Source organism: Mytilus edulis, chromosome 11, assembly GCF_963676685.1.
Source record: "Mytilus edulis chromosome 11, xbMytEdul2.2, whole genome shotgun sequence".
NCBI lineage: Eukaryota > Metazoa > Mollusca > Bivalvia > Mytilida > Mytilidae > Mytilus > Mytilus edulis.
The window spans coordinates 75,835,924-75,908,012 of NC_092354.1; the positions used below are offsets into that span (position 1 = coordinate 75,835,924).

Consider the following 72,089-nt stretch of genomic DNA (forward strand, 5'->3'; position numbering starts at 1 on the left):
CCAGTAACTTTGGCTTCCGTACTGGACTGTTACAGTTTTAAGGAATATTTGAATTATACTTGTTTAAATTACAGGATTCTATTCATTTTGAATTGCTTGATAAACGAGTTAGGTATAGACAATTCACTTGGAAACTCAACATATACCCTCACGACACTTACCAAAGAGGAAATCCTGGATAATCATAGGTCTGTTCTTTGTTCCTTTGGTATTTCAACCAAAAAAGAAGAACTGGATCTTCCATCACTGTATTGGATACCTAAACTACATAAGTGTCCTTACAAATAACGGTATATTGCTGGGTCGTCCAAGTGCTCCACGAAACCTCTTCCTAAATTATTAACATCTATTTTATCAGCAATCAAAGACGGGCTTCAAAGTTGTTGTGAAACTGCCTATTCTAGAGGTGGCGTGACTCAGATGTGGATACTTAAAAATTCCAAAGATCTTTTAGAGTACATACAATCTAACTCTCTTTAATTTTGTAACAGTATTAAAACATTTGACTTTTCTACTCTTTATACAAGTATTCCACATTCCAAACTAAAAGACGAATTGAAAGAGTTGGTATTACTTTGCTTCATAAAAAAGAATGACCAACGTAGATACATGTATCTTGTCTTAGGGAGGGACAAATCATACTTTGTAAAGAATCACTCTGATTCAAACAAAAAATTCTCCGAAACCGATTTTATCAAGATGCTTGATTTTTTGATTGACAACATATTTGTAATGTTCGGAGGACGTGTTTTTCAACAGACTGTCGACATCCCAATGAGAACAAAATGTGCCCCTCTACTTGCTGACTTGTTTCTTTATTATTATGAGGCTGACTTCATGCAGGAACTTCTTAGGAAGAAAGATAAGAAGTTAGCAATATCCTTTAACTCTACTTTCTGCTATATAGATGACGTTCTTTCACTAAACAATTCAAAATTTGGTGACTATGTGGAACGCATCTATCCCATCGAATTGAAGACAAAGGATACTACTGATACAGTTAAGTCGACTTCATATCTTGACTTACATCTAGAAATTGACAATGAGGGTCGGTTGAAAACAAAACTTTACGACAAAAGAGATGATTTCAGCTTTCCAATTGTGAACTTTCCATTTCTAAGTAGCAACATTCCAGCAGCACCTGCATACGGGGTATATATCTCCCAATTGATACGATATTCCCGTGCTTGCATTTCCTATCATGATTTTCTTGATAGAGGGTTACTGCTCACAAGGAAGCTATTAAACCAAGAGTTCCAAATGGTGAAGTTGAAATCATCCCTTCGTAAATTTTACGGACGCCATCACGAGTTGGTTGACCGTTATGGAATAACCGTTTCACAAATGGTATCGGATATGTTCCTTACGTCGTAACTACAATCCCCTTCCCTTTCATGAATTTGACCTACCGAATTAGACTATTTACCGGATTTGTAATCACATAAGCAACACGACGGGTGCCGCATGTGGAGCAGGATCTGCTTACCCTTCCGGAGCACCTGAGATCACCCCTAGTTTTTGGTGGGGTTCGTGTTGTTTATTCTTTAGTTTTCTATGTTGTGTCATGTGTACTATTGTTTTTCTGTTTGTCTTTTTCATTTTTAGCCATGGCGTTGTCAGTTTGTTTTAGATTTACGAGTTTGACTGTCCCTTTGGTGTCTTTCGTCCCTCTTTTATGTTTCCGATTTGGCGTCGGTAGACGAAATAATTACGATTGACATACTTGGGTATGATTGCTACAGATGATTCCGACAACAAAAGTAGGCGTGTTATGCACCATTGTGTATAAATCATATTTTATTTACGAAATTACAAGTTTAAGTGGGGTTCAAAACCGACAAATCGGTATATAACGGAATTTCGCGAAATTTTCAAAAATGCAAGTTTAGTACCTTGTCTTATCTTAATGTATATAGTGGGGAAAAATTCTGATACAAGTGCCTGTGATTTAGGAATTATTGGACTTTGATTGATTTTTTTGCATTTAACTTGAAAAGTCTAATTGCTAGAGAGGCTCTTTGAATAAGAATATAATACTTCTGATATGATATATATTATGTAAAAAATTTGTGACGATCAAATAATCCATGTCGGAGTTATTGCCCTTAAGAATCAATAATTTTTCGTCATAGATCAAATAGGGTAAAAGATAGAAGTACCAAAAGGTCAAAGGTCACCAACGACATTGGTCCTTAGCAACTGGTTTAAACTGGCACGAAATTCCTTAGCAATCGTAGTTATTTCCTCTAAGGAGCATCATAGGTTCGGTTTGGTACTAAGATTGAAGGTCGAGCTCAATGTCATGCCAATTTACCATAGCTACTGACATTATGTCAGGAGATGTAAAGTCATCAGTAACCGTGGGTATTTCGATAATGGTTATAGCATCATTATGTTACAAACATCATAGGTGACTGGTCAGTGCAAAAGGTCACAGCAGTTTACTAAAGCAACCATTACAAAAGATCTATATTGGATCTGGAGAGGCTAGAATATTGCAGAAGTCAAAGGTCATAGCAATTTACTATATAGCAACCCTTACAAAAGAATTTAAGATCAGTAATGGTTGGATCTGAAAATGCTATAATACTGCAAAAGACAATTGTTCAGGCCAACGTTTTCCAGATGAGCGATTCAGGCTCATGGGGGCCTTTAGTAATTGTGTCCTAAGTTGCATCATCCAAAATTGTAGCCAAACTGGGGGATGTACTTTTTGGGGTGGTATGTTTAACTGCAAAATGCACAAAATTGATGATCAGTTTAAGACACCCAATGAACTTTTGGGCTACTTGGAGTTTCTTGTTACTAAAACATGTCTTTCTTACAGGGATCTGCCTTACACCAGAGCAACAAATACCAGATACGTTGAGGGTCAGCCCTGGATGGAGACATTTCAGTTATTCAAAAAAACCAATACAAACAGGTTCGGAGTAGGAAAGGGATGACTTTGCCAATAGGAGATATGATACTGCAAACAATGAAACCCGCTTACAGACATTGGAAAACCCTTTTTGTCCTAATGGAAAAGTGTGAAAGGCCGTATATCAACAATGGAAACAAAGTTGGGTACAATGGAGAGGTTCTCTCCGAAATAAATTTCCTACATCAGGCAGCCGCACGTAGTGGGTCATCACAAAAGTCAAAGCTTTGTTTGCTCTCCAAAAAAAGTTAAGTATACATTTTCGGACAGCAAGAATATTTCTAATACAAATTTTGTTTGGAAAACGGATTGTTCAAAAAAATGTCTTCTGTTACTAGAAGAATTCTACACATAGCAAATGTCCTACTGCAGAACCATTATGAGGAAACTGACAAAGTCCAAAAACTCCTCCAAAATTTGTCTGATGAAAATGACAGTAGAGTATTAGTATGCTCATTTATACTTCACAACAATACATCCTATCAAACATGAAAGGCATCCACCAACCGGTTTCTGAGGAGTTGGGTCCACAATATCTCAATGTTTGGAAAAGAGTCTAAATCCCGTAACTCCTACAAAATTTGTCAAATCAAAAACACATTCAAAGATCTACCCATCCTCAAATGTTACAAAAACAGACCAGTACTAATATTTATTTATTGTAAGAATGTTTACCACTTTATTAGTTCACCTGACCCAATGGGTCATGAATGAAAGGAATGAATGAATCTTTATTTCCTCCATGTATATGAAGATTTTGCATACAAAACGAAATTAATAATTATTTAAACAACAAACAAAAAATCATACATTTTGAGATAAATACCCAAAGAATAATAATTAAAAAAAAATATTTAGATAAACACACAATCTAGTATACACAACAAAAACACAATGTTTTTCAATCAAAGTCTATCCAAAATTCAAAATTAAACCTGTTTTCAAATAATACATGTCTGAAATTTTTAAATATGGGGTTAACATGGGGTTAACATGTTTTGCTATGTAATACATCATTCTAGACCAATCTATAAAATCGAGATCGTATACGATATCATTAAAAAGTAAAATCACAAAAATACTGCACTGAGTTTGTTCGCCCTGGTAATCCGTTCTCCCTAGTCTCACTAATGCCGATATGTATATGTTACATTAATGAAAGAAATGAATATTTATCATGTTTATATATATTAAAATTTATGTTCATCTATTAAAAGCTGAAAACAGAATATTAATTAAATAAAATTCGTGGCTGCATTGTTACACTTTATTTTATAATTACTTTTTTTTTACTACATCGACCGCCAGTGGTTTAACAACGCAGTCATCCATGTAGCAGACTGGTGCATCTTCATGAGGACAGTATGCACCAATAATGACGTTGAGGGTATGAATATTTATAGTCACTTTTCATATTTAAACAATGTCATGTACAAATGTACTAAAAACAACTGATATTTTATAAGTATTGGTTACTAATAACATGTATGCTCTACCGGACGGTTTTAATGCATTGAAAAGAAATTAGTACTGTATATAATGGTATCATTGTCAATGAGATAGATATCAAATTACCTTACAAGATATGCATTTGTTTTAATATAATTGTATATCTTTGCTTTTGTGCAATTATACATTTAATTTCATATTTATTAATTTTTCTTTAATTTTTCAGGTTGGCACAACAAGATCAACACTGCAGCCAAGCACGCAGGTGTTCCCTTCTACGTCCTTATTCCAGACCTTATGACAGAAGCTGAAGTCGTCGACTACAGTGTCCGTGCCGACGACATAGAGCATGACATTCACAGGGAGTATACCATCCTGGAAGAGAAGATCCAGACGGCATGGGACCAATACATGGGCAATGTGATCACAACAACACACTGTTTAAAAGTCATTGCCACACTCTGCAAGCCGTTTGACAACCCACTAGACAACGTTCAGCCGCTTTGATTGATTGATTGATTGTTGGTTGCTTTACGCCGCATTAGCACAAAAAGGCTATATCGCGGCGAGAGCTAATTCGAATATTTTTACAATTTAAAGCATATTTTTAAAATAAGACAAAAAGTCCGTCAATATACTAAAATTCTTGACTAAAGCAAATTGAGCATATACAAATAAAAATCAACAGTAAAATAACGTGATAAAAATTTAAATCGATTTAAATATAATAACATTTTTATATTTTATAATAAATTCCAATTTCTTTTAAAAAAGCAACAATATTTGTAAATGGAACATTATTAAATAAATCATACATATTATTGACATTGAAATGCTTTTTACGAATATCAGCAAAGTCAATACAATTAATTAAAACATGTTTAATAGTATACTTGCAGTTGCAAGGAACACATTGTGGTTCATCTTCATTTTTTAAAAGATACTCGTGTGTTATTCTAGTATGACCAATACGACATCTAGTAATAACACACTGATCTTTTCTGCACATAATATTATCAAAAGGTTTGCCTAAATTAGGTTTAATTTCATGCAATTTATTATCATCTTTTTTACTCCATTTGTTTTTCAATATATTAAAAACATATTCTCTAATATTAGATTTAAAATCAGTATATCGTATATCACAGTTAGATAGAGAGTCACCCAGGGCATTCTTTGCCTCAAGGTCTACAGCTGTGTTTCTAAGGATTCCAACATGACTCGGAACCCATAGAAATATTATTTCTTTCAGAAGAATTTTTAAATTCCTCATTACATATAAAATTTTCAGGATTGTTGGGTTTTTAATTTTAGTATTTCGTATAGCTTGTAAGCATGAAAGTGAATCCGAACATATAATAAGTTTGGATTTATCTGAAGAAGCAATAAATCCAAATTTATTATGTTCGGAATAAATTTCAAAGCCAAAATTATTGCTTCTGCTTCAGCAGTAAAGATGGATGCATCAGATGGCAAACGGAGGGTTGCAGCTCTGTCCCTGAAGACAGCAGCAGATGCAACTCTATCACCATCTTGTGATCCATCAGTATAGACAGTTGAAAAATCTAGATAATCGGCTTTAATTTCAGCATAGTGTTGCTGAATTAAAAGAGGATTTGTTTTATTTTTATTGTGTTCACGGAGATCAAATATCATTTTTGGTTTGGGAAGTTCCCATGGAGGACATTTGCAAGTTTTAACTTGAGCAACAGATTTTAAATCAAAAGAAGCTAAATGTGGTTTTAAACGTATACCTAACGGAGGAATTTTATTTTCATGTTTTGCAAAAATATCTTCATAAATCGGATTAAAAACACAGCTGTAGGCAGGATTATCTGAATGGGCTTTTAGTTTGACAGCATATTGAAGTCCAAGCTTCAAACGTCTGTCAGAGAGTGAATGCTCATCAGCCTCTACATACAGACTCTCAACTGGTGAGTTTTTAAATGCGCCAAGACAGAGACGCAAACCTTGGTGATGCACAGCATCGAGAATCTGTATGTAGGACTTCCTTGCAGAGCCATACACTATAGAGCCATAATCTAGTTTAGATCTAACTAGAGATCTATATAAATTGAGTAAAATGTTGCGATCAGCACCCCAGTCAGTGCTGCCGACAACTTTTAAAATATCTAAAGCTTTTAAACATCTCGCTTTTAACATTTTGATATGGGGTAGAAAGGTTAACTTTTTATCGAAAAGTAAACCAAGAAATTTGGTTTCATCAACCATTTTAATTGGGTTGCCGTACAAAGTTAGTTCTACAATAAAGAATTTTAGAACACTTTGAACTTTGAACACTTTCATATATAACTTTAGTGCTCCTTATGTATAATTAAGTAAAAGGATGTGTACTAGTGGCTTTGTATGTTTTAGTGCTCTTTAATATACCGTAAGGTTACAACTTAGTTTTATATATTTGGTATATAGGATTATGATAGTGATCAATTTGCAGCAGTCTTACTTTTTTGGTATTTGTTTTACTAATAGTAATTTAATTAAGTGCTTTCAAATATTCGTTTAGGCCTGAAATATATGTGTGCGAAGTGCAGTTCGGAATTGATCTTGTTAAATAACTGTTACTGAATATTTTTATATTGTTTAAATGTATCAATAAAGTTAAATATACAAATAACTTAGTCTTTAGTTTATTTTCATGTCAAATACTTTGTAGTCTTCACAGAAACTTATCCTCGTAGCAGCAAGACAACATAATAACTTAGTATTCAGTTGTTATACATAAAAATACAAAGTAGTGCTGAAATTCCGAGACACTTATTTCCCAGAAGCAGCAACACGTAATACATCATGAATAAATATGCCATGACATACAAATAGTTTAGTCTTCAGTTGTTTTACATTTAAAAATACAATGAAGTGCTGAAATTCACCAAAATAATTTCCTAGTAACGTAATTACATACAGATACTAACTTAGTTCTCAATACATTAAGTCACAATATATTGTAGCCCTTAAATTTACAGGAACTTATAGCCTAGTAGCAGCTAGCTGTAGATAACATAGTAAATATTCGGCGAAATTGTAGACTGACTGATAAAAATCAGGACGAACATACCCGAGGCGAACAGGTATCAGGGCGAACGGTCTCAGGGCGAAACGGAACTAGGGCGAACAGTAACTAGGGCGAACCGAAATCAGGGCGGACGGACCCGGATTCAAAAGCTACTAATAGTACTTCAAGAAGGTCATCGTCGTCTAAATTGAAAATGTCAACGGACTTTTAAATGGGAAGTTCATCTTCAATTTTATAAAACATAACATTTCTCTCTGTTAATAGAACATGACACTCCATTATTAGATGTTTAACGATATCAAAAGATTGTTTGTTACAGAGTACTAGATAGTAGTGGGTTAAACCCCTGAACAGATTGGAACCAAACTTTGTGTGGATGCATGCATGATCATCCTTAATGTGTCGAAATTAAAGTTTAATTTCCCTTATCAAACATTATCCAACATGGCAGCTGTGGCTAACAATAGAACATAGGTGGTCAGACAACAGTTTCTTGCAAATTATTCAAAAAAAGAAAGGTTATTTCAAAATTCTTTCTCATCTTGGAGGTAAAGTCCTTCAGGATCAACATTTTTCGCATTTTGAAAGCACAAACACATCATTGATCACTAGTAAAAAAGTTGTCTGTCATCATTTAAACAAAATATATCGATCTTTTTATAAAATTGAGAATGAAAATTGGGAATATGTCAAATTGACAACAACCCGACAATGGAAAAGACAACAGCAGAAGGTCACCAACAGGTCTTCAATGTAGCGAGATATTCCCGCACCCAGAGGTGTCCTTCAGCTGGCCCCTAAACAAATACATACTAGTTCAGTGATAATGAACGCCTTACTAAACTCCAAATTGTACACAAGAGACTAAAATTAAAAATGATACAAGACTAACAAAGGCCAGAGGATCCTGACTTGGGATATTTTGTTTCAGGTTCAGATGTTGCTGCCCAATGCTTTGAAAAGATTTGTGATGTGTGCTGACAGAGAGGTTGACACCATTCTAAGACTCTGCATTCACACACTATGTGTGGTGTGTGCTGACAGAGAAGTTGACACCATTCTTACACCCTGCATCAACTGCCAGAGAAGTTGACACCATTCTAACACCCTGCATCCACACACTATGTGTGGTGTGTGCTGACAGAGAAGTTGACACCATTCTTACACCCTGCATCAACTGCCAGAGAAGTTGACACCATTCTAACACCCTGCATCCACACACTATGTGTGGTGTGTGCTGACAGTGAAGTTGACACCATTCTTACACCCTGCATCCACACACTATTATGGTGTGTGCTGACAGAGACGTTGACACTATACTAACACCTTGCATCCACACACTATGTGTGTTGAGTGCTGACAGAAGTTGGCATCATTCTAACACCCTGCATCCACACACTATGTGTGGTGTGTGCTGACAGAGAAATTGACACTATTATAACACCCTGTATCCACACACTATGTTTGCTGACAGAAAAGTTGACACCATTCTATCACTGCATCCACACACTATTTGTGGTGTGTGCTGACAGAGAAGTTGACACCATTTTAACACCCTGCATACACACCACGTGATACACACACTATGTTTTGTTTGTGAATAATGAAAGGTGCCCCATGTACAGGGGACCTTTCACTGATGTGAAAGAAATTCTTGTATAATTTTAGTTTTTTTTTGTTATTTAGGCATATTGTCTTGCTATAAAATAGATATAGGAAGAAGAGTGAGTGCCAATGAGACAACTCAACATCCAAATAACAATTTAAAAAAAGGTCATAAGTCAATGTACGGCCTTCAAAGGCATGAATATTTGTTCTTTTGACTTTGTTGTGGAAAACACTATCTTAGAAATGTTTAATTTCCCGTCATATATGAATGGTGCAATGAAAGCATGTTATTTAAATTTCATTTTTTTATGTTAGCTTTCAGAAAAGAAGGAAACGAGCGTGTGGCACAGAGCGAAGACATATAAGTTATACACTATTATCTTCAGTCTATCTGTCTTCACTCTTCCACTCTTTTCACAACTCAAAATTTCCCTTTAGTAATAGTTCATATGTATTGGTTGAAGTTCATTCCTCTTGATTGATTTTGAAAAAGAAAATAAATTTCTGTTTCATAGATATGAGACATCCTCTAACTGGATTATTAAGCTTGTAGCAAATTTTATGAAACTTACTCAAAATGTTTTGTCAATTGCTTTAGGTTCCTTTACGTTTTTTTTGAAATATTTTATAACATTCTGAATTGTTTTGAAATTTTTTAAAACTTTTAATTTTGAACTTTTTAGGCATATTATTTAGTGTATGGCTTTTTAATCAGATACAACCTTCTAACATCTCTTTCCTCTTTTACAGAAAAAAAAGAAAAGCCGTAGATATCTTTGAGGTTTACAGAGCCCACACAGGAGAAAAGCTGCTTAAAGAAACTACACAATTCCCTTGTTTGTGCCTGCAGCCTCTACTGACAAACTACAGCCATTAGACTTATCTGTTATATACAGAACAATTAAAATCTTATTGCCATGGATGGTACTCAGCATAAGTAGTGCAACAGCTAAACGATAAAGAAGACATCACCGGTGCACATACAGCAAAGGTCATCGTAGATTTTAAGCTAAAATACATCCGCCATGAAACCTAGTTGATAGTTTCAACACACCAGATCATGGCTACTTGATAGTTTCAACACACCAGATCATGCCTAGTTAAAGTTTCAACACACCAGATCATGCCTTGTTACAGGTTCAACACACCAGAGCATGCCTAGTCAATAGTTTCAACACACCAGACCATGCCTAGTTGATAGTTTCAACACAGCAGATCATGCCAAGTTGATAATTTCAACACACCAGATAATGCCTAGTTAAAGTTTCAACACACCAGATCATGCCTAGTTATAGTATTATTAGTATAGTATAATTGATGCTGCTAATCTTCCTCACACACATGGCATCATTATCCATGGTTTGAATAACTTTTCTACATACGTGGATATAATTGAATACAAGTATTGGTCCCACATGGTCATAAATGCTTTGCAAAAGGAAATTTACTTCACAAGTGTTCATATGGTAAGTTAAATTGTAACCATTACTTTATGAAAAATACTCTTTGTGTAAATATAAAAATAAGGAAATGTGGTTTGAAAACAAATGCATCGATGACATTTTATATCCTTCAGATTTCAAATGATGTAGGTGTAAGTTCATTTTGATCCTGGGTTATCATATCAGTTTCAAATTTGGACAAAACACATCGTGAATGAAATTAAAATTATGTACCTTGCATGGCTGACTAAGGTTTAGTTGTATACATGATAGATCTGGACAAAATATTCACTTACAATGTTTTGGTCACACTCATGGTCTTATTGGGAAGCACATTTTTTTATGTTAAGCAAGTCATTTATAATTTCAAAATATTTTTTTTTCTCCTTTTACATAAGTCATTTCTACCAGATATATTATACATCTAAGCTGATAACTGTTTTCGTGAAAATAATATATGCTTGCATTTTGTGAGCTGCTGGTCAGAACCATATGTCTTTAATGCGGTGAGATATAAGTTCAATCTTTCATGTCCCTCATAATTAAGTGAAACTGGAAGGGATGAATTAAAAATCTGCTAGATGAATTGATTAAAAAATAGTGTAAGGTATATGACTTGTTCCTTGGATTCATTTAAAAAAAAATATAATCTGCAGAGCTTTCAAATTTAACAGTCGTCTTATATAAGGTATGCAATTACAAGAAATGGTCACAAGGTTGGCATTCCCATCATTATGTTCCATTCATAATATCATTTTTTCTGTACATATAATATTGCCATGTTTTGTTATTTTATTTAAAACAAAGTGTAAATGAATTTATTTATATTTGACAGTCTCAGGTCCATCCTAGATATTTGAATGTGGGTCATACCCATGAAGAAATTGATGCAGCATTTAGTCGCATTTCAGAAAAAAAAACAGAAGCGGAAACTGTTGTAGGATTAATTGATTTGCTTCCTTATTCAAAGCACACAGGTGGATTGTTTGACATTAAAGGATGATTGGAGAAGCACATCAACACATTCTAGAGAACTCAGTTCTATTACATATTTTTTTTGGGATGCAGCTGGACAAATATGTGTACAATATAAAGGAAATAATCGTCGTCCATGGAAACAATTGAAAATAAAAACAATTTAAGAAATGTTTACCTGTTATTCCTTCGATATCAGTATCTGATAACTTTAATAAAAAAATATTGCATTGAAGACAAACATGGAAATGAGGTAATATCTATTTTCAGACATATTTCAAAATACTCAATATAGATGATGGAAAAGAAACATCAGAGCAATTACTATATGAAAAGAAAGATGCCAGGTGGTTATTTCCTCTCCAACCAAAGAACACTCTCCAAGATGAATACCTACTGCCGCAAGAGATACAAGAAATGGTATATCAGGAAATATATGATCCAGAGGCAAGTCTCATTCTAAATTCTATGCAATTATTTGTTTAACTTTACCAGCAAGTTTTTTAAAGATGGTACTCAGAATAGAATCTTGTTCTGATTTAACGATACAGGATTTAACGCTGGGCTCATTCCTAGAGTTTCTCTGTTCAAGATAGATAAGTAAGCATGCAAATATTATGGCTCTAGACATATTTTTAATAAACCAAAATGTTAAAGAATGCAGCTATCAAAACAAAAACTCACTCACTTAATTGAATTTATAATGAATCCATTATATTCAAGTGTTGTTGGATTTGGAAAAACCGTTCTTAAGTTGTCATCAAATCTATCCCGACAGTTAGCAGGAACTTTATACATGCAAAATTCATCTCAATATATCAAAGTCTTCTCAAATTCAATATATTTAATATAAAGAAAATATTGCAAGAACATTTTTTATTATTTATTCAAACATTTTTTACCTAATTAACATCCTACTATAGAGGTTGCACTTTGTAAATACAGCTGTTTCCGAAAACACGCTCCTTTTTTGGGGAGTAATTGAATATTCATAGAAAATTAATTTTGTTTACATACTGGTTCCCAGTTATGCTCTCGCAGAGCCAGAACTTGGGAATGTTACCAGTAAATAAACACGTGCATAATGTTTACATTGAAATCTGTGGTAACATTTCATTCGAGGTAGGGGTAGTTAAGAAAATAAGTGTAAGTTTAAGCTCTGTGAAGTTCAGGGCATATCAACGTTGAAAATATGCCGCACAGCCCTATATTTTGACCTTTGAAAAAAATTGTGGTGAAAATAACTTTCAATTCTAGGATACGATTTTTTTTCAAAACTTCATAGTAAAAGTGGTACATTTTAGCCGTAAAAGTAGTTCCTATGGGAAATTGCATTGTCAATATTTACAGAAATGCAACCTATAGATAGGATTTTGAAGTGAAAGGACGGCTTACTTAAATAGTTTTACTGTTGTTTAATTCTCTTTATGCAACTGTACTTTTCAATTTTATATTTTAAGGCTCTTAGCAAGAATAAAAAGTGAAGTACTATTACCAAAACCAGTAGGTGCTGGGGCTGATCTCGTTAACTTCCTGAGGCCAGAAAATTTAATACCTCCAATACAGTCATTTTACGACAACTGTATTCTTGCAAATATCGCTGCAGTTTGTTAAGTATTAGTAAAATTGGCTTTCTAACTAATATTTTAATTTCTTTTTATTAAAAAGATGTGACAATTACCATCTTAAATTATAATTTGAGAAATATTGGTCATTGGTTTGCTATCCTTTATCATCGGTATCTAATTGCAACCATTTACAGTATACTGTTTATCATATCTTCCTCCTTTGAGGCGAACCTTCATTAAGTTTTGTTTACTGAATTTATAGATTCTTTCCAAGTTATTCATTCTTTGTTACATTATGTCAATTGTTCCTTTTTAGAGGAGGCAATTTGAATTAGAAGATTTCCAAGAGAAATGATGTGCAAAGACATGGAACTTTCTAAAGTTTTGGTTAACTTATTCTGAAATGTGTCAGTGTTTTTGTCAGTTTGTGTTTCTGTCTTTTGGGGGGGGGGGAGGGGTGTTATTTTTCTATGTATTCATGTGTTAATAAAATTTTATCATTTATTTCATTGGTCTATTTGTTTCATTTAACCTTGAAATCATTATGGTATTTTTGTAAAACCCGTTTCATTGTCATGCGTACTTGATATTCTCTCCTTTTAGGTGTCGTTTTTCTCTTTGTTTTTAGTGAACTGTGGGACTTTGACGAACTTTTTTATTGGTCTTTTTGATTGACGTTGTCTTTTTTATTTTTTTTAACGAAATATGAATATTCATTTACAGTCCCCCTCTAAGTTTACGTGTCTTTTGAGTTTCCCCACTTTGATTTTATGATTGATTGATTTTTGTTTGCTTAACGTCCAGTGGCAAATATTTCATGCATATTCAGGATGAGAACAAGTTAACAATAAATACAATAGGTAGGTTGTTATAATAGAGGACGTTGGTCTGAGAAATTTGGACTGCCACTGGAAAATGAGGGTATATTGGATAGAGACCGAAATTTTGCCTTGCAACAGGCCACCTACGGACCCCTAAAACAGTTGTTGCAAGGGTTCTTAACTTTCATTAGTCGATCAAAATGGAAACTTCATCTACCTAAAACCAACTTGTTGTCGTGAAAAGTATGATTGATTGATTGTTGGTTGCTTAACGTCCAGTGGCAAATATTTCATGCATATTCAGGACGAGAGCAAGTTCGCAATAAATACAATATGTAGGTTGTACAATAGAGGCCATCTGGGATGATGGTCGGGGAAATATGGACTGCCACCGGAAAAGGAGGGTAAATTGGATAGGGAAAGAAATTTTGCCTTGCAACAGGACACCTACGGACCCCTCAAAGAGTTGTTGCAAGGGTTCTTAACGTGCAAAGAGCGTGGCACTCTCCTAACACGAGACAACAATTGATTAATTTTGTATTTTATAGAGGGGATATTTTACTTTGGTTGTATGACCTGATAGAGGCGATGAGGGAAAAGAAGGATGGGAATGGTAGAAAAGTATTGGAGATGGTGGCACTTGAGTATAAGAAAGGTAACATTAACATTTTATTTAAATTTTGGACAACTTCTACAATGACAACCTTTGAACTGGTCGTTTTAATACGCTTAGATCTTCTTGACCTCGGGGGTGGGATAAGATAAACATTTTATTCACATTCTGATTTACATTTTGTTGATTACTTTGTCCGTCTTGCTGAGTTTCAGGTTGATTATTTTGTCTGTTCCCGTTAATGCCACGAGCTATAGCTGGTATACGCCTTACAAGTGGGTTTAATTGAACTACAAATTCATTTTCCGGAAACAATTGGCGTAATATAAGCAGAGTCAGCAAAATCATAAACTGAGAGTAATCTGTAAGAATCAATATATGTGATCAGGATATAGCTAAAATTTATCACACTTTAGTGCATGCAACCCCTAAACAGGGGTTGATGATTTTGTATCTTGATCGAGGGGATATTTTACTGATGACCTGATAGAGGCGATGAGGGGAAAGAAGGACGTGATTGATAGAAAAGTATGGAGATGGTGGCACTCGTGATACAAGAAAGGTAACATTAACATTTTATTTAAATGTTTTAAACAACTTCTTCAAAGACAACCTTTGAACTGGTCGTTTTAATACGATCAGATCTTCTTAACCTCTGAGGTGGGATAGGATAAACATTCTTATTAACATTTTGTTGATTATTTTGTCCGTCTTGCTGAGGTTCAGGTCGATTATTTTGTCTGTTCCCGTTAAAGCTACGAGCTATAGCTGGTATACGCCTTACAAGTTGGTTTAATTGAACGACAAATTCATTTTTAGGAAACAATTGGCGTAATATTCCTGATTTGGTACAGGCATTTTCTAATGTAGAAAATGGTGGATTGAACCTGGTTTTATAGCTAGCTAAACCTCTCACTTGTATGATAATAGATCTTATTAATACATGAAAGCCGGTTCATAAATTAAATCATTGATAAGCTCAGTAAAAGAGTTTTTATCAGACCCTGACAATGGCGGAGAAATGCTCTGTATTGTCCTCTTTTTTTTTTTTTTTTGCTTCCCTGCTCCCCACCACTTGCTTCCGTAGTAGTATTTTAAGTGTTACATAGTTACCAAAGGTGCTAGGATTATAATATAGTTCAACTCTCTATCCAAGTGTACTTCCATCAGAAGACCTACAACCTGAAAACTCTGATCTCGATAGATAAAGTTCCTAATCATTAGTGTTGAGTTTGGGTTGATGGTGTTCAACTTGGCCATATCAAAACACTGGCATTTGATAGCTCCAGTCTGGTCAGCAAAGCCTATTGTTGTGTTTGATTTAGTCTGGTCATCTCTTATGTAAGTGTTGGTGGCTCCTACATGTACAGTCTGGACTTTTAGAGGAACTCTATATGGGGAATTTGATTGTTCCTTTAGTTTGGCAATTGTGAACCTTTTCTGGAAAAGACAAATTGATTTGTTAGCAAAAACAATGAACTATTACCCGGTATATGCAATAAGATAATTATCAAGTAACATGACAGTAGAACATAAGAAGATAAGTCAATTTTGAATATAGCAATAAGGAAATGCATGAATGATGTCTTATATTTATCATCTACATTTCATACAAGAAGACCCGCATGGAGGGCCATATATTCAAGAGGCACCTGGCCCCGTTTTTTGTACTCTCTGTATGTACAGGTGTGAGTCGCTAAAGGCTTTACATAAACATATGAACAACTTTATGCCTCATGTGAATCGGAGGAATTTGTTCATAGCAGATAACAAATTAAGAGGAGATGCGGAATACTTGTTAACCAGTAACACACCACATGTATTCAATGCAGTACTAGGCTTTCCGGATTACGAGGTCTTTCCAACTTTAGATTCTCAGAGGCATTTGGCAACCAAGTCCCGGGCAAGACCTCTGGCCACTCCAGTGAGGGCAGCAATCCTACCCATCAACAATCAATCAAAGTGATGGATATCACTCATGGAAAGATTAGAAGAGTAGTTTGAATTATTTCATATTAAGGTATGGTGGGGAAAAATGAACATTTATAAAGCACTATTGCTGAAAATTGCATTTACAGCAGGTCTTTAGAAGAAAACTTGCTTTTCCAGTACATGCAGTATGAGGATAAAATGAGCTCAAATTAAATACTATGGGTCTCTTAATTTGCACTATTTTATTTAAACTGCAGTTTATATCTTATCGAAAATATGATGCCGGTTCTGAAGATGTTTCAAAAAACAAAAAATGCAAAAATTCTTCTAGTAAATGTTACCAACTATCCTTGTAAGACATAAATCTGGACCAACAGCTTTTAAAACTTTAAAGTGTCAACAACAAAAAATTGAAAAATGTTGTTTTGGGGTATTTTGTAAGTTGAAACAGAGGTTATATGGCATTGAAGATTAAAAGTTTTAGAGTGCCTATTGATCAATTTTTAAAGTATTTTTCAACACAGGGCATTGAAAAACTTATCTTATTGAAATGTGGATTCTTTCTTGATTGCAAAAATATATATTCACTTCTAAAATAGACTTAATGATTGATGGAAAATAAACTAATAAACAATGGTTTGTTATAATTAAAAGTTTAAAATTTTTTAAACTGTTTCAAGCCAATTCCTGATAAAAAAAAATTGTACTAATTTAATTGTACAGTTGATTAATTACAGGTGATTATTGGAAATTTATCAAGTAAATTATAGGCCTTACTTAAATACCTTTCATTTACTCATATTTATATTCATATTTCATTTTTTTTTTTTTTAAGATCTTGTTAATCCATTAATCATTTATCTTTCAGATATAATTTACAGAATCACTTTATGTAATGTAGATCAAAAGTAATTGGCAATAAATAAATCTATCATCCTTATAAATACCAAACATCTAATATACACCACCCCAAGGGTGACTGGGGTATAGAAATATGGTCACTTGGTCTTCTCCCGACCGGCAGTAAAACGCTTGCTGAAGTGGGGCGTCCGTTTGGCTGTGCGGGATGTATCAAGTTCGCAGTCACGTCCGTCAGAAGGGGACGTTAAATCCGATGCCTCGTGTAAAGAGAGTGCCACGCTCGTTGCACGTTAAGAACCCTTGCAACAACTGTTTGAGGGGTTCGTAGGTGGCCTGTTGCAAGGCAAAATTTCTGTCCCTATCCAATATACCCTCATTTTCCAGTGGCAGTCCAAATGTCCCCGACCATCATCCTAGTTGGCCTCTATTACAACAACCTACCTATTGTATGTATTGTAAACTTGTTCTCGTCCTGAATATGCATGAAATATTTGCCACTGGACGTTAAGCAACCAACAATCAATCAATCAATCTAATATACACATTTGTGTATTCAGTTATGAGGTCAAATACTTGTGTATTAAGAATTATATGTATATTGAGTGTTCTGTATAATTATGTAAGACTAAGGTTGATAGGTAATGTGGTCAATTTGATTGGCAGTTTAGGAGGTGGGGCATTGTAATTTAAGGTCCACCTTGTCTCTGATTGTTTACTGATAATGACAGTTGTCAATCATACTAGTTGAATCAATACCCAGTTACCTAATCAAAATGTTTTTTAAAAAGCCTGCACATCAACACACCTTAATGACATACATTTTTGAATGAACTGCTCCAATAATATACCCAGTTTTTTTCAGTTTATATGTGTAGTATGTGCACATAAATGAGAACCATAGGGAACTATATTTCAGTGTGAATACATTTAGTAACAGTAGCTAACCTGTCCTGTTGTTAGGGAGGCCGGTGCCTAAGTAAAGATTTAGAACAAGTTCTAATCTTTCCAAAAACAGACCAGGCTCCAGTAAGGGCAATGGCTCTGCAAGCCACCCGCCTCATTCAGATCCAGGCTCCAGCGAGAGCAGCACCTCAACCTGTTCAGATAAATGCTAAAGTAAGGCTGTAAGGTTTTCCAGCTTCTCACCTTACCCTACTGGCAACAGCTACCATGCTGCTGTTGCTACACCACAGCCATCCCTGCAGTCTAGGTTGGGACCCCCGGTTTGTGTGGGTACAACCCCTGTACGCCGCCTTGCCACACCTGTCAGCCCTGCAGTACCACATACTTTTGTTAAAGTCCCTGACGCGACAGCGGGACTGGCAGCTAACAAGGTCATGCCATTGGAGTCCAGCACTTCAATGGATGATTTATATGACTTTTTCATGCCTGATGTCACCATGACCGCTGTGGCAGACCAGTCGACTACCAAATCATCAGCCATCTCTAACTACCGGCCAATAGAGACACCATCATCATCATCATCACCATCTGTACCACCTACAGGTATAACTTCTGCCAATCCCACTGTCCACTGTACCTACCGCCACTGCCAGGACCAGGCCAGAAACACCTATGTCCACTACAGGTATGTCAAGTTCTGATCAAGATCCATACTCGCCGGATATATCAACTACCGTGCAGTATTTTTTTATCATGATTTGATACAGGATGAGGATGCGCAATATATACTTCCACATATTTTGGGGTCTAAGGAACCCCAAACAGCTACCCCAAAACCGCAACCAGTGCAGACTCCTCCACCGTCTTTGGCACAACCTTCAACACATTTAAACCAGCAAATATTAACCGCCCTATCAACCTTTACCACCACCCCGGAACTGTTGCTAAAAGAAATGACCCATAACACTAAGGCGATCCAAACCCTCTTTCTGACATATTTAAACAGATCGAAAGTACAACGCCAAACAAAAGTAAAGTCCGTGAGGAGAAGAAGGATACCGAGAATAAAGAAAACTGACACCTATCATTATTTAACTCTGTATTGTATTTTACTGTTTATCTAAACTTTTTAATTTTGGCCTACCTTCAGTATAAATTATCAAATTATAAAAATTTAACTAACTTGTTTAGTATCAAAAGCTAATGAAAATTATTTTGTTAGAAGTGTAATTATTTGACATTTCTTCACTTGCCGTAAATATATAAATATATTAGAAATTGTTTTAAAATATACGCGTATGTGCATTTAAAAATAATCAATAATAATGTTGATAAAGGTTTCTGTGTTAAAATACTGTTAGTAAATACGGCGGCCTCCTGTTTAAGTATGGCATGTTTATTTATCTCACGACCAGGTTTAAGTACAGTCTGTGATCCAGGTCTGTCATAAACAACTTAATTATGTTATCTTATATATTTTTTTTTAAGATGTAAAGACGCATTTAAAGCTGGCACGTTAGAAGAAATTGACATTACTGTTGATGGTGGGAAATGGTGTGATCTGAAGGCAGCTAAGACGAAGAATGACCGAAGTCCCTCTTTACAGGTACTGATACCCCAGTCCTTGGATGGAAACCATTTCCTTCAAGGCAAATACCAGCAAACTTTAATTACGGTCACATCATTATATTCTGGAAAGTGTTGTGATGGAAGGTAAAAATGGTAAAACTGAAGACACTGAACATGGCCATTTGACATCAAAGCCACTTACCAAAGGCCAACAGTATGTCAAGAGTGGTAGTGTGAGTGAAGTAATGGACAATGAACGTAACCATCATTATTGTATTAAGGCAAAAGTTGCAGCATCTATGCGTAACGAGGAACGGAAAGTGCAAGTTACACTATCCTGTTTAAGTGGAGCTGTTAGAGATGCTAACTGTACATGACCTGGGTCAGCTCTCGGACGTTGTAATCATGTGGCAGCAGTTTTACTGACATTTGATAAACACTGCAAGGAGTTTGGACATGACCTTATAACATGTACTTGTAAACAATGGGAGTGAGAAAAGGGACAAAAAAAATCCAGGAAAATTACAGATGCTTCATACACATCTTACAAACCAAAACTTCTGAAGCTTACGGAGTTTGACCCTAGGCCTATAGATTTAAGAAAAACCAGCGATGTAAATATGAACAGTTGTTCGAAAAATTTAAAGTACGATTGTATTAGTAGAGGAAAAACTTCAATGTGGCACACACTAATCAAGTACACATATGCTGATTATGAAATCTCTCCTGAACGTAGAGGAATTTTAAAGTCTCAAGCTTGGGATTTTTTTCCTAACATAAAGCAGGAATGTTGCTTATCTGAAAAAAGATGTTTTTTATGATACCTAAGACAGAATCACAATCGGAATCAATCGAGTGGAAAGCATCCCGTTGGTTCAGAATAACTGCATCCACAGCAAAAAAGGCAAATACATTAGGAAACTTGCTTAAACCACCTCCAACAGATGGAAGTCTGAGAAAATTTCAGGCATAAGATAAAGCCAGAGTGGACTATTATCAACTTATGGCAACAAAGGTTCTAGACTTACAGGTTGACAAGACTGGATTCTGGGTATGTAAAATGTGGCCTGAATAAGAATGTAGCCCAGATGGTCTCGTAACAGATCCCACAGAAACTCAAAAACATGGATTGCTGGACATTAACTGTTTGAAAATCTTCCGCAAAATAGCTCCATCTGACCTTTTTAAGAGCCTTGAGAAGAATCAAACTTTCGTTATAACCCGTGGCTCGCGTAAACTGACCCCACCTAGTATTATACACAAACCACAGAAAATGGCGCGCCTTACCATTTTTCTCTCGATCGTTTTTCTCATTTTATGTCTCATCAACACTACTAGACAGGATGATGATTGCCCCAGAGGGTCCATGCACTGTGTGAGAAGCTCCCGCACAGTGCTTAGATGTGGAAAGGGAGTGCAGTGTGTCCAGATTAGAGCCCCCATCACGCATGTAACCTGTGCGTCAACCTTTTCTAGGCTAATAGTGGACCCTGGCCATCATATATCTACATCAGGATGCCAAATCAGGAGTAAGAGTTATTATGAATCTTTATCTTTATTCAAATATGTATTGTATCTTATTTTTTTTATCAATTTTTACCCCCCCCCTTTTTTTGCACCCTGCCACCTTCGTGTCCATATAATCATACTGTACCCCTACCTGTTGAAAGGAAAATTTTTGTTTCAAGGTTTTATTCGAAATCGATCTTTAATTTCTAATAGATGGCTTAGGATACAGCATATTGTGTGATTATTTTTTTCCAAATTCGAAATTTGGAATAAAGCTTCGCTTAATTACAAATTATAAGCATATTGTCAAAATATACAAGCGATGATAGAAAACTGCCCGACGTGTGTAAAAATTTTCAAAATTTTAAACAAAATTCGAAAGATTGATGACATGTTACATTAACACCTCATGAAACCTTGAGATGATCCCCATTCCGCTTCGATAAACTTCGGAAAAGCTCGGAGGTGAAATCAAGGATCATTCAACTTATTTTATTCAAGATTATTTTCTTAAAACTATTATTTTAAATTTTTTAATAGAAAACCGTTAAGTAAACTAAATAATTAAAGAAGTAATATTTATCAATGAACTTGATTACATATGTTTTGAAACGTTACCGCGTATTATATTTTAAACATCCGGTTGTTCTAGTGTATCATGAGTACATGAACATATGTATTAATTTCTCTCTATTATTTATTTTGTAACAGTGATTGATGATGTAATAGATAAGAAGGAACCAGAAGTGAAATGGTACCCTTCTGTGGTACATGAAGACAACCATAAGCACCACAATGAGCACCTACTCACCACTGCAAACTGTGAGGTGTCAATTCTTGGTATGTTATTAATGTAAAAAGAATTTAAAAAAAACCATCAACAGACAATAAGAAAAAAATACTTGGTATGGTTGCTTATCAGACAATTTTCTCTTCAAGAGACCAAATGAAACAGAAATTAAGAACTGTATATATACCCTTCTTCAATGAGTAAAACCCATACCACATAGTGATTTATAACAGGTCCTGGAATAACAATGTAAAACAATTCAAATGAGAAAACTAAAGATCTAATTTAATGTTCATCTACTCTCATTTCACTAGTATAACTAGTCTCATATATATATAACTCGTCTAAACATCAACCCAACAATGTTAGATCTGTAAATTTGCTTTCGCAAATTTTTGGTTCTTCCCTCGTCGGGATTCGAACCCATGCTACTGTGATATCGTGACACCAAATCGCCTGCACTGCAGCCGTCCCGCTAGACCACACGACCACCTGGGCTCTCAAAAAAAGAGCTTTCGGTGGCCATATGTTACCTTTCCACGTCAGTTTTAATCTAGCGGCGTACTACAGTACATGATATATAAGGCATGAAGATGTTATTGTTACAGATCAGCTAAATTATCTATAGTAAAGGATCCTACAAATTAATGTAAGATACAGTCACAGAAAATAATTATATTTATAAGTACGTCTGAGTCACGATATATATATATATAATAGTGATCAGGAAAATACTATTTTTTTTGCACTGTTTGAACATGTAGAGACAACACTTAAATGGAGAGATAAATTAAGATTTTTAGAAAAGTTTCCTTATGGAATTATATATATATGGTTTGTGAAAACAAAGGTACTTTACATATAAAAAATATTTGTAGTATGAATGCCTATGAGACAACTCTCCATTCAATATAGCACAATATAAGTTAAAATAATCCTTCATGCAATGCATATTCTTGGTTTATAAGAAACGCACAAGCTTTAAAAGTGTTGAATTGTTTATATCTATTAAAGTAAGCTCCCTTTCAATTTTTATAAAATTTCAGAGTGTACATTTCGGTGTTATGAATTTTTATGCTTAAAAAAGGAGGGATTTTCCAATTTTGGGACAATAACTAACACTTTCACAAAATTGTATGCAGCTTTGATAAATTGTTTATATCTATTGACCTTAATAGTGCCAATTTTTTTGTGAATTTTTATTTATTATTTGGGGGGGGGGGGACTTTGACAGGGCTCACACTATTACTAGTTGATCATATAAATTCATTTAAAGCATAAAAGACAACTTAAAAGAGCAACGGGCGTATCATGCGCTAAAGCGCAGCCCTTTATTTTTTAGTGGTACGAGTTTAGAATGGTACATGATAACTCTAATTCGATAAAACACAATACGTACATACACTTGTAACCGGGATAGGCTATTCTTAAAGTTGAGTGACTATTTAGATTGTTACATTTTACATGTACAGTTGAATTAGTTTAGAAAATAATACTATCCAGCTGACAAGGTTTACTGGCCAAACATGCTTGAGACTCACGCATGTTCATGCTTTTTTGCGGCAGTATCCTTAATCTATTTTTTTCCTCTTTGATCTTTTCAATTTGGGCCAAATCTCATGCATTTGCTTAATGAAAATTTGGCAGAACTGCTATACATGTGTCAATGAAAACTATGGCAATCGTATCCCTCAGAGCATTCTGCTCTTTGATTCTGTTAAAACAAGTGCTTGAATGCGTGTTTCTTTGTATTTTATAGCTTTTTACCTGCATTACGTTCAATAAAGATATTATTTGAAGACCTGTCTTTATTCATTGTTGGATCTAATCTGGTAAAACTAAAACTGTCTGTGGTGACAGAATAGTAAAAAAGACTATAACATCAACTTGATAATAGAGAGTTACATGTCACGCACATTCCATGATGGATAAAGTTTTGAATCGTTACGTATACGAAAACTGACAAAAAAGGCAGCTATAGAATTTGAAGCTACCAAAGATGGTTTTGTCACTGATTTACACGGAAAGTGGACCACAATAAAAAATGTGATTGCAAGCTTTAGTTCACCAATCACGACAGTAGAATATATTGAAAATATTGAAAAAGACATTTCAAAAGCTTATACTGAACTATGTTCAACGTCCTCATCATACATGCTATTTCTTACGAACAGAAGACAGCATTCTATACTATCATGAACACTTAGAAGCAATGGCTAAATGCAAGAAAACGGTAGAGGAGACCATTATACATATAGACGATGCACGCCAAAGCGCATTAGATTGATTGATTGATTGTTGGTTGCTTAACGTCCAGTGGCAAATATTTCATGCATATTCAGGACGAGAACAAGTTCACAATAAATACAATAGGTAGGTTGATACAATAGAGGCCATCTGGGATGGTGGTCGGGAAAATTTGGACTGCCACTGGAAAATGAGGTTATATTGGATAGGGATAGAAATTTTGCTTTGCAACAGGCCACCTACGGACCCCTCAAAGAGTTGTTGCAAGGGTTATTAACGTGCAAAGAGCGTGGCACTCTCTTTACACGAGGCATCGGATTTAACGTCCCCCTTCTGACCGGACGTGACTGCGAACTTGATACAACCCGCACAGCCAAACGGACGCCCCACTTCGGCAAGCGTTTTACTGCCGAAGCGCATTAAAAGTCGCCTCTCAACTTTGATGATAAGCGTTTTTGGAGAAATTCTTTAGCTTATGGACATTATAAAATTCAAAAATGGTGCTATGTGTTGTGTTAAATTTTTAATTTCACATGAGTTATGTTATGTTGCAAATAAAATACTTTATACGTTAGTCAAGTTTTACATTAAATACAATCTTGTCTTAAACAATCCAATTTATACTTGAAAATTCATATAAATTGGTCAACCTTGGAAAGTGAGTCATCTTACAATTACGTCAATTTCATTTCTACGTCACAAGAAAATCATGGCAAATGCACACGCACTTAAGGATACCTATAAGGGGCCTGTAATAGAAGAATAATGCTTATGAAAAGAAGGCTTTTGACAATTGTTTACAAAGTATAGAATTTGTGGATGTATACTACTTATATGGGAGATGTGTAACAACAGTCTACCATATCATGGTTCATGAGACCAAGGAAAAAATAGAAAGCCATTTATGGAAAATGGAGTTCAGGCTTCTTAAAGACCTACAAGCCATTAGCCAAATTCAGTGGAACAAGTTTCACACTGGTGAACGTGTGGCTAATGCCATAAGAGGAACCCTACATAGTAGGTATATATATTTACTATAATGAAATAACTCTCAACTCATTTTCTGAAATTAAGTAAATTTCAAAAAGATACTTTTGTTTTAAGATTGACTGCTAAAACTAGAGGCTCTCAAGAGCCTGTATCGCTCATCTGATTCTACTTGGGTTTTTGAAATCATATAAAAAATATAAAATTTGGCTAAAAGAAACAACACAACCTCATAAGGAAATGAATATTCAGGCTATAATTGATTTAATTCAATTCAGTGGTTCTCTATAAGAAGACTTTTGTATGCGTTTCCCATAGGGTCCTATGTTAAACTAAGTCCCCCGCTGGCGGCCATTTTGAATGATGGATCGGCTACAAAGTAACTACACTTGGTCAGCACCTCATAAGGAACATTCATGCTATGTTTGGTTTCATTCCATTCAGTGGTTTGTTTGTGTGGTGCAGTGTAGGAACACTAATGTCTAATGTCAACTATCGCATTTTTGTTTGCACACACTCTTACACTCTTGTTTGTTTTGTTCATGCATCGTTGACAATGTAATGGAATTTGATGCGACTATCATACAAGTGAGAGGTTTAGCTAGCTATAAAACCAGGTTCAATCCACCATTTTCTACATTAGAAAATGCCTGTACCAAGTCAGGAATATGACAGTTGTTATCCATTCGTTTGATGTGTTTGGACTTTTGATTTTGCCTTTTGAATTTTGATTTTCCTTTTTGAATTTTCCTCGGAGTTCAGTATTTTTGTGTTTTTACTTTTTACAAATACATCTCCTACAATCGCAAACTTTTCTTCACATGAAACGAAGATCGGTTTAGGTCGTTTAAGCTGACATTGTTGAAATATTGATGTTGAATTTGAACGATCGCCAACCATTTCTATAACCGCTACCAAAGAAACTCTAGTGGAATATAGAATAAGAGATATGCCTATAATTCTCACTAAAAGAAAAGTTCTACTATTCACTGATCTTTCAAGATCGTTTAGATTGTTTTCTTTATCATACATAATTGTGAACCGATTCAAAATATACTATTCATGTCATTTTTAAACCTATTTCAAGTATGAATTAACCATTTGATTAGTTTAAAAGTAACACAAAAGATCAAAGCTTTGCATGAACTTCTTAGTTTTATAATTTCTAAATGTGTCTTCTTTTTTTTTAGGAACAAGCCTTCACAAAAAGACAGAAGGTTATCGAAATAACAGATTCTGAATCGGATTTTTAATGAGGATTTTTTGATATATTTGATATTTATTTATTTATAGATGTCAATCCTCAAATGTCATTAGAGATTTCTTGGTAACATTTCCAAATTTGATTTTAAAACAATTTGTAGATTATTGCTATGAACAATTTAAACTAAGTTCTAGCTTCTACGATTAAGATATTTTTTATGTTTGAGAAGAGTTGGTTTTAACAACATAAATTCTTCATATGCTACATGTCTATTAAATATTGGAAAACATTGTTGGTATTTACGAGAACAGGAGATTTTATCGTACTTACAACATTTAGATGTAATCGTTCAAAGAGATTTTGGAGGTTGTTTAAAGAGAAATATGTGGCATTTTATAATATGCAAAGCTGTACGTAGAACGTGTAGAAACTAACTAATCTTCATATATGAAAATATTTAGCAAGACCAGACAAAGACGACAATGAAATTCGGTAGGAGTAAACAAGTAGCTGTAAATTCATGGAAGGGTTATGACTACGTGCATTTAGAAAATATGTCGAACCAAAAATCCATTTCATTAGGAGCGGATGAAATGGAACGGTTGATGGAGGTCTTTGTATAAAGAATTTTGCGGACACAAAAAAGTAATCGAAAAAAGGATTGTTTAGGAATTGTAAACTATTCAAGTAAACAAAAGACGGAGCCCCACTCGAAGCCGCTCGGGCAATATTTATCTAGAAAGATGGTCTATACAATACACGCAAGGCGCTGTCTCCCTACTTAGGAGGACCGAAAGTCCTGAAATTTCTAACAAAACCCAATAAAGATGTCAACTCCTATTAATTACAAAAACAAAGATACAATGAATGACTATCTTCTTAGGAGTAAGATTGATTGATTGTTGGTTGCTTTACGCCGCATTAGCACAACAAGGCTATATTGCGGCAAGGGCTAATTCGCTAAGTAAGAAATGTAGCAAATATGAATTTAAATATAATGCCAGATTACTTCGTACATTTTGAAAGGCCACGTATTCGTTCAAACGTTGCCTTCTGTCACAGAGTCCTTTGATTAAATGCCAACATACATTTCCTTTGTTCGTGACGTCACTCAGGTAATGGAAAACAAATTGTCATTTTCTGTCGCTGTCTAGTATAGAATAAGAAGAATAAGAATATTTTATTTCCAATTAAAGGGCCCTATAAAGAGCTTTCATGACGTTACATACAAGCACATATGATTAGACATAAATTAGAGACATATAATATAAGAAAACAACATTGTTTAGTACTATTAAAAATGGTATAAAAAGCCAGGACAGAACCAGACAATACAATTTAGATCTTTTAAATGTACCATTTAAAATCATATACCACTCAAAATATGTATATTTGTGGCTAATTTGTATTCATTATTTTTGAACTTCTCCTTATCTCTAGATTTTTAGATACTTTCCTAAACATTTATACACCTTTAAATTTTCTTGTGTAAATAGCCATAAAAACTTTGAAAAATTGTCTAACGATTGAAAATTATTACAATTTAGAGATATTTCAGTAAAGAAATCATTTCTGTTATCAATATATAGTGGACATTCAGTTACAAAGTGAATCTCATCTTCAACTTTATTTAAAGTACAGTATAAACATTTTCTGAGTGTCCTATTCACATACATAACAAAGAGATAAATATACAATTATATTTATATTTTAAAAAGAAATATTTTGAAATTAATAAAGACAAGTACTTAATTTAGATAGTTTCAAACAACTGCACTTGAGTAACAGTATTTCAATTAATGTCGCCAAACCATTTAGGTAAACATCACGTGGTTTCACTTGTACCGTAACCATGTAAGTTTTTTTGAATGTCATACATTTTCTTTGTTCTTGACGTCACATAGGTAAATGAACAAAAAATGACATTTCATGTCCCTGTGAAATGATATCAAAGAGATCAATTTACGAAAAGAACGCGCTTTTAATTTTAGTAACGATCTGCTCATAGATATCTGCATTTATTATATGATCTTAACTAATGTTCACAAAGCAATAATGGCAAACCTTCACATGGTTTAACTTGTACCACGAACGTGCAAGTATTTTTCATTTACAGGTAAATAAAAAAAAAGTTGACGTTAACAGTACCGGTATCTAATTTGAACTTCAATGGTGTAAGAAAGTAATAATTAACTAAATTAATACCTAAAACAAAACAAATACTCCATTTTTGTTTTACTTCTTTTCAACACTGGATTTGGCATTCATTTATATAAAAAAATATATGTCAGTGAAAGTATTTGTATCTGGAAGAGGACCCGGTTCTTCGTGGGATTACGTTCAGGCGAGTCATGAGCCATGTCGTGGAAAAAGTCACAGGACAAAAAGTTACGGACGAAAAGTCACAGGACAGAAAGTCACAATTCAGAATTTAGATTATGTTTCTTTTAATACATTTTCATTTATCAAGGCTTATGATAAATTGCCTAACCTTAGAAATAAATATATATTACAAAAAGAAAATATTTCAAGATCTTTCTCTTGTATATTATATTAAATCAATTGTCAACACATTATTTGTAACTTTTTTGTCCTATCAAATTTGTGACTTTTGTCCTGTGACTTTCTGACCGTTTACCGTCGTGAAGTATCTCTGCTTAAACAGACATTGAAAACAACAATTTAAAAGTCAATTTTTATTTTATCAAAGTACTAAACTTACTCAGCATATAAAATCAATTAAATTGCGCTTCTTTACTTTAATAGTTCACAGATTTTACTTCGTATATATAAATTATTTATTTACCCACCCGAAAGACTACGAATAATTTGAACATTTCATGCTCTGATTGACTGAAATAGTTTTCCAAGTGTACTTACTTTAGAAGACCTAAAACCTGAAAACTCTTTATCCAAGTGTACTTACTTCAGAAGACCTAAAACATGAAAACTCTCTAGGTATAACAGAGACAGGGGTTTTATGTTAACCACAACGACAATGTTTTAATATCAGTATGACAACTGTATTACATTTTTTGGTTTCCAGTCATGCACAACTCGATAAGCAGATGAAATTTACGCTTATTAACTATAAGTCCGCGCATCTGCACAAACTAAATCTCAAATTTGGTGACTGGGGTATAGAAATATGGTCACTTGGTCTTCTCCCGACCGGCAGTAAAACGCTTGCCGAAGTGGGGCGTCCGCTTGGCTGTGCGGGATGTATCAAGTTCGCAGTCACGTCCGGTCAGAAGGGGGACGTTAAATCCGATGCCTCGTGTAAAGAGAGTGCCACGCTCTTTGCACGTTAAGAACCCTTGCAACAACTCTTTGAGGGGTCCGTAGGTGGCCTGTTGCAAGGCAAAATTTCTGTCCCTATCCAATATACCCTCTTTTTCCGGTGGCAGTCCAAATTTCTCCGACCATCATCCCAGGTGGCCTCTATTGTATCAACCTACCTATTGTATTTACTGTGAACTTGTTCTCGTCCTGAATATGCATGAAATAATTGCCACTGGACGTTAAGCAACCAACAACCAATCAATCAATGTCCCACTATGACGGGAATTGGTACTCCCCCGGGTTGTTCGGTACTGTTTTCAGTCATCATCTGTTGCATATTACTATAACTGAGCATCTGTGATGGATACTGTTTATCACAATCTGGAAACGGGTAGGTTGCTGGTGTTGATGAATATTGGTAGTATTTTGCAGGTCTTATATGTTCCGTCATCGGAATATATACTGGCTGAAACGATCAATGTATAATAATATTAATTTTGCATACGTGTCGAGTAATATCAATCACGAATAATGGTGAAATGTTTGTCACTGTACGTGAAACAACCGAAGGGTGACTGGGGTATACAAATATGGTCACTTGGTCTTCTCCCGACCGGCAGTAAAACGCTTGCCGAAGTGGGGCGTCCGTTTGGCTGTGCGGGATGTATCAAGTTCGCAGTCACGTCCGGTCAGAAGGGGGACGTTAAATCCGATGCATCGTTTAAAGAGAGTGCCACGCTCTTTGAACGTCAAGAATCCTTGCAACAACTCTTTGAGGGGTTCTTAGGTGGTCTGTTGCCAGCTTTAATTTCTGTCCCTATCCAATATTCCTTCATTTTCCAGTGGTAGTCAAAATTTCCCCGACCATCAACTTCGTGATTTTGAAATAGGAGATATGGATGGAAAATATCCATTGCTGGGTCCCGATAATGACTCAGAAATTAGACAAAATGCTAACGTCAAAACGTTGAAATCACATATTATGAACTACAAAAATGTAAGTCTTCTTAGCACTATTTAATCATTTTTTATGCAGATATATTGTATAATCTTCTTATTTTTTTCTCTCTTTTTGATTTAACAAATATGGCTGTTCATTGAATCCTGTGTTTTGACTTTGAAGTTTACCGATTGTTGTTGTGAAGTCCTTGTCACACAAGTATTTGAATTTGTATATTTTTTGAAGTATAAAAAACTCACATGCCTTTCTTGATTATTTATTATTTATTCCATCAGTTACATCGATACATACACAATAACCTTATCCTTGATTAAGCTCTTCTGGCTTTATATAGCAAATATGAAACAATGAAAGGAGCGCATTTAACAATGACAGGATTATATTAAACAAAGGAAGGAGCTTTAAATAAAGAACGGAGTTAAGTTAAACAATTAACGGATCTGTTTAATACATAATTACAAAAGGAGCATTAAGCGGAGTGCAATTTAAAATACATAATCACGCTTCGCGACACTCCCCACTCAAAGTTAAACAGTTATAAGTGTCACTGAATAAAATGTTCATAAATGTCCTGTTCCATATTTAAGTCTGACACATAGGTTTGTCCATCAATGGTTGTGTTCTTTGAAGAGTTAGAATCACTGTCTGCTGAACCGTTGAATTGTCTATGGTCATCAGGGATCTCTCATCATTTATATTATCGTCGTCATCATCACTGACTATTATAAATTCATTTGCAGTATTGTTAATGTCACTCGTAGTACACGAATCATCATCTTTGCATGTAGTTTCACAATTTTCTTCTTGATCTTCTTGATCATCTGTATCTGAACAGGCATTACTATCTAGAAATTCTTCAACACTCATCGATGGTATTTCCTTTTGTCTTTCCGTTTCTATGGCATCGTTTATTAGATCAAGAATAGTATCATCCTCGCTAACATCATCATAATATTGTTCATGATCATTGATGCAACTTGGTCTTCTTTCTGCAGATAATGACTTCGGGCCAACTGTACTTCGCTGCCATGAATGGTAGTTAAATGATGACACAAGTAACCTCTTCTTATAAATGTGGAACTGCATTTATCTTCTGTACAGTCATACGACTCTAGGCCAGCATGGTGTTCTTTGATATGGCGAATGAGATTCTTCTCGTATTTATATTCCTTGTAACAAATTAAGCAAGTATACATCGTGGCTATGGTAACTATGCGAATGAAGATTCATATTTAATAGATCGGTTTTTATACAACCACATAGACACTGAATGAGAAACTCGTGCAAATTAAGCTCTGTTGAAATTGCAGCTCCGTTTAAATTCAATGAGAAAATCGCGCAAAATCAAGCTCCGTTTAAATTTCAGAGATTGAATGCTTCATTGAACACACTAAAACTTTCGGGCACACTCTATTCATTTAAATTATTTCTAAATATAACTTTATAACACTTATTATTAACAAATCACACATATATATCGATGTAAAAACTTCTGATTTGATTGGTAGTAGAGATGAGATTGTATAGGACATAACAACTATTCATAAACTTTTGAGTGATCCTTAGATGAAAAATGTTCCTAACAATTCAAGAATAGAAAATAATATAAACAATTAGATTAAACAACTTAGAAATAAAAAGTGTTTTGACTTGCTTGATGATTTAAAAAAATTGAGTATCTATACTATTAAACGAGAAGACCTCATTTTTGGTGTCGCTTCTCTTCTTTCCACAATAAATTAATCAACACGCCTCTGTGTCCTATAGGTACAGTGCATAGTGGCATTTGTCATCCATTCATATGATTATTCAGATTGAGTTATTTTTGGAGAAAAACGAGAAAAAAGGCATCCGGATATTGTTCCGTCATTGGACGAAATTTTAAGTAAGATTAGACTCCTGGTTTGCGTTTTTCTGTATACTTTGAACATACATATACAAAGAATAAAGTGTATTTTCAAAATTCTATCTGCTATCAATTTCTTTTAAGTTAACTATCCACGGCAGTCACAGAGTTTATTAAATAGAGAGGGTCAGTATACTTTATCAATGACGACTATGGATCGATTTGTAAACTTCGAATATACAAAGAATAAAGTGTATTTTCAAAATTCTATCTGCTATCATTTTCAAGTTAACTATCCACGGCAATCACAGAGTTTATTAAATAGAGAGGGTCTGTATACTTTTCTGTATACTTTGAACATACATATACAAAGAATAAAGTGTATTTTCAAAATTCTATCTGCTATCATTTTCAAGTAAACTATCCACGGCATTCACAGAGTTTATTAAATAGAGAGGGTCAGTATACTTTATCAATGACCACTATGGATCGATTTGTAAACTTCGAATATACAAAGAATAAAGTGTATTTTCAAAATTCTATCTGCTATCATTTTCAACTTAACTATCTACGGCAATCACAGAGTTTATTAAATAGAGAGGGTCTGTATACTTTTCTGTATACTTTGAACATACATATACAAAGAGGGTCTGTATACTTTTCTGTATACTTTGAACATACATATACAAAGAATAAAGTGTATTTTCAAGTTAACTATATATCCACGGCATTAAATATAGAGGGTCTGTATACTTTATCAATGACCACTATGGATCGATTAGTAAACTTCGAATTGAAAGTAAATACACTATATTTATATAGTAATGAATGTTCATAATATACAGATAAGCGCTACAATTATTCATGTAAACTTTTGATACCTTTTCTGAAAGTTTTACTAAATTGATTGATTACAAAAAAAAGAAGATGTTGTATGATTGCCATGTTGAGACAACTCTCCACAAGAGACCAATATGACACAGATATTAACAACTATAGGCTACCGTACGACCTTCAACAACGAGTAAAGCCCATACCGCATACTCAGTTTTAAAAGGCCCCGAACTGACAATGTAAAACAATTCAAACCAGAAAACAAGCGGCCTTATTTACAAAAAATGAACGAAAAACAAATATGTAACACATAAACAAACAACAACCACTGAATTACAGGCTCCTTACTTGAATGTTCATAACATACTAAATGTATGTTCATATTGAAATTGATAGAGAACCAAAAAATTGGAATATTGGAAATAAAGGAGGAGGGATAAAAAAAAAAAAATGCATTTTCCTGTCCCCAATAACCTATGTATTATGACACTTTTGCAGTCATTCAATATTTTACAAAATTCTTCCAACAACACTTTACATACTTTAAACTACGCTCTGAATGCCCGCGATTTCGCGGGTGTGTTCTAGTATTATGATTAAATGTATATCATCAGCGAGCATGTGTTTTTGTCAACCATAATTGTTTTCTCTTTAAAGTTTCACTAAATAATACAACTGTTTGAAATAATAGCTCCCAATTGAAAAAAAAGTCAATAAAATTCAAAACCAAGATGCGTAAAAGTATAATTTTACAAGTAGTTGATTATGTTTTGATCTGTTTATTGATTGTTTAAACTAATTTTACTTCAAACTTCTACAGTGCTAATATACTAACTTATTAGCACCTATGACTAAGTGGAAAAAAAGGGGGGGGGGGAATACACTTACACATTTATTTGTTCCAAATATAACGATAGTCTTCTCGTCTGCCTTTATGTTTCTACACAAGGTTAGATCCCCCTGATCGACAATAAACTTGTTAACTGTATATTGTATATTGTTCAGATAGATAAACAAACGTCTTCATGGTGATTCTTGTAAGTATAATTTCCTGTAGGTCTAGCGGCCCTTCTAAGTAGTATAATCCTTTTCCTATAAAGGTACACACCAACTTTATAGAGTGGAAACTTATATCAGTTTCCATACTGCATGTTTCAGGGTTCATTGCATACCCCTATAAATAGCTTATTATTTTGTAACAGACCGGCAGTAAAACGCTTGCCGAAGTGGGGCGTCCGTTTGGCTGTGCGGGATGTATCAAGTTTGCAGTCACGTCCGGTCAGAAGGGGGACGTTAAATCCGATGCCTCGTGAACAGAGAGTGCCACGCTCTTTGCACGTTAAGAACCCTTGCAACAACTCTTTGAGGGGTCCGTAGGTGGCCTGTTGCAAGGCAAAATTTCTGTCCCTATCCAATATACCCTCCTTTTCCGGTGGCAGTCTAAATTTCTCCGACCATCATCCCAGGTGGCCTCTATTGTATCAACCTACCTATTGTATTTATTGTGAACTTGTTCTCGTCCTGAATATGCATGAACTATTTGCCACTGGACGTAAAGCAACCAACAATCAATCAATGTAACAGATTCTAGTAATTTAGTATGAAACAATTTCTGACATATTTTTTATTCTTATCAAATGGTAACAAATGTCAGTTTACGTACCATAACCAATACTCTGGTGTCTTTCGATCACTGGGTCTTTTCTTGAGAGTTTAGGTAGGTCACAACCATTTGGACGCATGTAGAACTTCATCCTTACAATCTTGGCTTTAGGTCCTGGTTTCTCTTTTGTTTGGTCTCGTGTAATCTCTAAGTGTGTGCACACTAGCAAGAGCTGCCTGCAGTCTGTCTTGAATTACTATTTGTGGTATTTTATCTTGGAAGTCATCATCTGAGTATTGAACTAAAAAAAAGAAAGACATCATTTAATTTACTATTACAAGTACTTAGTATATATTGAATACAATTGATATACTGCCTCAGCACAAAATGACTATATCGCTTGAGAACTAATTAAAATATTTGTTACAATCCTGCATGTGCTATGGTATAAATGCTATATAATAACTATATATATATATCCTGTATATATGATCAAGATGTGTAAACATTTTGTTGACACTTCAAAAAAGAAAGATGTTAAATGCAAAGTATGTCGAGTTGGATATTAAAACAAACTAGAGGCTCTAAAGAGCCTGCATGTGTCGCTAAGTTTGGTATATGTGTATATTAAACAAAGGATGGATTTATGACAGTTTTTAATTTATCAGTTGGTAGTAAAAGTGGAAATACATAGTATATTGTATAAAACAATGATTTAAGTTGATTCAACTACTATTCTGGACAAAGAAAGACAACTCTAATTGAAAATGTCTTGCTATTGCACAATATTGTGCAATTAGATATTTCTTGCTTTTGCCCAATATTGTGCTATTGAAAATAATACTTGCTATTGCACAATACTGTGTAAATGAAGATTTCTTGCTATTGCTGAATACTGTGCAATTGAAAATTTCTTGCTATTGCACAATACTTAATATAATAATTTTGATGAATCCTGATTTGGACCGACTTGAAAACTGGGCCTATAATAAAAAATCTAAGTACATGTTTAGATTCAGCATATTAAAGAAGCCCAAGAATTTAATTTTTGTTAAAATCAAACTTAGTTTCAATTTGGACCCTTTGGACCTTAATGTAGACCAATTATGAACGAGACCAAAAATTAAGAATCTTCAGACACAGTTAGATTTGGCATATCAAAGAACCCCAATTATTGATGAATCTAACAAAGTTTAGTTTTGGACCCTTTGGGACTAAAACTCCCAAAAGCAATCCCAACCTTCCTTTTATGGTCATAAACCTTGTGTATAAATTTCATAGATTTCTATTTACTTATACTTCTTAAGTTAATTAGTGCGAAAACCATGAAAAATGCTTATTTGGACCCCTTTTTGGCCCCTTATTCCTAAACTGTTGGGATCTTAACTCCCAAAATCAATCTCAACCTTCCTTTTGTGTTCATAAACATTGTGTCAAAATGTCATAGATTTCTAATTACTTAAACTAAAGTTATAGTGCGAAAACCAAGAACATGCTTATTTGGGCCCTTTTTGGCCCCTGATTCCTAAACTGCTGAGACCAAAACTTAAAGAATCAATCCCAACCTTCCTTTTATGGTCATAAACCTTGTGTTTAAATTTCATAGATTTCTAACTACTTAAACTAAAGTTACAGTGCGAAAACCAAAAGTATTCGGACGACGATGACGACGACGCCAACGTGATACCAATATACGACCAAAAAATTAAAATTTTTGCATTCGTATAAAATGGCCATTTAGTAAAGTGAATGCTTCTTTCGAAGGCAGATTGTGAGCATAAATAAACGGTGACCCCATTTTCTCATTTCATTTTTCTATTAAGTATAAGATAAAGTTCATTTATAGAAAAACTTTGTGAAATCCTATATTGAATAAAAAAAAAAGGATTTATACCGGCAACCCTCTTAACAGGCAATGTTCCTCTTCGTCATGTTAATTTATTTGTAGATCTTACTTTTCTGAACATTATTGCTATCTATAATCATATTCAAGATAACTAAAAACTGCAAAATTTCCTTAAAATAATAAATCAGGGGCAGCAACCCAACAACCGGTAGTTTTAATAAGACAATTACCTATTATGGGTCCAATATCCAAAATTTAAATCATAATTAGATTCAGCATATCTTAAAACCCCAAAATTCAATTTCTAATGAAATCAAATAATGTGCAAATTTAGACCCTTTAGACCTCCATGTGGACCAATTTGATAAGCGGGCCCAACTATTAAAAATCTAAATACATGATCAGATTCAGCATAATGAAGAACCCCATATATTACATTTTAGACATAAAATGACAGCCACTTTATTTAAACTTGAAACAAAGTAGCCATACATACTCCAAATTGCAGTTTTACAAAGAAAGCACATGAACTCCATCGTAAGCGCTACTAAACTAACATGTTTCCGTAGATTTATCACATTGGATACGCACACACATCTAGCTTTCAGACCTTCATAATTACACTCTTCGGAGCCATGTGTTATCAAAAATCCTGCTATGAAAATAACACATGCGAGGGACACCATTTTTGCCACTTTTACCCGCACATGCGACAAGATAAGAGGCATGCGCGGAAATAGGGTTGGGGAGGGGCGGAAGAGTTTGATTCCGAAAATCTGAAGATGAAAATTTAAATAAAAATGCAGGACCCGTTTCCAAGATAAAAGCCGGGATGAGTTTATATGAAAAAAAAAATAATATGCAAAACCAGCGTCTCTTGAAAAAATTTGGGTTTAAAATTAAAAGAAAAAATGGGCAGCGATTTCAACCAAAATTAGCGAAAGAAAAAGTCAGGATCGAAAATTTCACTCTATTTTAAATTAATTCACCAAAATTATTATAATTTTCATAAATATATACGTTTCGGCATTTGAGGGCACGATATGTTATAAATATATGCAAGTAGTGTGAAATGTGTGGTTCGAAAACAAAATTTGGATAATATTTACATAAGGGACTATACAAACAAGGTCTATTTACATAGGGGCTCTTATGAGTCTTTCTCTTTTATGTTTGTTTCTTGTTGTTATTAATTTTTTTACCATCATAATTCTTTATTAAATCGTTTCTAGTTATATTTCATTTGAATCGGAAAACAGAAAACACAAGAAAAACACACAAAAAGTTATTTACTTATTTTTTTCCGAAAAAAAACAAACGTTTCCACCCGAAACTGATATAGGTGACACCATCTTGGAAGTTGCGAAAAAAACAGAATGTTGTTTAAAATCGTTATTGGAATATATGTTGTTTGTGTAGAGTTTAGCATGGTTATGCCTATTACAAACATTTGTGATAGTCAGGAAGGTGTAATGAGGTGTACGTATAGTGGTGAGGGGCAATATGTATCCCTCCAACAGCTAGACAACTGTCGAGAAATGTATTTCGCAAGATTTTTTCTACATTCGACATTATTCATAGACAACGCTAAGCATTTGACAAAGATAACTATTCAATCAGGATCTGTTCGTTGCAAGGATATAACGACAAACAACCCTAAAGTATTAATAACAATAGCTGACATCCCTTGTAAGGTAAGTTGATTGTTTCTTTTTTTTGTTGCTATAATCAATTTATGTTTTGAAACGGTCCCCCATAATTTCCATGATAACCTATTGATCAACCAATCACCCAAAAATAACAACAAAGGTCATCTCAAAAGTTATAATGAAACAATTTGTCACCAACATTACAATCAAAAACAACATAAACATTTTTTATAGATAATTAATTAAACTATTTCAAATTTGAAATTAAATCACAACAATTTGAATATCTAAATCCATGATGTTCTATTCCAATCACACTACTTCACAATTTAAAAAAAAAATTGTTAGTAAACATTCTTTCTTTTTTCAGTTCTCCACCTCAGACTCCAGTACCACATATCATCCACTTACACCAGAATTTTCCTCACAGGTATGAGTATATCCTACAAATTAAATATTTTATTTTTATAGATAATGATATATTTGAATACTAGTATGTACATGTAAATTATATAATAAAATAAAATATTATTTAAACAAATGGTAAACTTTAAAAATGTTTTTATACCGCCGCTTTAAAAAGGGGGGGGGGGTTATACTGTTTTACCTCTGTCCGTCCGTCCCATGAATATTTTTCGTCGCATTTTTCTCAGGAACTACAATACAAGGATTTCTGAAATTTGGTTTCAGGGTTTATATAAGTCAGCTATACCGTGTGATGCGTTTTCAGATTCATCACTCGACAACTTCCTGTTTACCGAACACTTGCATATTTTTACACTATTTAATTTTTCGTCGCATTTTTCTCAGGAACTACAATACAAGGATTTCTGAAATTTGGTTTCAGGGTTTATCTAAGTCACCTATACCGTGTGATGCGTTTTCTGATTGACCACTTGACAACTTCCTGTTTACCGAACACTTGTATGATTTTACACATGATAGCCAAGTTGAAAATTTTCGTCACACTTTTCTCAGGAACTTCAATACAAGGATTTCTGAAATTTGGTTTCAGGATTTATATAAGTCAGCTATACCGTGTGATGCGTTTTCAGATTCATCACTCGACAACTTCCTGTTTACCGAACACTTGCATATTTTTACACTATTTATATTATCCACTTGCGGCGGGGGTATCATCAGTGAGCAGTAGCTCACAGTTTCACTTGTTTTTTTTTAAATTACAGACAGCAATTACCACCATGTAAACTACCTTAATCAAAAGATAGATTTAAGAATGTTAAAATGTTACCTCCACCATGTAAACTACCTTAATCAAAAGATAGATTTAAGAATGTTGAAAAGTTGATGGTAAACAAAAATAAAAATGTCTCTTTTTTGTATTGCAGCTTCCATAGCTATATTCATTGGGATCATTTTTGCCATTCAACTTTTAAGAAAATATTTGTCAAACAAATCAACATGGACACATTATCCATTAGACCAAGTTGTGATTTCGAATTTTGTTAATTCTTTAAACTCCAGCATAGAACTATTTAATTTAGAAAAGATAGACAGTGTTAAAAAATCCGAATAACTTTATTTTGTAGAAATTCTTCTCTATGGCATTTATTTAATCAGACCACAACTAGCAATTAACATTCAAAGATTTTATCATCTTTTTTTACCAAATCAACTAGTTCAACATCATCCCTTAATCAACATTAACTAAAGACAAACCAACCAGACCGTCTGATGTACTATTAAAATTATTGAATAAAAATTTCACTATACCTTATAATCACACATGTTCCATATCCTCCTCCTCACTTTCATCTTTGCTCATTTCATTGAACCCCTCATCCTCATCTTCAAAAAGTTCTAAAATAATAATATCTACCTCCATTACTATCAGATTTAAATCATCCTCATCATCTGACCAATAAACCTCGTTCAACATTTCCTGATATTCAGGGTCCATAATTATATACTCGTAATTTTCATTTTGATTTTCCATGTTTACTATGTTTTGATTTAATATGATATTTTGAACGACTTATATGTTCCGTCATCGGCATATATACAGGGTGAGACGATCAATGTATAACAACGTTAATTTTACATACGTATCGAGTAATATCAATCACGAATAATGGTGAAATATTTGTCACTGTCCGTAAAACAACCGAACTAGTATGTATGTGCATGTACATTAATCCTTATCTTAAATAGTTGTGAAATGTTTGCTACTGTGTGAAAACAAACGGATCTATAAAGACGTATGACTGAACTCTGAAATAATGGCCGTATTTTAATAATTTGTAATATTGAAAATGAAGATGCATGCATATATGTTGAACATCATCTTACCTTCTTAAATTCTCCTCTGATAGTCTCCATCGCCTCCTTTATCTGAAAAAGTTCATTCAACTCGTCAAAACCAAGAAACATTTTGTTTTCCTTATATCTCGTCCAGTTGTATATATTCATATAAAAGACCTCGCCTCCCTTCGTCATTACAGCAGTTCTTTTCCTCCCGAAATTTGTTCTCAGCTCAATAGCACCCCATTCTTCTTCTGAATGTTCATCAAATTTATCTGTTCCGAGCACCCTAGATTTGGGTTCCCCCCGTGGAATTTTTTGAAAAAGTGTCATTGCTCTGATCTGGCAGGTCTGGTTGATTCATTATAACTAATTAGACATTTTTTTACACTTTTTGTTATGAAAACAATAATTATATACTACTTAAGTATATTAGTGCGTATTTTTCGTTTTCAAGTCAGTAATTCTAACCTTTGTCTGGAAATCTATCTACGATTAAGTGTTATAATGACAGCCGAAACTGTTCAATTTAGTCAAATTGTTATTTCCACTGGTAGAACGGAATACAAAACTCAATTCGGGAGAGGGAAAGTGCTTACCTATAAGAAATCCGCTAGAGGACTCTTTTATTAAGATTTGGATGCGTCAAGTGGATCTATGAAGCTGAATTTAGGGCTGGACGAGCTGGATGATCTGTTTACACCGAGGGGGCACCTAGAGTCCCTAACGGCATACTTTCCACGAGGTTCACATGTAGGAGTTTTCTTTAAAACCCGAGGAAATTAAAGATTATACCCTTTGAGGTGTTTTTTTCTGTTTGTATGCGCTTACGGTAAACATCAGGAAGGTTTTAAGTATTGCCAATGACCGTTTATCTATCTACCTCGCTTTTGTTAGGGGAGATATCGGTGTTCACATTTTCCTTTTATTTTAACTAATTTAATGCAACAATTAAATAACATAAAACGAAGATGTGGTATGATTGTTAATGAGATGACTCTTCACAAGAGACCAAATGATACAGAAATTGTCACCTTTTGGTCACCTTGCGACCATCAACAATAAGCAAAACCCATACCTCATAGTCAGCTATAAATAGCTTCAAAATGGTGAATGTAAAACAAACATCCGAGGGGAGAAAAAAGATAACAACCTAATTAATGTACAAAATAATGAACAAAAAACAATATGCACACCACCAACACCTCTCTCAAAGAGATGCCAAAAGCAGACATGTCGCAAAAAGAAATCTTTGATTTTACACACTCCATCATGAGGTCATAAAAGATCTAACTGTTCTGAATCTATTGCATCCAGCTCTCTTAGTATGTTGTTAAAGCTATTTTTCCAACTGCAGTATCGTTCTGGTTCGTCATCGAATGTCGATAATCTTGAAATTAAAAGATCTTTCTTCATAATATATTTTGTTAAGTCAATTATTCCAGGTGATTGTACTTGATTTGTATTTGTTTTTTCAGGATCTAACATATAGACTGGAGTTTCAGACACGTGCATAGTCTGTTGTGGGTGAAATGTTTTGATTTCCTTTTACAGTATTGTTGAAGGCACAAATTCTGGTACTCGAGGGTTTAATTTTGTTTCCTCAACTGGAACATAAACATTCGGTCTCTGATTGGTAACATAAGATTTTACTATTTCAGAAGCGCTTGATTCAGGAAGGTTCAGACCTCTGTCCTTCCAATTGCTATCTATTGCATTTTCCTCCTCTAAAATTTCCTTAACTGCTGTTAATTCTGCCTCGGCTTCTGCAATCTCTCTTTTATGTTTCAAAATGTTTAAGTTTGATTAAGTTCCGATCTTTGTTTTTGGACTTCTAATTCTAACTCATTTTGTTTTTTAACTAATTTCTCTTCCTCTTCTACGACTTTAAGTTTTGCCTTGGCAGCTTCAGCCGTAGCTGTTATGTCTAGAAGAATTGACTTGCTCGAGCGACGTCCCTGACTAGAATGACTGTGAGTGTGATTTGAAGAAGCTTTGAAAAATGTTCATCAAGTTTGTATATCCCAGTTTGACAACAACTGCCACAACAGCTATCGGTACTGCTGCAGCAAGTGCCTCAACTAAAGCTACGTCAGCAACTGCAGCGTCAGGAACAGGAGCAGGACAAACATTTTTGCTTATTAACAGAAAGAACATTACTTCTTTAAAATGGATCTATTCATGAAAGTCTCAAGCGGGTTAGAAAAGATGCCCAATCTGAGATGGGTGGATTGTAGGCAGATTCCATGCCTCTACTGTACCATGGATCTGGACTGTAGAAGGCAGATGGTGTTTATATCTAGCCTAACTGACAACACCAATTTTAGTAAAATGGCGGTCGGACTCTACCACACCGTTTTACATGGCAGCATTAGTAAATCAGAGGACCTCCTGTACTATGGAGACAATACAGTATTAATGGGGGTGATAGTTTTGGCAGAAAGGGTGCAAAATACTTGCATCCTTCAGATGTGTAACAACATTTTGAAAAAGAGGTAAGTTATTATTTTTACACATTATGAAAATAATCCGGCTTGTTCTTCAATCTATTTGATAATGTCTTCTTTTTTATTTTATTTTCAGGAAAAAGCCTTCACAAAAAGACGGAAGGTTAACGAAATAACAGACTCTGAATCGGATTTAAAATGAGGATTATGTGATATAGTTGATATTTATTTAGATAAAGGACATTAACGTTGTGAATATATTTTTGCAATTGATATTCTAAACTTGAATATTTAGTTGATGTATTTTTTATATTAATTTTTGAATAATCTGATCTCATTAATATTTATTTGTATTTTGTGTTTGTTTTTCTATTGATACACTATCAATAATTTAGCAATGGCAATGCAACAAACACTTTTTTCAATAGGAACAAACCGTCAACACAAAAAGACCAAAGGTTATTGAAATAACGAACTAAGAATCGGATTTCGAATGAGGATTATATATATTATATATACATATATATTTGGTATTAATTTAAATTGAATATGAACATGTGTGGACATAAACGTAACAAATATTTTGTTGTAATTTCTAAAATCAAATTTGCACAAGGGAGAAATCAGCCGTCAGACAATACCACAAAACACTCTTGAGGTAAATGTTTAATTATTTGAAATGCAATCACAAAACTTAAACAAGAATGACTCCACAGTACCTATATGCCCCACTTGCATGTATCTTTGGACCATACGTTGGTCACAAAAGAAATTTAGTCCAATATTATTGCAAGATATTATATGCAATGTTTATATATTTTGAAAGGACTGATATTGCATAATCAAACAACAATCTAACATTACAAATAGATGATAAATCAATAATTTAACTCAAATACCATTAAAGAGATGCGTTAAAAATATCGGTTAAGGAGTTACTGCACTTCATACCATACTATTTGCCAATAACTAAAGTTTCCAAAAGTTTAAATAAAATAATACTGGGATGTCTGATTTAAAATATTATAGTTTCTTTGAACAATTGATTAACATGCACAATAAAGGTTGCACTAAGATGCTAGTGATAGACATTCTGACATTAATATTGATGTGCAGTATTACCTGAAACACATGTTTACACGTGTCCCTTTTCCAAGTCATTATATTTACAAACACATCAATACGTTTGTAATTACAACATATCTTATGTTGACTAGAAACATGTGAAATTTAAAGTCTAATAAAATAACTTGCCAAGCAAAAGATGCATAAGATATAAAATGAATATCTAATTTAAATCGTTAATTTTTCAGAACAGCACATTGTAACAGTAGATGGTTTTTACAAAGAGGATGATATTTTCTTTCTGGTCTGCAAGCATGAAGGAGATATTTTGTCCGACTATAAATGCCCTCTTGCAGCTCTACAAGATTTAGTTGCAGAAGATGAAGAAATAGAAGCTGTTATTGAGGGGATGATTCCTTTCACTGCAAACATAGTTGTATCCGCAAACAATACAGTTTCATCTGTATCCATTGACATGTAACTTCAATGAAAATAACATCAGATTGTAAATGACTTTAAATTTTGAGACTCCGCAAGGGTGACTGGGGTGTAGAAATATGGTCACTTGGTCTTCTCCCGACCGGCAGTAAAACTCTTGACGAAGTGGGGCGTCTGTTTGGCTGTGATGTTTAGAAGGGCTGTTAATTACAGCATACCCCTGTAATTAAAACAAGGTACACTGATGTATTCTTAAAAGAATAGGGCAAACGCGAAGTTGTTAAGTTGGATATTCAGTCGCATGTGGCTGAAGTACTCGGGGAATCATCAGATCCATCAAGGGCTTCCCTCGCACCAATCAGGTTAGCAGCGATACAAGCACAAGCCTGGATGCTAGTGGGTGGGGACCTAGAGGATTTGGTTACCCACATTAATAGGCTGGCAATAACCCGACCCCACATCATTGGGCAGGCTAATCTACCCTTCGACCTGTCCAGCATGGGTAACCCTACCAGGAGACGAAGCTCCAGCTGGCATAGCTCTTGGGGTCACTGAGACACGCAAGCCCTCCGACCACGGCAAGGATAGCGATCACCGGAGGGATTTATAGTTGGAAGCCATTTTAAACTTTTCAAGTAATTATTACAACGACACAAATCTACGTAAGTTGTGTTGTATAACTCCACTTAAACACAAAAACTTTACAACACTATATTTTGTTGTAATTTCAAGATTTCTATAAAAAAAACCTGTTTTAACATATTTTTCAGGTACCCCCATCAAAGAATTTATTGGGCTTCGTCCACAAATGTACAGTTTTATTTACGATGTGAAGAATGGAGACGGTACAATTTAAAAAAAAAGAAAATCGAACTGCCAAAGGGATTGTCAAATGTGCCATCGACCAATAAATTAGACGTATTCATTATAAAAAGTGTTTATTTGGAAATAAAATGACTTTGAACGATATGAATTTAATTCGAAGTCATAACAATGTTTTGTACGTGAACAGTGATCGAAAATAAAGGGTGAAAATGTTCCTTCTCAATTTTGTTCCCATATTATGACTCCCTATTATAAAAACACGGTTTTAATAGCTCATAATGCCAAAGGCTTTGATAATTATCCTATTCTCAACAGTCTCATAGATGACCACGCCGTTAAACCAGATTGATTGATTGATTGTTGGTTGCTTAACGTCCAGTGGCAAATATTTCATGCATATTCAGGACGAGAACAAGTTAACAATAAATACAATAGGTAGGTCTGGTCCTAATAGAGGCCATTCGGGATGATGGTCGGGGAAATTTGGACTGCCACTGGAAAAAGAGGGTATATTGGATAGGGACCGAAATTTTAACTTGCAACAGGTCACCTACGGACCCCTCAATGAGTTGTCGCAAGGGTTCTTAACGTGCAAAGAGCGTGGCACTCTCCTTACACGAGGCATCGGATTTAACGTCCCCCTTCTGACCGGACGTGACTGCGAACTTGATACATCCCGCACAGCCAAACGGACGCCCCACTTCGGCAAGCGTTTTAACGCTAGTCGGGAGAAGACCAAGTGACCATATTTCTATTCCCCAGTCACCCTTGGGGGATCCGTTAAACCAGATAAGATCATTTTCGATGGCTCTAAAATCAACTACATGCACGTTGCAAAAGGATTGGACCTTACCTTATTAGATTTCCTAAATTTCATTGGGATGAGGCTGTCGCAGATACCCGAATGTTTCGGCTTGCATGAGTTAGCCAAAGGCTATTTTCTCCATTATTTTAACAAAAGCGAAAATCAAAACTATCGTGGACCGTATCATATTGAACGCGATTATGGGGTGGAATACATGTCTTCAGATGAGATCTCTAAATTTCGAAAATGGTATGCATCTAAAAAGGGTGACATTTTCGACTTTCAGACCGAAATATATACATACTGTGTTTCCGATGTTGATATCTTGAAGCGATCTTGTTTAAAATTCCGTAAGTTAATGATGGAGGTTACCTCAGTTCAAATACCTAATGACGAAGGTGAAATGATAACCCAAAAGACAGGCATTGATCCGCTCGACTACGTCACAGCTAGCGCATGTCAAGCAATTTACAGAGATATATTTTTTGGAAGAGGAGTATGAAACTATCTTACTAGATAAACGAAACGACCGCGTATTGAATTGTCATACAAAATTTGAGAATAACAGAACGCTCTTTCAAATACCCGGAGGAGAATGGGTTTGTAAAGAAACATTGGATTCCGATAAATACAGTTTCATCACAACAATATTCCGGAAAAGTCCAATTGCAATGGTACCATCTCAAGGTTACGTTTCGAAAAACAACTTTAGTAAAATTTCAATTCAGTGGTTGGAATGGAAAAATGAACTAGCCAGACGACATGGAAGACCTATTGCGATACAACATGCATTAAATGGGAATGGGGAACACAAAGTGCCAGGAACAAATTATCGATTGGATGGTTGTTCAATACGGGGTACCAAATAAATTGCATACGAATTTCTGGGTAGGTATGAGGCAATTAATTTCAACAAGAGAGTTTTCCTATTTTTTTTTTCTTTTGAAAATAAATTACATTACGCTTTCTTTTTTTCCCCAAGTACGCGTGCGGCGCGCGCGCGGCGGCGGCAGCGGCGAAAAAAAAATGTCTCTCTCTCTCTTTCCTAAGGTGTCGTTTCCATGGTTGCCCGTCTTGTTTTGCTCAAGACAGAAAAAAAGGTTAATTTCTCCTGTCGGAAGCCAAGACTTTGCCTTTTTCAAACGTCCTCCTACACGAATCAAACCTTGTGAATCCAAAAATGGCGAAAGAGAGATTAAAGATGATTGTTTTGAAATGTTTGTGCCTCTAGCCAAACATTCTATCTCTTGCGAATATACTTCCTTCTGACATTCCTTCAAGATAAATAATTCCGCTTTTTGGTAACTATCAACTGACATGACATTTTGACAAAAATGCCAACCTTGGCACGACTTATCCTTTTAAACTGAATGACTGAGCCACATGTTGCATAAATGATATAGCTTTCACAAGCCGTCTCCAACTAGAGATTTTTTTAAAACGCCCCACTATTGGCGCAAGCGCATCTATTGACGTTTTCGATGCACTTATCTCTTTTCTAATCTCTTTATCATTATCTGGACTAACTAACGGATATAATATTTTGACATCACATTGAGCTTCTTCGTCAGAGTTCTTCATCCACTTCGGCCCAAGAAGCCATGGATTGTTTTCCATATCAACAGATATTGAGTAACGTGTACCGCAATCTGATGGGTTTAAATGTGTTGGGACAAACTGCCACTGATTTGACGACGATACACTCAGAATGCGTTCAATTCTGTTTGACACGTAGGTGTGAAAACGTCGGGTCTGATTAGTGATATATCCTAATACAAATTTGCTATCAGAATAATACTTGATAGAGTCCAACGGAACATCTAAATTTTCAGATATTATTTTTCCAATTTCGGTTGCCAAGACAGCCCCACATAACTCTAATCTTGGTATCGTGTTTCCGCTAAGAGGTGCCAGTTTCGATTTTCCCATAATAAATCCTACGGTACTTGTCCCATATGTGTCGATAGCTCTTAAATATGCCGCAACTGCCTTCTCTGAAGCGTCTGAAAATACATGTACTTCTAAGTTGTCCATAACACTGATTGACATAGGTATATACATACGCGGTATACTGAGTTCTCGAAGTGACAAAACAGAGATCCTCCATTCATTCCATTTCTCTTGAAAACTTTGTGATAAACATTCATCCCAATCAGTACCTGGTGGGGATGCATCTCGCAACAAAATCTTTCCGCTAATTGTGAGTGGTGACAAGAATCCAATCGGATCAAAAATATTATTCAATGACGAAAGAATACCTCTACGAGTGCAGGGTTTATCATCTTGTAATGGGGTAAATATAAAGCTATCGGTGTTTAAGTCCCAAGCGAGTCAAAGGCTGTGTTGTACCGGAAAATAGTCTTCACACAAGTTTAAATTCTTGAGATCCTTTCCAATATCATCGGTAGGGAAAGCCTTCATTACGTCGCTACTATTTGATGTAATCTTGTGTAACCTTATGTTACCTTTTGTTTTTAGCGCCATCTGTGTTCTTGTTATAAGATCAATTACTTGTTCACTTTCAGGCAAGGAAATGAGCCCATCGTCTACGTAAAAATCCCTGTTAACGAAAGTCTTAACATCTGAGCAGAACGTTTCATTAGAGTTTTCAACTGTCTTACGTAATCCGTACGTTGCCACTGCAGGAGAAGCGCTATTGCCAAAAACATTGACACACATCCGATGTTCTATAAGCGGATTATCTGGGTTATTGTCCTTGTACCAAAAGAACCTCAAAAAGTTTCTATCTTCTTTTCTCACATAGAATTGATAAAACATTTGTTCTATATCAGCAGTGGCCGCAAACTGGTCACTGCGAAAACGCAACAAAATACCAAGTAGGTTGTTCGTGAGATCTGGTCCTGACATCATAACGCTATTGAGAGATACTCCTTCGAAAGATGCTGAGGAATCAAATACGCCTCTTATCTGGTTAGGCTTGTTCTGGTGGTAAACGCCAAAAAGGGGGAGATACCAACACTCCTCATCTGTGATTATGGGAGCTACCTCCGCTGCTCCGCTAACTAATACTTTTTGCATAAATTCTACAAAATGAGTCTTTTTTGTAAAATTTTGTTGGAAAGATTTATCGAGTATTTGAGCCCTTTTCCATGCTTGACTCCTATTGTTCGGCAATCGTTGTCTATTTGGTCTAAAAGGGAGGGGTGCAGTCCAGTGCCCATTTGAATCTTTCTTAAATTCAGAATCCATGAGATTAAGGAACAAGCGGTCTTGGACTGATGTGCCAATCTTGTCGTCATCTTTGGTTTTAATAAACAATGGGTCATTGTTACATCTTTGTGAATGAACATTATCTCTGATATGAGCCAATTCAGTGTTTTCCTTTACATACAAAGTGTTAATACAAGGTTCAAATATAGTTCCTCTACCATTGTTCATTACATTAGTCTTATTGACATTGACAAAATTTGGTTTGTGTACTTTGCCTAAGCAAACATCGCCTATTATTACCCAACCGAAAAAGAGCTCCTGGGCAAATGGCGTGCCCTTCGGTCCTGTCAACTGTCTAAACACGTGGTGCGCTTCTGGGACATCTCTTCCAATCAAAAGTTGAATGTCTATATTTGGATTCAAATCTAACATTTGATGAGCTATCTCCCGTAAATGGGGATAGGATTTAGCAATATCCGGAGTCGGAATTTCTGATTTTTCGTCTGGGATTGATTGATTGATTGTTGGTTGCTTGACGTCCAGTGGCAAATATTTCATGCATATTCAGGACGAGAACAAGTTCACAATAAATACAAAAGGTAGGTTAATACAATAGAGGCCATCTGGGATGATGGTCGGAGAAATTTGGACTGCCACCGGAAAAGGAGGGTATATTGGATAGGGATAGAAATTTTGCCTAGCAAAGGCCACCTACGGACCCCTCAAAGAGTTGTTGCAAGGGTTCTTAACGTGGAAAGAGCGTGGCCCTCTCTTTACACGAGGCATCGGATTTAACGTCCCCCTTCTGACCGGACGTGACTGCGAACTTGATACATCCCGCACAGCCAAACGGACGCCCCACTTCGGCAAGCGTTTTACTGCCAGTCGGGAGAAGACCAAGTGACCATATTTCTATACCCCAGTCACCCTTGGGGAGTCGTCTGGGATTGCACTGCACTCTATTACTGAATGTATTTCAAGTTCTCCATTACCAGACAATGGCTCAACTATCAGACTTTCTGCACATCTACCATTCATGATAGTGCGTCCAGCACAAGACGACATAGTATACTGAATGGCCGATGTATTTATACCTAATTGATCAAACAGCTCAGTCTTAGCAAGAGTTCTGTTACTTTGGTCGTCCAGTATAGCGTACACATTAACGGCTTTATCTGGGAAGTTCTTCGGGTACACACGGACCTGAACGGTTTTTCCACATGATTTACTAGTACCACTAAATCAACATAAAAACGTGCACTTGGATGACACTGTCTGATCATTAGCATTTTGCGTTGTATCAGATGATTTCTCTCCGCCGTCAGGACAACTAGATTTTGCAGTTACATGCATAGCGGTTATATGATAATTACTTCCACAATGATCGCATTTTACAGTTACAGTGCAATTTCGTGACATATGAGTTGTCGAATGGCAGCATTTGAAACAAATATTATTGTCCTTCAGATACTTTCTGCGTTCTTCATAAGTCATTGCTTTAAAGGCTCGACAAGTATTCAAATGATGATTGGCTTTATGAATAGGACAACGTACTGTCTCTTTTTCTTCCTTCTGTTTAATATTAAGGATGTTCGCTACTCTGTTAAAAAATAACAAGCTTTTTAAAAGACTGTTATAAATTGATAGTCTATAAATAAAGAAATTCAAAAAGTAGAAAAAATGGAGGGTCCGTGTGCTCGTTTTCGAAATATAAGCCATTGAAAATTTGGCGGGAAATAATTCCCTCTAGATTTTTCATATATTTAACATTGGCACCTTATCCGTTTCAAAAACTATGAAAAAATAACAAGAATTCTATAAAATTTTGAAATATGGCTTTTCAAACTTTATGTAATAAAATTATGAAAAGAAAAGTAGGGGTTAGTGGGCAATTTTTTTTAACGACAGAAAATGGATAAAACCAGAGGATTCCAAAAATATGGCAAAAAATAAAAAATGGAGGAGCCAACATCCTTAACATCCGTTTTTCGGTTAAACACTGACGTTGCACCATGGTTAACTTTCCGTGTTTCATTTTTCCTAGAATACGACGTTTCAGTATTACTATAAATAAACGCGGGATCATTTTTGACAGCACTAACCTCTCTGATAAATTGCACCAAGTACGAAAAAGGTGGAAATGGTACGTTGTTCCTCAGTTTGTATTGCGATGCACGTGTTGTCCACTTCTCTTGTATATTAAACATGAAAGTGAATCCGAACATATAATAAATTTGGATTTATTGCTTCTTCAGATAAATCCAAATGTATTATATGTTCGGATTCACTTTCATGTTTACAAGCTATACGAAATACTAAAATTAAAAACCCAACAATCCTGAAAATTTTATATGTAATGAGGAATTTAAAAATTCTTCTGAAAGAAATAATATTTCTATGGGTTCCGAGTCATGTTGGAATCCTTGGAAACACAGCTGTAGACCTTGAGGCAAAGAATGCCCTGGGTGACCCTCTATCTAACTGTGATATACCATATACTGATTTTAAATCTAATATTAGAGAATATGTTTTTAATATATTGAAAAATAAATGGAGTAAAAAAGATGATAATAAATTGTATGAAATTAAACCTAGTTTAGGCAAACCTTTTGATAATATTATGTGCAGAAAAGATCAGTGTGTTATTACTAGATGTCGTATTGGTCATACTAGAATAACACACGAGTATCTTTTAAAAAATGAAGATGAACCACAATGTGTTCCTTGCAACTGCAAGTATACTATTAAACATGTTTTAATTCATTGTATTGACTTTGCTGATATTCGTAAGAAGCATTTCAATGTCAATAATATGTATGATTTATTTAATAATGTTCCATTTACAAATATTGTTGCTTTTTTAAAAGAAATTGGAATTTATTATAGAATAAAAAAAAATGTTAATATATTTAAATCGATTTTAATTTTTATCACGTTATTTTACTGTTGATTTTTATTTGTATATACTCAATTTGCTTTAGTCAAGAATTTTAGTATATTGAAGGACTTTTTGTCTTATTTTAAAAATATGCTTTAAATTGTAAAAATATTCGAATTAGCTCTCGCCGCAATATAGCCTTTTTGTGCTAATGCGGCGTAAAGCAACCAACAATCAATCAATCATGTATATTATATGGTAACTTGTCCACAATTGGTAAAACACAAGAAGAAGAGTCGAAATATGACAATAAATTTGAAAATGTCTCATTCTCTTTCGAAGATTCTATTTGTGTGAGAATATCTAATAGCTCATAAAGTCGACTATGATCCTTGTTTGTTAACTTTGGAAACTTCTGTAGTTTTGTTTTAATTGCAGCTTCTACCATCTCAGGTCTACCATAGCGTTCGTCAAGACGCTCCCATATACGACGAAGACCAGCATTTGGATTGTTCACATTTGACGCACGAATGTTTTGCGAAAACTTTGAAGATTCACGGCCGAGCCATTTAACTTATAAGTCCATTTCTTCGAAAGCCGTAACTGAGAGTTCTTCAGTAATACTTTTAAAGGTAGCTTTCCATGAAGCATAAGTTTCGGGACAGTCATCAAAATTCTGAAATCTAGAAAGTAATAAATCTTTCTTCAACAAAAACTTTGTCAAGTCAGACACTACAGACTGATCATGATTTGGTGGCAGTGGTGGTTGAGTTAATTCAAAATCAGCTGCATAAGGATTTAATGTTTGTTTTTGTCGAATTTCTGGTTTAATATCTTCAACTATCGATCGATCCAAATCGTCGACTTGAAATTTTGGAAAATTCCTTGGCGTAGGAATTATGTTTAACTGGTTCCGAGGTGCCGGAGTATGTGAACTAAATTTGTCTTGATTGTTCGGAATATCTTGCGGAACATTATTATTCTTGTCTTGAGATTTGAGTTGTTCCACTTCATTAAATTGTTCATTTACATACTTTTCTGTTAGTGTCATTTTCACTTTTTGTAAAGACTCTTTGTCTTCTTGTAACGACAAGGATCTTCTATCGCTCTCGGCTTCTTCTAAAACTTTGACATCGACCTCTGCGATAGCGGCTTCTGTCTGTTGTTTAAGCAGTGCTAAATCTGCATCAACTTCAGCTTTTTCACGGTCCTTTAAAGCTTTAGACTGTGTTTCTAATTCACTTAATCTTGCTTTTTGCTTAATTAATTTTGTTTGTTGTTCCGCATATTGTAACTTTGTTCGTTGAACTTCAGCATTTACACGCTTCCTAGCCATAGCTGAACTCGAAATTGAGCCGCTTTTACCACTATTGTTTGAACGGACAGACTCTATAGGAACTACTGACATAGTTTCAGCTGCGGTTAATTTCAATGTCTTAATTTGTTGTAATGTATTGTCAATGATTTCAGTGCACTTTTTAAACTCAGTCTTAAAGGTGGGTAATGCTTCATTACTGTCTTCATTATTCTTGCGTGTCAAAAACTCAATATATTGATTTGAGTTTTCACAGTATTTTTCACGAGACTTCAAAATGTTTTTCTCTAGTTTGCGTAGAGGTTTCAGCTCCTTCGAGCACTCTGATAATTCTTCGAGTAAATTTTCTATAGTTTCCTACGAACCGTCAATTTGCTTAAGGTATTTTATCTTATGTGAATGATAAAGTTCTTTACCTTTCTCTGTCATTTTATGTTCATGTGTTACTGTTGTTTCAGGCGGAAGTGGTTGTGATTGAGCCATTTCATAAAATTGTTTGTAGGAACTACTGCATGTTATTCTGTATCGAACTGTGTCTTTGCAATCTTTTTACTATTCTGCCTCAGTGCATACTAGTATAACCATAAGCCACAGTAATGTATATCATTTATTTCGAAAACCATGAAATAACAAGTTCTACATATGTGTGCTGTTATGTTGGTAAAAAGCTACAAAAAACAAAAACAAAACCTTAGCTAACTCATCATACTCATGACTACAAAAATCATAAAACTAACAGTTCAAATCTATGTATCAAAATGAATTTTCAATCAAATCATTCAAAAATTATAGCACCAAATGGCTTTCCATACTTTTGTAAAAACAGTGACAAAATTAACAATCATCATATTTCACTTTTGGCTGATATACACATATACAAAATTTATCTTGATGTGAAAACATATTAACTTTCATCATACAATCATTAAAAACTATGAATAATAAACTTACATTGTGAGTTGGCGTAGTTTACGATACTTTTAAATGCCTGTGACCACGTTCATGCTTTCAATTTAGGAAACAAAAAAGTAAGGGGGACAGTAACGAACTTCAAAGAACAAAAATCTAGCAATAAAAAATAGTCCGGGAAAACTTATGAAAAATCGATAGAATTTCTGTTAAACAATAAAAAATCAACACTGGTAACAGTACAGTGGGATTTAGTTCAGGCGAGTCCTGGAAATTGTCTAAAATGCAGGTTGCTAGTCCTACAACATATGACTTCGCATCCTAAGGGGACGACCATTTGATTTTCTGAACGGGGGGGGGGGAGGAGGATTTTGAAAATAGATAACTCAGCCTTGATAAACACAAAAATAAATGGTTTGTTCTGTTTTAGTTTGAAAATAAATGACCTGACTTGCAATGTATTGAGAATAAATAACTCAGCAGGTCTATAGCTTCTTGGGCCTTCAGCGGTTCCAAAACCCTTCAAAATATGTTTGACAATACTTTTAAAAGAGGCTAGGTAAAACCAAACTAAATGGTCGAGTTCCGCTATTCCGGTTGTTTTTCCGTATATTAAACATGTTTGCTTGAAGAAAGTACAACCATGAACTCAATCACTGGTATTAAAGAGATAATAGTAACTGCAATTACGATTATCCCAATATGGCGACGGCAGATAAAGGTAAAATATTTACAGTCAATTTACTTAAATGTAGCATGTTTTTGTCAATAGTTACTCAGCTGCAAGGTTTTTCTATACCATTACATCATATTTGAATCGTAACGGTGCACTGGAATTGTCTAAGCGCTTTGAAAATTGCCGTTGAAAAATTCGGGATGATAATCGTAACTCGGAAAAAAAGATAATCGTAATTATGGTATTAAAAAATGCGAAGATAATCGTAACTGGATAGTGTTTTATTGATATTGACACTTAAAACGTATATCTGATAGCACATGATGAAATTATAGTGATGAATTAATTACATTTTTTTGTACGTTTCAACATCTTATGACATATCTTTGTGTGCATATATTATTGATGGTTCTAATGAAAACAGCTACATACTATCATAAAATTGGTGAACAAGCTTTAAGAAATTTGGATATGGGAAAAACACGAACTATGTTAAAATACAGAAAACTCCCAAGAACTAGGAATGTGACAAAGTATGGGAATGAGCGATGAGGCATTTGTATAGGAAGTTTCGGATATATGGCAATACTTGTCAGGGAAAACGGATGTGTCACCCTACATCAGATTTGTGATTAATAAAATTGAGAATGGAAATGGGGAATGTATCACGGAGACAACAACCCGACCATAGAAAAAACAACAACATAAGGTCACCAATAGGTCTTCAATGTCGCGAGAAATTTCCGCACCCGGAGGCGTCCTTCAGCTGGCCCTATGACTGTTTAAGAACATTGATTTATCCTGAATAAAAACAAAGTAAATATAGTAATTATTGTTTAAATCATTTAATGCAGGTGGCTATGTGTGCTATTTCTTCCCCCGGGAAGGGACTGCTGGTTCAATTCTAGTCCATACCCGTTATGCCATAATGAAGTAGGAAAGACGTTTAGTATTCGCCAGGAACAGTTTGACGAGAAATTAAAAACAACAGTTTTGCACTTTGGGGATATGGGATATTGCTTATCCCCCTCCAATTTACTCCCCAAAAAAATCCCACCTTAAACGCGCACATTATATTGAAACTTTGAAAACAATTAGAATATCTACTTACCACAATACCTGACCCGACAGCTGCTTCATTGTCAATATATTGAACAGGTACATAGATATAGGAAGATGGGGTGTGAGTGCCAATGAGACAACTCTCCATCTAAATAACAATTTAAAAAAAGTAAACCATTATAGGTTAATGTACGGCCTTCAACATGTATACATTAAAAGGTAATGCATGTTGTTGTCTGTTATAAGGGTATTTTTCAATAAAAGTGTGAATTTCAGACCAAAAAAAAATTAAAAATCAACTTGTCGAAATTTTTATTTCTAGAGTTATTTTGAATACCTCTATTGTAGACCTGTTTGTAAATAAAAAGTGCAATCTTAAATACTTTTTAAAATGCTATCATTTTCATAATGTATGTACTGTTTCGCATTTTGTCCACTACGATAGTACTGCTTTTAAACGCACATCTTACTGCATTCTAATGTCTCCTATAGACATTCCAATTTGTTTTACTTTATAAACTAGAAAGATCTCATTTTTTTTTCTGAATGTGAGAACCATTTTTTATCGATAAATATTAGACAGTACTTCACATATGGACGTACAAAAAGAGGGACGAAAGATACCAAAGGGACAGTCAAACTCATAAATCTAAAACAAACCGACAACACCAAGGCTAAAGATGAAAAAGACAAACAGAAAAACAATAGTACACACGACACAACATAGAAAACCAAAGAATAAACAACACGAACCCCACCAAAAACTAGGGGTGATCTCGGGTGCTCCGGAAGGGTAAGCAGATCCTGCTACACATGTGGCACCCGTCGTGTTGCTTATGTGATTACAAATCCGGTAAATAGTCTAATTCGGTAGGTCACATTCATGAAAGGGAAGGGGATTGTAGTTACGACGTAAGGAACATATCCGATATCATTTGTGAAACGGTTATTTCATAACGGTCAACCAACTCGTGATGGCGACCGTAAAATTTACGAAGGGATGATTTCAACTTCACCATTTGGAACTCTTGGTTTGATAGCTTCTTTGTGAGCAGTAACCCTCTATTAAGAAAATCATGATGGGAAATGCAAGCACGGGAATATCGTATCAATTGGGAGATATATACCCCGTATGCAGGTGCTGCTGGAATGTTGCTACTTAGAAATGGAAAGTTCACAATTGGAAAACTGAAATCATCTCTTTTGTCGGAAAGTTTTGTTTTCAACCGACCCTCATTGTCAATTTCTAGATGTAAGTCAAGATATGAAGCTGACTTAACTGTATCTGTAGTATCCTTTATATCCAATTCGATGGGATAGATGCGTTCCAAATAGTCACCAAATTTTGAATTGTTTAGGGAAAGAACGTCATCTACGTATATAGCGGAAAGTAGAGTTAAAGGATATTGCTAACATTATACAACTTATGTTATGTAGTGGACATTTTCATGAGTGTCGAGTGGACAAAACTGCTTGGATCGTAGTGGACAAAAAGTTTCGTAGTTGACATCAACCCTATACTATGTTGATAACATACTGAAAGTTACATGAAACTAACTCTTGCTATTTGTTTTGCACGAATAGAATTGAAAAAAAATCAAAATCTCCAATACTTGTTTCGTAGGTGACCGTTTTGTAGTGGACATATTTACATGTTTACAATCTCCATATTGCAATAGTAAGAAGAATGCTTATATTCATCAAAACACGTATCAAGCTGTACACTGATTTTGTTTCATAATTTTAAAACCAGATACTGAAGGTGATTTAAACCGTTTCGAAGTGGACATTAACAAAAATACGGTATCACTCTGGTCCATTTGATGTGCTCTTTTTTGTCAACAATTTAAGTGCCGTTATTAAAACATCATTTCGTTTGTAAGACCCTTATGCTTATATCTCTTGCAAACATTGAGCATAAATGTTGAAAAGGGCGTCTAGGGAAATGCCAGGAATCCATAGCTTATAAGTCCCTCTAAAAATAGTATGTTTCTTTGCTTAAAAAATGTTAAATCTAATTCAATGTACTGACTGCTCAAAAGAATACTTCAAAAGATTAAAAGCATTTTTTTTAAGTGGCTGTGACAAGCAATTACGGTTTTGTAAAACAAACCGCCAATAAATCGAGAGATATACAAGTAAATCTGTCTTAAATATTAACCTCTAAGTTTCTTCTTTTTTTTTTTTCCGTTAATGTCATCAATTAACTGTACATTTGCATTTTAATACACACAATACCATTGAAATCTAAAAGACACATTTAATTTTTCAGTTACTATTATCCGATAAAGAAATTACGATTATCAAACAAGAAAAATTCCATAGAGTTACGGTTATCATCCCGAATTTTTCAACGGCAATTTTCAAAGCGCTTAGACAATTCCAGTGCACCGTTACGATTCAAATATGATGTAATGGTATAGAAAAACCTTGCAGCTGAGTAACTATGCATGTAGTTTCACAATTTTCTTTTTGATCATCTGTATCTGTACAGGCATTTATTTCTTCATCACTAATATTATCCAAAGTATCTAATTCTTCAACACTCATCGATGGTATTTCCTTTTGCCTTTCCATTTCTAGGGCATCCTTTATAAGGTCAAGAATAGTATCATCCTCGCTAACATCATCATAATATTGTTCATGATCATTGATGCAACTTGGTCTTCTTTCTGCAGATAATGACTTCGGGCCAACTGTACTTCGCTGCCATGAATGGTAGTTAAATGATGACACAAGTAACCTCTTCTTCCATTGAAATCTAAAAGACACATTTAATTTTTCAGTTACTATTATCCGATAAAGAAATTACGATTATCAAACAAGAAAAATTCCATAGAGTTACGATTATCATCCCGAATTTTTCAACGGCAATTTTCAAAGCGCTTAGACAATTCCAGTGCACCGTTACGATTCAAATATGATGTAATGGTATAGAAAAACCTTGCAGCTGAGTAACTATTGACAAAAACATGCTACATTTAAGTAAATTGACTGTAAAGATTTTACCTTTATCTGCCGTCGCCATATTGGGATAATCGTAATTGCAGTTACTATTATCTCTTTAATACCAGTGTCAATGCGAAGTATTCGAAGTAAAAACCATAAACTGATCTTCACTTCAGCTGTGCTGTCTTTTACATATATCTGGCGAAGTTTTATCGTCTCTTGAGTTCTCTGTGTGACTCTTTCTTCTATGGCATCAACCTAAATAAATTGATCATTGATTACATTCTGTTTGGAAAATGACAATCAGATTGATTTATAATTCCACATGGTTACATTTTCATTTCATATCTCTTATCTTGTGATTAAGCATGTAGAAAGATGACTATAGATGTGTTTTCTGTGTAATAATGGAGTCATAAATATTTATGTCATATGACACTCCCCACCCTAAGTTCAACAGTTATAAGTGTCACTGAATAAAATGTTCATAAATGTCCTATTCCATATTTAAGTCTTGACACATATGTTGGTTCATCAATGGTTGTGAGAGTTCTTTGAAAAGTTAGAATCACTGTCTGCTGAACAGTTGAGTTGTCTATGGTCATCAGGGATCTCTCATCATTTATATTATCGTCGTCATCATCGCGGACTATAATAAATTCATTTGCATAATTGTTAATGTCACTCGTAGTACACGAATCATCATCTTTGCATGTAGTTTCACAATTTTCTTTTTGATCATCTGTATCTGTACAGGCATTTATTTCTTCATCACTAATACTATCCAAAGTATCTAATTCTTCAACACTCATCGATGGTATTTCCTTTTGCCTTTCCATTTCTAGGGCATCCTTTATAAGGTCAAGAATAGTATCATCCTCGCTAACATCATCAGAATATTGTTGATGGTCATTGATGCAACTTGGTCTTCTTTCTGCAGATAATGACTTACTTCGGGCTAACTGTACTTCCATGCCAGGAATGGTAGTTAAATGATGAAACAAGTAACCTCTTCTTATAAATGTGGAACTGCATTTATCTTCTGTGCAGTCATGCGACTCTAGGCCAGCATGGTGTTCTTTGATATGGCGAATGAGATTCTTCTCGTATTTATATTCCTTGTAACAAATTAAGCAAGTATACATCGTGGCTATGGTAACTATGCGAATGAAGATTCATATTTAATAGATCGGTTTTTATACAACCACATCGACACTGAATTAGAAACTCGTGCAAATCAAGTAGATATAGGAAGATGTGGTGTGAGATCAAGGTCTGTTTAAATTTCAGCTCCGTTTAAATTCAATGAGAAAATCGTGCAAAATCAAGCACCGTTTAAATTTCAGAGATTTAATGCTTCATTGAACACACTTTATTGATTGATTGATTGATTGTTGGTTGCTTTACGCCGCATTAGCACAAAAAGGGTATATCGCGGCGAGAGCTAATTCGAATATTTTTACAATTTAAAGCATATTTTTAAAATAAGACAAAAAGTCCTTCAATACACTAAAAATTTTGACAAATTGGCAAATTGATTATATACAAATAAAAATCAACAGTAAAATAACGTGATAAAAATTAAAATCGGTTTAAATATAATAACATTTTTATATTTTATAATAAATTCCAATTTCTTTTAAAAAAGCAACAATATTTGTAAATGGAACATTATTAAATAAATCATACATATTATTGACATTGAAATGCTTCTTACGAATATCAGCAAAGTCAATACAATGAATTGAAACATGTTTAATAGTATACTTCCAGTTGCAAGGAACACATTGTGGTTCATCTTCATTTTTTAAAAGATACTCGTGTGTTATTCTAGTATGACCAATACGACATCTAGTAATAACACACTGATCTTTTCTGCACATAATATTATCAAAAGGTTTGCCTAAATTAGGTTTAATTTCATGCAATTTATTATCATCTTTTTTACTCCATTTATTTTTCAATATATTAAAAACATATTCTCTAATATTAGATTTAAAATCAGTATATGGTATATCACAGTTAGATAGAGGGTCACCCAGGGCATTCTTTGCCTCAAGGTCTACAGCTGTGTTTCCAAGGATTACAACCTGACTCGGAACCCATAGAAATATTATTTCTTTTAGAAGAATTTTTAAATTCCTCATTACATATAAAATTTTCAAGATTGTCGGGTTTTTAATTTTAGTATTTCGTATAGCTTGTGAGCATGAAAGTGAATCCGAACATATAATAAATTTGGATTTATCTGAAGAAGCAATAAATTTCAAAGCCAAATTATTGCTTCTGCTTCAGCAGTAAAGATGGATGCATCAGATGGCAAACGGAGGGTTGCAGCTCTGTCCCTGAAGACAGCAGCAGATGCAACTCTATCACCATCTTTTGATCCATCGGTATAGACAGTTGAAAAATCTAGATAATAGGCTTTAATTTCAGCATAGTGTTGCTGAATCAAAAGAGGATTTGTTTTATTTTTATTGTGTTCACGGAGATCAAATATCTATAACTATAACTTTTGGGCACACTCTATTCATTTAAATTATTTCTATATATAACTTTATAACATATATTATTAACACATCACACATATATATCGATGTAAAAAGTTCTGATTTGATTGGTAGCTGGAGATGAGATTGTATAGGATATAACAACTATTCATAAATTTTTTGAGTTATCCTTAGATGGAAAATGTTCCTAACAGGTCAAGAATAGAAAATAATATAAACAATTATAAAGAAAGAATTACATAAAAGGTATCTCCCTTTTTCCAAAGTCCGATATTTGTTTCCTTTCTGTTAAATTCAATTATATTCGTGTTTCTGGCCTACGACCACAATTATTCTTCTCCTTTGCTATACAATGCTTCTTTTGGTAAAAGTCAAATCAAATTAAAAATTTGCACCGTTTCAAACATGAAATAAATGTAACTGCTTATATATATAGACCATTATTAGTATACAAATTATGCTTCTATGACAATCCATCAGTGCTTTTTTAGAGCCTTTTTATACGACCGCAAATTTTGAAAAAATTTTCGTCGTATATTGCTATCACGTTGGCGTCGTCGTCTGCGTCGTCGTCGTCGTCGTTGTCGTCGTCGTCGTCGTCGTCCGAATACTTTTAGTTTTCGCACTCTAACTTTAGTAAAAGTGAATAGTAATCTATGAAATTTTAACACAAGGTTTATGACCACAAAAGGAAGGTTGGTATTGATTTTGGGAGTTTTGGTCCCAACATTTTAGGAATAAGGGGCCAAAAAGGGCCCAAATAAGCATTTTCTTGGTTTTCGCACTATAACTTTAGTTTAAGTAAATAGAAATCTATGAAATTTTGACACAAGGTGTATGACCACAAACGAAAGGTTGGGATTGATTTTGGGAGTTTTGGTTTCAACAGTTTAGGAATTCGGGGCCAAAAAAGGGCCCAAATAAGCATTATTCTTTGTTTTCGCACAATAACTTTAGTTTAAGTTAATAGAAATCAATGAAATTTAAACACAATGTTTATGACCACAAGAGGAAGGTTGATATTGATTTTGGGAGTTTAGGTCCCAACAGTTTAGGAATTGGGGGCCAAAAAGGGACCCAAATAAGCATTTTTCTTGGTGTTCACACCATAACGTTAGTATAAGTAAATAGAAATAAAAGGAAGGTTGGAATTGATTTTGGGAGTTTAGGTCCCAACAGTTTAGGAATAAGGGGACGAAAGGTCCAAAATTAAACTTTGTTTGATTTCATCAAAATTGAATAATTGGGGTTCTTTGATATGCCGAATCTAACTGTGTATGTAGATTCTTAACTTTTGGTCCCGTTTTCAAATTGGTCTACATTAAGGTCCAAAGGGTCCAAAATTAAACTTAGTTTGATTTTGACAAAAAATGAATTGGTTGGGTTCTTTGATATGCTGAATCTAAAAATGTACTTAGATTCTTGATTATTGGCCCAGTTTTCAAGTTGGTCCAAATCGGGGTCCAAAATTAAACTTTGATTGATTTCATCAAAAATTGAATAAATGGGGTTCTTTGATATGCCAAATCTAACTGTGTATGTAGATTCTTCATTTTTGGTCCTGTTTTCAAATTGGTCTACATTAAAGTCCAAAGGGTCCAAAATTAAACTTAGTTTGATTTTAACAAAAATTGAAATCTTGGGGTTCTTTGATATGCTGAATCCAAACATGTACTTAGATTTTTGATTATGGGCCCAGTTTTCAAGTTGGTCCAAATCAGGATCTAAGATTTTTTATTATGGGCCCAGTTTTCAAGTTGGTCCAAATCAGGATCTAAAATATTATATTAAGTATTGTGCAATAGTAAGTCTTTTCAATTGCACAGTATTGCACAATGGCAAGAAATATCTAATTGCACAATATTGTGAAATAGCAATATTTTTTTGTAATTAGAGTTATCTTTCTTTGTCCAGAATAGTAAGCAAGAAATATCTAATTGCACAATATTGTGAAATAGCAATATATTTTTTTTTAATTGGAGTTATCTTTCTTTGTCCAGAATCAACTCAAATCTTTGTTATATACAATGTATATTCACTTTTTACTACCAACTGATAAATTAAAATAATCTTTACCATTCAGTGATAACAAGCAGTTTTTTTACATCTTAATATTTTATGATGTATTTAAATGAGTAGTTATTGTTGCAAACTCCATTAGAAATTTAATTGAGATTAGTTTTGGAATAAGGGAAAGGGGGATGTGATTAAAAAAATTGGGTTCAATTTTCTCATTTGAAATTTCATAAATAAAAAGAAAATTTCTTTTAACATTTTTTTGAGAGGATTAATATTCAACAGCATAGTGAATTGCTCTAAGAGAAAACAAAAATTTTAAGTTCATTAGAACACATTCATTCTGTGTCAGAAACCTATGCTGTGTCAACTATTTAATTACAATCCAAATTTAGAGCTGAATCCAGCTTGAATGTTGTGTCCATACTTGCCCTAACTGTTCAGGGTTCAACCTCTGCGGTCGTATAAAGCTACGCCCTGCGGAGCATCTTTTTTTAAAAATATGCCAATGGTAAGATTTGAATCATGTATAAATGACTTATACCGACTAAGGTTAATTTGAGGGGTTGTCTATCGGAGGGGTCCTGATCCCGAAATCCCGGGCTTAAAACCATGAAATCCCGAGATGCAGAATTTAAAGAAATTCATATCCCGAAATCGAAAAATATATTCCCGGATCCCGTAAGGATCAATCCCCAAATCCCGATCGGAGGGGTCCTGATCCCGAAATCCCGGGCTTAAAACCATGAAATCCCGAGATGCAGAATTTAAAGAAATTCAAATCCTGAAATCGAAAAATATATTCCCGGATCCCGTAAGGATCAATCCCCAAATCCCGAGCATAAAAACACCCGATCCCGACGCCCCGAAAAAGATCCTGTCTCCCTCTTATCTCTACCTTACTTTCATTTTAGCCAAATCACTATTTTCCCTTTTAACAAGAAATTATATATAGAAATTCCCTGACAGAATACAGATAGTCTCTATATACTAAAGAAGTATAATCGTAGTTTACATGTAGATAAACGCGAAAAATATTTGTCCTCTCTAAGGGATATAATTGTTGTGATTTTGCGATCTAAACACCATTATATGGAGAACGCTCTAGATTGGTTGTACTTGTGTCACATGTTTTACTTATCTTAATATAAACGCAACTGGTATGACCCCTTGAATAGTAAACATTAAAAAAAACAGTAGACAGAATACAGAGATTCTCTATATATTAAAAAAAGTATAATCGTAGTTTACATGTAGATAAACGCGAAAAATAATTGTCCTCTCTAAGGAGGTATAATAGATGTGGTTCTTGCGATCTAAACACCATGATATGGAGAACGATCTGATTGGCTTATCTATTTTTCTTTTTTGTTATCTATCATACGATTGGTTGTATTTGTGCATGTTTCAAACAGGAAGTCTTATCTATGAAAAAAAGTCTGCTGACGGAATCATTTCCGGACTCCTTTTTTGTGGTTTTTCTCCCAAAATAGCTCAATCTGAATAATCATAAGAATGGATGACAAATGCGACTACGCATGTTACCTATAGGACACAGAGGCATAATGATTGATTTATTGTGGAAGGAGGAGAAGCGACACCCAAAATGAGGTCTTCTCGTTTAATAGTATAGATATACTAGTATCTTACTCTGGTTCCGTATAAATGTGATTGTTTATATTTTTCAGGTCTCCCATTAAAAGAGGTTGTAGCCCTGCGTCCAAAAATGTACAGTTTAAAATTTGATGTAGTGGCAGAAGATGAAACAATTAAAAAAATAACGCACAGCAAAGGGAATTGCAAAATGTGCCATTGACAAACAGTTACGTCATGTACAATACAAACAATGTTTATTTGACAATAAAATGACAATTTGATTCGGAGTGATAAACACATCTTGTTTATGAATAATGATCGAGAGTCAGGTCTCTGTAACTTTGATGACAAACGTGTTTTTGGAAAAATTCTTTGAACAGTTATGCATATGGACATCACAAAATACCAAATGTTCACAAATTTTGAAATACATATTGTTAAAGTACAGTAACAGTAACCTATCGTTGTCAAATTTCTGTGTCTCTTGTGAAGAGTTGTCTCATTAGCAATTGCACCACATTTTCTTGTTATATGATTGATTGATTGTTGGTTTCTTAACGTCCAGTGGCAAATATTTCATGCATATTCAGGACGACAACAAGTTCACAATAAATACAATAGGTAGGTTGATACAATAGAGGCCACTTGGGATGATGGTCGGAGAAATTTGGACTGCCACCGGAAAAAGAGGGCATATATTGGATAGGGACAGAAATTTTGCCTTGCAACAGGCCACCTACGGACCTCTCAGAGAGTTGTTGCAAGGGTTCTTAACGTGCAAAGAGCGTGGCACTCTCTATACACGAGGCATCGGATTTAACGTCCCCCTTCTGACCGGACGTGACTGCGAACTTGATACATCCCGCACAGCCAAACGGACGCCCCACTTCGGCTAGCGTTTTACTGCCGGTCGGGAGAAGACCAAGTGACCTTATTTCTATACCCCAGTCACCCTTGGGGATTCTTGTTATATGTGTTACTCGTGAAAATGTCGTTTTTATCGTGATATCGCAATAAATCTGGGCCAACTGTCATCTTCCCGACAGGGCTCTGAATCATCACATTTTCTTTTCTGATGTATTAAAGCTGATTTAGAGGGTTTGTTTTGTTGTGCCATATGAAAGGAAAAAGATTCACCATTCTTGCCATCCACCCACCTCGGAGTGCCTACAAGGGCGATGCTGTGTTTCCGTGGCGAACCGGGATCGAGTGCTAATGCTGAAAACGAGCTCCAAATATAATGTAGCTGGTCCTCAAATCAGAACCCAAGATCCACTGCGGAAAGCACCAGATGAGCAATGTCTGCTGTTTCATGCTCACATGAATTGAGAGATGTATGCTCAGTGGAGGGGATACTCTCCATTGCAGATGGACTTGAGCAGGCCTCTACAACACCAGAAGTCAAATAGATGTGACGAAAGTACTATTTGAAAGATTTTTTGTTGCCGGACAATTGGATCTTGTAAATAACAGAGACCTGCATTCGATCGAGATTAAGCGAGGAAATTCAAAATGCACCAATGTACTAGCAGCACCAGGAACCATAACAATTGTTAATGGGATACATTGTGATGTAAGTATATAGGAAATTAGAAAAGAATAACAGAATAATAAGAGCTTTTAAAGTAATCACGTAGTATTGTCTCTATATGTAAAGTGACTAGAAAATCAACCTAAACTATGAGCAGATCTTATATATTATTTATAAATTTTAATGTATAAAACATTTCTTATATTATGTATATCTCTTTTTACAGAATGGAGTCATAGCTTCTACAACAACAACAACAACAAGAGTGACACCTGGATCCACATTGTCAACCGGTACCACTGATAAACAACTGGTAAGCATTTATCTGATATTTTTTTTAATTAAAACGTCCGTTTGTTTTCTATTTTTTATTGGGAAATACATGTACATGCATGAGCCAATTTGTATTCTGTATAGTATAGTGCTTAAAAACAAAGTAAAATGTGAAGGATAAGATTTTTTAATATCAACATTTTCATGAAATACATGATTTTATTTCTTTATTTCAGAAGTCAACACCACATGCACAGGAGGAAGACAAGGGCTTGATAATATTAAGATCCTTCTTATAATGATTTTTGGTAAGTATCTAAATTTAATTTATTTATTTGAATGACAAACAATATAAAAATAAAATAAATAAATAAAATAAAAATATATCCATGTTCTAATAAAAACACTTATTTATGAATAAGAAGATGCGGTATGAGTGCCAATGCGACAACTCTCCATCCAAGTAACAATGTATAAAAGTTAAACAGTTATAGATCAAAGTATGACCTTCAACACGGAGCAAAAGCTCACACCGAACAGTAAGCTATAAAGGGCCCCAAAATAACCAGTGTAGCACAATTCAAACAGAAAAACCAATGGTCTCATCTATTTATATATATATATATATTTTATCATTTTTAAAGTAAGTGACATATTAAATTTTATCTTTACAGCATCTCTAGCATGTGTTATGCTCTTGTCACTGATGTTATTTTGCATCTGCAAAAAGAAGAGAACTGCAAAAACCAATTTCCGCCAACACCAATTCACCTTCAATGTCGATGCAGATTCACTATCGGCAGATTTTGTTAATACACCAAAAAAAAACTGTTTCAGTTACTTTATCTATCTCCGTATTTACTACTTTTTAATTTGTAGAATATATCCTCATCACAATTTATGAAAGGCTTCAAGATATTATAAATTATTGTTTCCCACCACGTGAAAATAACAGACGAGAAGCCCCAGTACAACAACCACCAAGAATATTGAGAAGATCAAACAGGATATCTATTCGGTCACAGAGACTAACCTATGATTAATTTTCTAAACCTTTTTAAATTTTATGAAATTTATAAAAAAAAAAAATCTAAATTTTATATTTTTTAATTTTTTTCTTAATTTTATAATCTTTTTTCTAAATTTTATAAACTTTTCCCCCAATTTTATACACTGTTATCTAAATTTTAATAATCACTGATGAGGATGTATTCTACAAATTTTCTCCATATATTATGAAAAATTATATCACCAAAACTTTTCAATTTTCTTTCATTTGATTTATTTGGATTAGTTACACTTTATTTTAATTAAAGAAAAGATTTTGATTATACTCGCATTTCTCTGCTCTCATTTTATTATATTGTAAATAGTAGTGTACATGTAGTTTGTTTTTATAAATTCACCTTTAGTTTATATGTTTCATGCTCATTCAAACCATAAATTTCATTATAAATCTATTCTTTTCATTAAATAATCTACTTTTTCCACCTAGGAACTCAGCTTGATGATGAGTCGTTGAGAACTTTAATGTCTGAAGCAACAGCTATAGTGAATAGTCGACCACTTACGTTGGAAAACCTGAACGATCCGCTTTCCGTTGAACCGTTGACACCAAATCATTTATTGACTACGAAAAGTAAAGTTTTTCTACCACCACCTGAAAACTTCATGAAAAACGACGTATATTCCAGAAAGCGCTGGAGACGGGTTCAGTTTCTTGCAAACGAATTTTGGAGTCGTTGGAGGAAAGAGTTTCTTTCAAATATTCAGTCTAGGCAAAAATGGATCGCTCCGAAGCGAAATTTATCTGTTGGTGACATTGTTATGATTAAGGATGACAATTTAGTGCGAAACATGTGGAGACTAGGTCGAATTTGCAAAACATTCGTTGATGATGATAATTTAGTCCGAAAAGTAAGACTAGCAGTAGGATCAAGGAATTTGGATAGTAGAGGAGTCCGTAAGTCAAAGCTCACCGAACTAGAACGACCAATCCATAAGTTGGTCTTACTCCAGGAGACCGAATAATTCCCTGATGAGGAGCCATACGAATAAAAGGATTTATTCGTTGACTTTAATAGTGAAATTAGATATCCTAATTTGAGGAGCCATGTAACGGACGCGGAGATGCGCCCTAGGTTTTTAGGTTTCATACATTGTTTTTCTGTTATCTCCCTTGTCAATGAACGAACGAAGTACGAACTGGATCAGTGTGTAATTGGCCCAAAAAGGTAAATTTGTTGTGTTTTTGTATTGTGCGGATATTGTGCTTGATTCATATGTCATTCGAATATATTTTCTGTTTATTTTGACTGTTTTACTAAGGTTGTTTTCATTTATAACAATGAACAATTAGAATTTATTGGACTTGAACTTTTGAGACCCGACTACTACTACAAATAGTACCGGTATCTCATTTGAACTTCAATGGTGTATCAAGCGTTAGCCTTTCATTAAGGGCTGTTCGACTCTTGGCTGATGAAAATGGAAAGTGCTCTCGCTTTGTAGATAAATTCATTTACTAGAATAGCCACGTGCATCAATCAACAAATTTAAACACACGTGGGAGCCTGCACCCACTTTTGAAATTTTCTGGATCTGCCACTCACTTTCCGATAATGACAATAAACATTAACAAGTAAAACAACTAATAATCCTGACAATATGTATAAAATGAAATGTTTGCTATTAGAAATGAAAATATAAATATTCAAAGTCATAAAAGCTTGATAACACGTGCAACCAAATATAAGCACTATAAAAGGCTAATACCAATATGAAGCTCTCATTTTCAGGTCTCTGGGGCAGATTCAGCCATTTTAAAAAGGGAAGGTTCCAACCCAGGAGAAAATGAGACATAACACAAATATATATAAGCATTCATACATAAATTTAAACACATATTTTCATTTAATTGTTCCCATACATTAGATTTTACTATTCCTTTTTTGCCATTATATGAGACTATAAATGTATAATAAAAAAATCAGATATATCTTTTTTTATATCATGTATAATAATTTTATTGTTATTTATTTGTAGGTTTGTTATTTTAACAGTATAATGAGATTGTAGGACCATGTACATGATGTAGGCGTTTACAATGTTGACAGTATTTACCGAAACCATCGGAGAAGTTATTGTTTGCAGAACATGCAGAATCAGTACTTGCTTTTTTATACAGAGGGACATGTTAGATTGTGATATTTGACTTGCGATGGATTGACAAAAGATTTTTATATTGTGGGATTAAATTGGGCATTTGAAATATTCCTAATGTGTGGATTACATGTGATATCCAAATGTTGTTTACATGATGTAAAATAGGACTATGAATAAGTTCTACTAATATAAGGATTAAAATGGACGGATAATTTGTTATAAAGCAAGGATGTATCATGGAAATGTTGTTACGGATAGTTAGCGAGATAAACAGAGAAATTGAATTCAGATATCTGTCACCTGTTAGACAGTTTTTCATAAACCCATCGATCCTTTATCTTTCTCTGTGATAATTGAGTATGTTGAGGTGCCAATTTTGCAGGTATCTTAACAATTGGCCATCATCGGCGGATAGTGGTATATTTTTCATCCTTATTCTCACAGTAGTTGAACTCTCTTTTCCTATATATTTTGGGTTCCTAGGGTATACCTCAATGTGTTTTTTCCTTACTGTAATTGAATTAACAACAAGTGTATGCCTGTCTTCCTCATTGTCTGGGTGTATGCGCCATACGCCTCCACTTTCTCTCTGAAGCCCGTTTAGATGGGTATCTGGTATTGCGAGATCAATACATCTAAACTATCTGTGTGTGTTAGGTGTTTTATCGGGTTTTAAGCTACCGAAAATGTCTGATTCTAGAATGAATACAGGCTTGATGTTGAAATATTCAGCGTCAGGTTCAGTAGTCAACACTTCGGTGTTGACATGAATATCAATAATGTGGTCATTTTTGTAAATTTCCTGTATACAAAACTTTGAACTTTTTAAAAAACTAAGGATTTTCTTATCCCAGGCACAGATTACCTTAGCCGTATTTGGCACAACTTTTTGGAATTTTGGATCCTCAATGCTCTTCAACTTTGTACTTGTTTGGGTTTATAAATAATTTTGATTTGAGCGTCACTGATGAGTCTTATGTAGACGAAACGCGCGTCTGGCGTACTAAATTATAATCCTGGTACCTTTGATAACTATCTGCATTATCTTTGAAAAAGTTGTTGTTGTTTTGTTTCAGTGCGGAGACATAGGAGCCGGCCATCTTGTCATTGTCCGGATTTTCACTGTTTTGATTACTCATATTGCAAAGTGTAAAACTTCTGTATGTTGTTCTCTAAAGATTATCTGACAGTTTCTGGATGTTAATTAACGTTTTGTTTATAATTTAAATGGTTGAAGTGACTTTCACATTTGTACATAACTATGATTTGTTGTGTTATTCCGGGAGCTCTGATAAACTGAGGTCAGCCATTCAAACCGGAAGTCTCTCAACCTTAAAATAGTATATCAATTAATGGGCCATTCCAGTTAATATCTGATAATGGGGGATTGATGGTCCTTTCTGAGGGGTGTAAAATTTATACATCTTAGGGGTGAAATTTTTTTTTTTTTATCTGACAGGTACACTTTTACGCAACAATTTCTGAGGGGTGTTGCAACAGTAAATAGTTAAATATAATTACATCTTAGGTTACAAAAAATACCTATTTCATATCTTAAGGGTGCTTTGGAATGTAGACAAGTTTCGTATTATGCATTACCTGGTATTGGATTTAAAATTCTGATGGGTACAATCCTTGCAGTAAAAATTCTGATAGGTCAATTTTTCCCATGATATGAACAGAAACTCTACATCCGATAGGTCTTAATTTATAGATCTGATAGGTTTTTCATGATGTTTTTTT

The 72,089-nt window shown here is 34.5% G+C and overlaps 3 protein-coding genes across 3 annotated transcripts; all 3 read right to left on the reverse strand.

The window, feature by feature from the left end:
• Window positions 1-47,648: 47,648 nt before the first annotated feature.
• On the reverse strand, window positions 47,649-48,344 carry LOC139494597 (uncharacterized). The gene has a single exon (XM_071282757.1). It carries the CDS (start codon window positions 48,342-48,344, stop codon window positions 47,649-47,651), a length of 696 nt encoding a protein of 231 aa, XP_071138858.1.
• A 282-nt stretch (window positions 48,345-48,626) lies between these two features.
• LOC139494598 (uncharacterized) lies at window positions 48,627-50,024 on the reverse strand. Its single transcript, XM_071282758.1, has one exon. It carries the CDS (start codon window positions 50,022-50,024, stop codon window positions 48,627-48,629), a length of 1,398 nt encoding a protein of 465 aa, XP_071138859.1.
• Window positions 50,025-52,918: 2,894 nt separating this feature from the next.
• LOC139494599 (interaptin-like) lies at window positions 52,919-60,400 on the reverse strand. The gene is made up of 5 exons (XM_071282759.1): window positions 59,828-60,400; window positions 59,316-59,513; window positions 58,752-59,012; window positions 56,356-56,454; window positions 52,919-54,016 (listed from the first exon to the last, which is right to left on the reverse strand). Exons 1-5 carry the CDS (start codon window positions 60,398-60,400, stop codon window positions 52,919-52,921), a joined length of 2,229 nt encoding a protein of 742 aa, XP_071138860.1.
• Window positions 60,401-72,089: the final 11,689 nt, after the last annotated feature.

Excerpts from the sequence above, each read along its gene's own strand:
- LOC139494597 (XM_071282757.1), bottom strand. The coding sequence starts at position 48,344 with ATGTCAATCAGTGTTATGGACAACTTAGAAGTACATGTATTTTCAGAC.
- LOC139494598 (XM_071282758.1), bottom strand. The coding sequence starts at position 50,024 with ATGAAATATTTGCCACTGGACGTCAAGCAACCAACAATCAATCAATCA.
- LOC139494599 (XM_071282759.1), bottom strand. The coding sequence starts at position 60,400 with ATGTATACTTGCTTAATTTGTTACAAGGAATATAAATACGAGAAGAAT. Across the intron at positions 59,514-59,827 it reads ACTCAACTGTTCAGCAGACA|GTTGATGCCATAGAAGAAAG; the intron begins GTGATTCTAACT and ends CAATTTATTTAG. Across the intron at positions 59,013-59,315 it reads TATGGCGACGGCAGATAAAG|CGAAGTACAGTTGGCCCGAA; the intron begins GTAAAATCTTTA and ends CATTCATGGCAG.